We start from the raw sequence: 64766 nt of genomic DNA, 5'->3' as shown, positions 1-64766 counted from the left end.
CTATTGTTTTTCCTTTTAGTCTCTGTTTTTACCTCAATTTTCTCAAGTCTGTTACTTAACTGTTTGACAGTCATGTGACCAACATTAGCCTTTTTCCCTTTCTTAACTTGACTTGACTCTCCTGAAACAAAGTTCTTGGAAACAGACCCATACTTCTCATTCAGCTTAATTAGTTTGGCTTTGCTAATGGGCTTGCTCACAGCCGACGGATGAGGATTTTCATCATTCGACGGATAACACTTTTTGTTATCCGACGGATAGTCCTCATCATCCGTCGAGTCTACATCTGTTAGCAGTCCATCTACCAAATTAGGTTCTAGTTTCTCTTTGTTCTTTTTCCAGGCTTCATCACAAAAAGACTCAATTCCTTGAACTTTGGTGATTTGAGCATGGACATCCCTGAATGTTTTGCATGCTTTAATCACCTCTTGTTCACGCTCGAGCTGCTTCTTTAAAATCTCTTCCTTTTTCAAGGACTCAGTTAATTCCTCCTTGGCAATCTTACACTCAATTCTTAATTTCTCAAAATCAATAAACTGAGACTCAAGCACATTATTCCTCTCACTTAAAAACAAATTGTTTTCTTTGATTTTAGCATTTTCTTTAGTAAGAGACTTAAGTGTAACACGCAAATGATATAATTCTGTAGACATGTCATTTATGGAATCATTACACTCAGCTTTAGATAAATGTGCAAGGTTTGTAGTAATTACCTGATTGCTTGAGGAACTTATCTCTGTCTCATCAGACTTGGCCATTAGGGCTAGATTGACATAGCTGACATCTTCATCTTCATCCAGACCATCTGCTGCCCAGTCATTTTCTTGTGTAATAAAAGCCCTTTCCTTTTGTTTGAGTAGATCAAAGTATTTTTGCTTATAATCCACGGACTCAAACTTTTTCTTACTGGAATCTGACTTTCTATACTCATTGGTAAAATGCCCTGCCAAACCACATTTGAAACATTTGAATTTTGACTTATCCACCATGTTTCTATTTGGCTTGGCTGCTCCAAAATTCTTCTTAAACTTGAGCTTGGAAAATCTCCTGGAAAGAAATTTAAGGTGCTCATCAATGTCCTCCATGTCATCTTGGCTCAATGAATCTTCACTTTCTACTGCAAGCCCCTTGCCCTTGTTCTTACAGACCTTTGAAGTTGATTCAACAGCTTCCATCTTCACTTCCTTCTCCTTTTCCAACTCAGCAACTAGTGCAATGGATCCTCCTTTCTTATTTCCTCTCTCCATCCTTTCATCCTGCTCTATTTCAAGCTCATAGGTTTTCAGGATGTCATACAGTCTCTCCAAAGTAAACTCCTTATAATCTTGTGAGTTTTTTAATGAGACTGTCATTGGTTTCCATTCCTTTGGAAGAGATCTAAGGAATTTCATATTAGAGTCTTTAGTCTGATAGACTCTTCCATGCAACTTAAGAGCATTTAGTAGTTTTTGAAACCTACTAAAAATGTCAGTGAGAGACTCACTTTCCTCATTGTGAAAATGCTCATATTATTGAATCAAGAGTTGCATCTTATTTTCTCTAACTTGCTCAGTGCCATCACAGATTATCTGTATAGTATCCCACACTTCCTTGGCAGTTCTGCAGTTGATAATGTTGTCAAACATGTCTGCATCAACTCCATTAAACAGAATATTCATGGCCTTTTTATCCTTCCTGACTTGTTCAATGTCAGGATCAGACCATTCATGCCTTGGCTTGGGAACTGATGGCTCGTTTCCTGTTGCAGCTCTCATTGGAACATGAGGGTCTCTTTCTATGCAATCCACATAGGCCTCATCTTGAGAAAGCATATGAAGATGAATCTTTACCTTCCAATGATGGTAATTATCTTTATCTAGAAAAGGAATCTTGACTCCAACATCCTTCTTGTTCATCTTGCCGAATTGTTTTGATCTTTAAACTCTTTGTTGATTAAGAGCTTGCCTGATACCAATTGTTAGTCCCTTAACAATATAGCAAGAATTACAGAAGGGGGGTTGAATGAAATTCTTGAACCTTTTCTTAAAATAAAAATGTTCAAACTCGAATAAAAATATAAGTATTTTGATTAGCACAATGCGGAATAAAAACTTAAGTGAATCAAAACATAAGTAATTAAAAACAAGAGTCTTTAAAAACTTTCTGGTGGATTTAAACAATTCCACCAGAGATATATATTATATCGAGAGAACTCTGTGTGCAAGAATGCTCACAGCTGCTTACAAATTTGAACTACTGAGAATACAGAGAAATGATAATAATTCTGCTTACAAATGTTTCTCACTTTTTGTATCTCAGATATTAGTTTCTATTTTCTACTTCTTGGTTTATATATTACCAAGATTACAAAGTCAAAAGATAGAATCATTATAAAAACTATCAGTTTTTATGCTTTGCTACTTTGTTCTCTATTACCCAGTTAATAGGCTTCCTCATTCCATTTGCATACATCTCGACGCATGTGACCAGTTGTCACTATCAACTGATGTTTGAATTCTTTATCCGTTGGGTTTATGATCATCCGTCAGATTATTAATCATCCGTTGGGTTGTTGATCATCCGTCGGGTGCTTTGTAGGTTATCCGTCGGGTAGCAATCAGGCACTTGACTTCATTTCACTTATGCAGAATTACAAGACATCATCTATGTACAATTAATCAACCTATTCTGTATATCTAGTTAAGGTCAACATGACTTATATGCTACTACAGAATCTATACAAAGGTGTATGCAGAAATGTGCTACAGACTCATTATTACATAAGCTACTCACTCGATGGATAATAAATCATTATCCGTCGGGACTATAAAGATTTATCCGTTGGGACTATAAAGATTTATCCGTCAGGACTAAAATTCTTATCCGTCGAGTGCTATATTATTTCACTAAGTAAAATCTACTTAGGTGTTTTGTTTGTGAAATCATCAAGTACACAACATATGCACAACATCATGGTACTACCAAATCATCGCAATAACCTTTTCCTTCAAACCTTTCTCCATATTTCTCCCAATTCGAACCTCTTCGGTCTCGATGGCTAGCTCGGCGGTCGTACTTGAAAGATCCGCCCCAAACTTTTCCAATTCGATGTTCAGGGTCTCTGTACTCCCTCTGGGCTCTGCTTCGACTCTTTTTCTCTTTCCAGTTTCATTTGGCTTCTCATAGGCCTGATCTTTCTCCAAGTCCTCCAACATTATTATCCAGGCAGTTTTCTGATCGCCCCTCATCTCTCCTACCCCTTTCTCAGTTGGGAACTTAAGCTTGAGATGGGGTATAGACTCTACTACCTTGAAGGTTGACGGGAACGGTCTTCCCAAAATGGCATTATACGGACTCTCGATCCGAACCACGTAGAACTTCACTAGCTTTTCAACAGTATACGACAATTTACCCAAAAGGACGGGAAGAATTATCGTACCTTTAAACTGTATTGGATGCCCTCCAAAGGCGTAGAGAGGTGTTTCGTTGCAGGGCTCTAGCTGTTTTCCCGCCAAGTTCATCTTACAATAGGTTTTGTGGAACAGGATGTTAGCTGAGCTGCAAGTATCCACAAGCACCTTCCAAATTTTGTTATGCCCAATAAGAGGCTTGATGATAAGGGGGTCTTCATGCGGGCCAATGACTTCCTCATAATCCTCCGTACTGAAAGTCATAGGCATGTGGGGCTTCGCCTGGCCAAACTGATAGAGGTTGTACACTTGTCGTGCGTATTTTTTCTTCTCTTCCTTACTATCTCTGTCCAGCACACTGCCCCCAGATATTATCTTCACCTCACCCCTTATCATGTCCCTTCGTTCGGGCTCCTCAGCTTCTGGTTCCTCCTAATTGTCCTTTAGCCCTAGTCTGTCCCTTAGATATCGGATGAACTGATTAAGTTTGCCTTCTTTGATCATCCGTTCAATAAGCTTCTTGAGGTGGTAGCATTCATCAGTATTATGCCCCTTATCTCTGTAATAATCACAGTACTTGTCTGGGTTCTTCTTATGATTTGAGACTTTCATCTTGGCGGGCCTAACGAACCCAGGTTTGCCTTTGATCTCATGGAGAATCTTGGAGATAGGTGCATTCAGAGGGGTGAATACATCTGAATCTCTATCTCGGCGTCGTTCAGCCTCACAGTCAGTCTCTTTTCTTCCATCTTTTCTACTATCCCTTCGGTCATTCCTAGATCTTGAGCTTTCGTATCTTTCTGCTCGCTTTGATCGGTCATCCCTTCGGGAATCTTTGTAACCCCCAATACTGTCCATCTTCCGCCGAATGTTTTCACCCTTCACATATATATCCTTTAGGAATTTGGGGGGAAATCGTAAAGGGAGGAACGAAGTTTTTTACCTTTGTAGGGGTCCAGCTCCGCCGTAAGGAAGCCCATAGCTTTGACTTTGTCTAGATTTATGACCATTCCAGCTTCTTCCTTGAATCGAGCCAAATAATCCCCTAGTTCTTGTTCGCCCTTTGTCTACAATGAACCAGAGCCTCAGTGTCCTTCGCCTTGCGGCATAGATGCGAATAGTACTTTAAGAAATTTTTCTTCAGCTGCTCATACGACCCGATGGACCTGGGTTTGAGGGATTTGTACCACATCGAGGCCGATCCCTTTAGGTAGGTCTTGAACATTTTGCAGAGCATGATGTCATTATGCCGCATCTGAATCATCAGTACATCATAATTTTCACAATGGTCCTCCGGATCGCCCTTTCCGTTAAACTCACTCATCTTTGAGAATTGCCTTTCCTCACCTGGGGGAGGTCGGTACTGCTCGATTTCTTCCATCACAATCGCCTCTCGATCGACCCTTCTGTCGCCAAACATAGCCTTTTCCAGGCGAGTGAGCCTGATTCGGGACCCATCAAGTTCTTCGTCCGAATCAGATGAAAAGCGTTGCTTCGCTCGCTTTCTTCTGGGGTGCAAATCGGAGCCAGACTCGTCTTGTTCGTCATACCCCCTTGCTCCTTTCTTGATTTGGTGGTTTTCTTTGGCTCATCAGCTCGTAGTGCTTCGCGTAGTGCTTTCTCCTGTAGCTCAATTTCTTCCCTCTAGAGCTGAAGGGCTTTCAGTCATAACGCATTGGCCTCTCTCCGCTTCGCTAGGGCCTCCGCTTCTTTTTTAGCTTGGTCATCTTTTGTTTTTCCCTTCTCCGCGGCTAACTTTTCTGCACGGATCTTGAGAAACAAAGCCTCCTCTTCGGGAGTTAGCTTGATGACTCCGTCGGCATCCACCAGGGAGGACGTATGTCCCCCATCGTGAGGAGTAAAACCGGGTGGTGGTGAGTGTTCATGAAATGTGTTTGTCATTATCTCGTAATCTCGTTTGTGATTCTTGTATTCCCATAGACGGCGCCAAATGTTACGCCCAGATCTTTTTCGGACTAAATGAACGGTCTTCGGCCACTCAGGAACTACCTTCGGCTGCTACCTGCAAGGGAAGAGAATGTGAGGGATTGTCCCCCCGATTGACCTCCGGCGAGAATAAGAATTTGGATGTAGAGTGGGTTTTAGGAATACAAGAAACTAGAGAGTATTTTAGAGAATGAGTGTGTAATTGTGTATGTCTTACTTTTCTGGGGGTTTTATACTTGATCCTGTCATCAATGTTTCGTCTGTTACACCTTAATGATGAAGAGGAGTGAAAAGGGGGTGTTATGATTGTGTAATCCCAACTGTTGGAATAGAATTGGGCCTCAACCTGCTAAGCTGACTGGGCCTTCGATTCATGGACCTGTTGAGCCTTCGGCCCAATAGTATAATTATCTAATGGGTCTTTGTTCGGTGAGACTCATTGAGCCTACAGCCAACACATAGCTGAGCCTTATCACTTTGACAATTTCATATGTTTATTTTGAAGATAGTTTTTGTGATTACAATATAATTCTTTAAATTTTTCAATCAGTTTATTTCGATAACAATGAGGTAGTGGATAAAACAGTAATCTTTGGATAATCCATCACTAATATTTTTACAAAACAAACAATTGAAAAATTTGAAAGATTATGATTCTATCTATTACTTGAAACCATCAAACCGTATAACAATAATTCTCAAATATTCACTTTCTTAATTAATTAAACTAGCAGATAACCCGTGCCAAGCACGGGCCCAAATCAAAATATCAATATTAAATATTGATTATAGAAATTTATTTTAAATTTTTATTAAAATATATACTCAACGTTATTATGTATTTGTTGTTCAAAAGACATAACTAATATTTTACATCGAAACTTTAGTCAAAAATGAGAAACACGATTGACGACTAATTTAACAAAAAATTAAATCAACATTACTAAGTAATTGCATATTAAATTTTCTTATCATTAGTTGAATTTGTGTTTTTATATACTTTGTGATTGCATAATTTTTCCAAATAAAATATTCATTATATATGTATAAATTTGCATTTGGTGCTAAAATAGAATTCTGTAGGTATGAATCTGGAAATTACAATATATATATACGATTCCGTTTATATGAAATTAATATAAATATGTTGTATATAAGAATCAAAAAATGGGTAAAATATTATATATAGAATTATAAGTCATATAGGAATAAAAAAAGAATAAAAATGGTATATTTAGAGCTATAGTACGATTTAAAAAGGGATGAAACCAAAAGTTCGTAAAACCGAAAATAGGTGAAACCAAAGTATCTCTTAAAAGATGGCTTCCTTATTAATTATTAATAATAATGTATAAAGGATTACAAATTATTATTTTAATTAAAAAAAATCTACGAAAAATAAAAATATCGTAATTATAATATGATTCCAATCTATATTTTGTTAAAGAATAATATAAACTCTACATGAGAAATATATGGGTGAAATCAAAATACGGCGTAATCGTACTAAGATGAAACCAAGTACCCTATCAAGAAATAATTTAGAATTCTACGAAAATAGAATTCTAATCATATTACGGTTTGAACAATTTTATTATTTTCTAGTGCTGAAACCAAAATACAATTGAAAGGCATATGTCATAGCCTATTTATTTATTCGAGGATTTAACTCAACTCAAATAAGGATGTAACAAGTAAATAGTGGTCCTATCGTCAGAGAGATCTCTCAGAGTAACATATGTCAAAGGATTAAGTAACATTATTCTCCTACAGACTTGATGAATTAATTCACTGGAAGAAGCTCAAGAAATTGATCAAGCCTCAGTGATATAAATCAAGATTATGGATTTAATCAAGTGACAGAGATCTCGTCAGGGTATCAATTAATTACAAGGATTTAGTCTGAAGAAAATCAAGAGTATCAAGGTCAAGGCATGAAGAAATGTCACGGAAGTTAGTCACTCATGAACCAGACAGTACATCGAGTGTCAACATTGAAGTGGTGGAATTGATTCATAATTGACAGTGATTTTCAGAAGATTTTCAGAAGAATGGTTGCTGCTCAAGATTAGTATTAATTCTCTATTAATTAATTAAGTCATATAATTTAATTAAAAGAATAAATTAAATTTGCAAAGAATAATTTATTGATTAATTAAATTAATTGATTAATTAATTCAGAATTATTATTTGATTAAAATCTGTTTTAATCCAGCAAGACTATCTTTTGTATTAGCAAGACAATCGGTATGACAATCAATAGTCATACCGAAAGTCATGCTAGTGCATTTAGATTGTCTTGCCGAAAGTCATATCAGTTCAATTGATAGTCCTACCGAAAGTCTTACCAGTTCAAAGGATTGTCATGCTGAGTTAAATGGATTGTCTTGCCAATTAAAATCACAGGATTCAATATAAAATAGAGCAGCTGTTTTTCAACAAGAGGCAGAGTATTGAATATCAAATTCAGCAGAACACAGAACAAAAGAAACCTGCAGAGAACTTATTGCAAATACACAGATCATTTATTTCTAGTATTTATTGTTAAATCTAATCCACTAGAAATCCTTTTCTTGTTCTTGTGTAACTATCTAGCGGATCGAAATCCCTAGAACTTAATCTCAAATCGCTTTTAGCATTTGATCTTTTTATTGCAAAAATAGAAAAAGTTCATGTCGAATTTATTCTAGATTTGTAATAATTGATTTGAGATTAATCCCTTGTAAACGATACCGTTGTTGTAACACCTTTCAAGTTTAATAATAGTTTTATTTAACTTGAATTTTGTTTCACTTTTTTATTCCGCATTTTATTCGATTAAACGGTAATGTTTGTATTCAACCCCCATTCTACAAACATATTGAGACCTAACAATTTGTATCAGAGCCTTCTGATTAACGAACAAATCAAGATCCTAGACTTTTGTGATTCTTTCACTCCTTGAATTTTTATTTACTCAAAAATTCATAATGACTACACAAAAAGTTGGAATCGTTAAAATTCCACTATTCGATAAAGAAAATTATGTTATGTGGAAGAAGAAGATGCTATTGTTTTTACAAGTTGCAAATTCCAAATATCTGGAAGTGTTAAAGAAGGTTCCTAAAATTCCGATGGTTATTGAACCAGAGGTAATAGAAAATGATGTGGTGATTACCAAAGCAAGAACTTATGTGAAAGATCCTGAGGATTTTTCTCCTGCTGAAAAAGAAGAAGCCTCCCTGGATGCTAGCCTTCAATTAATTTTAGTAGATTCCCTTGATCCCTTGATGAATAGACATGTGATGAACTGTAAAGATTCCAAACACATCTGGGAAACTATTGAGGTTATTAATGAAGGCACAGAAGAAGTTAGGGAGAACAAGTTAGAAATCTTAACCTCTGAGTATGAATATTTTAAATCCAATCCAGGAGAAGGAATCACTGAAGTGTTTGAGAGGTACAATGCATTGATCAACAACCTGAACATTAATGGTAAATATTATTCCATCAGAGAGGTCAACAAAAAGTTCCTTTTAACACTGCCAACTCATCTCGAACATAGAATCACTGCCATAAGAGAAGCAAGGGATCTGAGTGAGATTTCTTTGGAAAGGCTCTATGGTGTGTTAAAGACTTATGAGTTGGAGCAGATTCAGCAGAAGGAAGTTTACGGGAAAGGAAGAGTGGTCAGCACGTCTACTGCTCTAGTAGCTGATGAACAACAACAACAACCACAATATCAACAACAATCTCAACAGTCAGAAAGAATGGTACAGTCTTCCAAGGTTGAAGAAAATGTGATAGTTGCAGAATTTGATCCTCCTACTACAAATCAATCAGGAAATGATTTTTATTCCTTGGAAGAACTGGAGCAATTGGAGGATGAGTCAATGGCCCTGATTGTCAAGAGATTCTCCAATGTCAGATTCAAGAGGAATCCCAAGTTCAAGTACAAGTCCAACTACAACAGGTTCCAGAAAGGTGGATCTTCATCCTCTAACACCAGCAGTGGTGGGTACAAAACAGGAATGGTTGATCGAAGCACCATTCGATGCTTCAACTGCAATGAGTTGGGACACTTTTCCACAGAATGCAGGAAGCCAAAACAAGTTAGGAAGAACTCTTACGATTCTAATCATAAGAGTAAATCTGAAAGGGATTACCTGGCAAAGGGAAGAAGCTGGGATGATACTGACAGTGAAGATGAAGAAGTTGGGAATCTTGCTCTCATGGCTAGTGATGCAAACACCTCATCGTCAAGAAAAGAGGGCATTAAATAGGTACAATCGGTAGTGTGGATTCTTGACAGCGGATCGTCAAGACATATGACCGGAGATAGAGCCCTGCTATCAAATGTGGTTGAGAAAGCTGGCCCGGTGGTTACCTTTGGAGATAACAGCAAAGGTTTAACTGAGGGATATGGTTGTTTGCTAGCTGGAAATGTTATCATTGAAAATGTGTATGTTGTGCAAGGATTTGAACACAATCTGCTTAGCATTAGTCAGTTCTGTGACAACGGCTACAATGATTTATTCGACAAGCTGAAGTGTCAGATTCTGCACAAGAAAAATGAAAAACCCTCCTTGATGGGAATCCGGAAAGGAAATCTGTTCGTAGCTGACATGAACTCTGGAAGCAATCCTGAAGTCAATTGTTTCCATGCAAAGGCATCGTCTGATGAGAGTTGGCTATGGTACAAGAGACTTTCTCATCTCAATTTCAAAACAATGAATTCTCTTGTCAAAAGAGAATTGGTCAGAGGTCTGCCTCAGCTGGAATTCTCCCCAGAAGGACTGTGTGAGGCTTTCCAGAAAGGAAAGTCAAAGAAAGCAAGTCACAGAGGCACTGACACATCCTCAATAACTGGTGTGCTGCAATTATTGCACATGGATTTATTTGGACCGGTTAATGTCCTTTCGATGTCAAAGAAGTGTTACTGTCTTGTGATAGTTGATGACTATTCCAAGTATACGTGGGTTTTATTCCTTCACTCTAAGGATGAAACACCACAAGTTGTGATTGATCATATCAAGTTGATCGAGTTAGATTCTAATGTCCCTGTTAGAGCAATAAGGTCAGATAATGGAACAGAATTCAAGAATTCACTTCTCAATAGATTCTGTACAGACAAAGGGATTACCAGACAATTTTCAGCTCCTAGAACCCCTCAGCAAAATGGAGTGGTAGAAAGGAAGAATCGTACTTTGATTGAAGCTGCAAGAACGATGTTAAGTGAATCAGGTCTTCCAATGTACTTTTGGGCTGAAGCTGTCAATACTGCATGTTATACTCAGAATCGAACTCTAATCAACAAAGACTTCATGAAAACTCCTTATGAGATTTTGAATGAACAGAAACCTTCTGTCAAATACTTTCATGTATTTGGTGCCAGATGCTTCGTGCTCAAGGATGGAGATGATCGTCGTGGTAAATTCGAGGCAAAGGCATATAAGGGTATTTTTGTTGGATATGGAAGAAGATCATACAGGGTGTATATCATTGATCAACACAAAGTAACTGAAAGAGTCAATGTTACATTTGATGACACTAAACTCCCTAGTATCCAAACTGAAGATCCTTCTGAGAAACTGAAGTTTGATGATATGTCAGATTCAGAATCAGAACATGATCAAGAACCTGAGGTTGTTGCTGGTGAAGAACCTGTTAATCATGATGATACTCAAGGTAATGGTGATGAAAACTTTGGCAACAATGGAGATACCACTGCTACTGACGGAGAATCTTCAAGTCAACATGGCAACAACTCAGGGGGAGATGCTGAAGGGTCAACTAGTAGGATACAACATCCCAATGAATTTCAAGGCGAATCATCAAGATCAAATCTTCCAAGACAGACTGTCTGGAATAAAGCTCATCCTTTTGAGTTGATTATTGGTGATCCAGATGTTGGAGTCAGAACTAGATGTGCTACTCAAAATGAGTGTATGTTCTCAGGATTTCTTTCTGAAATGGAACCTAAGAAGATTGAGGAAGCACTGACTGATCCAGATTGGGTGATTGCTATGCAAGATGAACTCAATCAGTTTGAACATCAACAAGTCTGGAAACTGATACCTAGACCTACACACAAGAAAGCTGTTGGTACTCGGTGGGTATTCAGGAATAAACTAGATGAAGATGGTGTGGTTACAAGAAATAAAGCAAGACTGGTAGCTAAAGGGTATTCTCAAGCTGAAGGCATTGATTATGATGAAACCTATGCTCCAGTGGCTAGACTAGAGGCCATCAGGATATTTCTGGCATTTGCAGCATTCTCTAACTTTAAAGTTTATCAAATGGATGTCAAGAGTGCCTTTCTGAATGGAAAGCTAGATGAAGAGGTATATGTAGAGCAACCTCCTGGTTTTGAAGATCCAGATCATTTGGATTTGTCTACTTTCTTTTCAAGGTTATCTATGGACTTAAACAGTCTCCGAGAAAATGGTATGACACTCTCTCTGAATTTCTTATTGAAAATAGCTTTATTAGAGATGTCATAGAAAAAACTCTCTTTTCTAAAAAGCATAAGAATGATACTATATTAGTCCAAGTCTATGTGGATGATATAATATTTGGGTCTACTAATGATAATCTCTGTAAGAGATTTGCTAAGTTAATGCACAGCAAATTTGAAATGAGCATGATGGGAGAGCTGAAGTTCTTTCTTGGATTACAAGTAAATCAAAGGTTAGATGGAACTTTTATTTGTCAATCCAAGTATCTCAAGGAACTCCTCAAAAAGTACAATCTAGAGGATTCTGCATCAGCAAGGACTCTGTCAACTACAGCTGTCAAGCTTGGACGATGTGAAAACTCCATTAAGGTAGAGGTCACAAGCTACAGAGGTATGATTGGCTCTTTACTCTATCTTACTGCAAGTAGACCAGATATTATGTATGCTACATGCTTATGTGCAAGGTTCCAAGCAGATCCTAGAGATATTCATCTCGTTGCTGTTAAACGAATCTTAAGATATCTTAAGGGAACACCAAATCTAGGTATTTGGTACCCTAAAGAATCTGGTTTTAACCTTGTTGGATATACAGATTCAGATTACGCAGGAAGTGTTGTTGATAGGAAAAGCACCTCAGGGAGTTGTCAATTGCTAGGTAGCAGACTAGTCTCATGGTACAACAAGAAATAGCAAACAGTTTCAAATTCAACGGTCGAGGCTGAATATATTGCTGCTGGAAGCTGCTGTGCTCAGATCTTGTGGATTAGGAATCTGCTACGGGACTATGGCTCTGTATTGAACAAAATACCTATTCTATGTGACAATACAAGTGCAATAGCCATCACCAACAACCCTGTGCAGCATACAAGGACCAAGCACATTGACATCAGGTATCATTTTATTAGAGAGCACGTCATGAATGGTACTGTTGAACTATTTTTTGTTCCAACAGAAGAACAAATAGCAGATATTTTCACTAAACCTCTTGATGAATCCACATTTACCAAATTAGTTGGTAAATTGGGTATGTTGAATAGCTTTAGTGATTAAACTTGTGAATATCTGAAATCTGTTCTTGAGTGAATTTACAAATGAATTTTTCATAAATGAAAAATTCATTTGCAAATTTATTTTATCATTTTCCATAATTTCTTGCTTATTTCTATGTAAGTTTTTATTATCTTATCTTATTTATTTATTCAACTTGTTAATTTTAATGTCTCAGAATATTTTATTTTCTCTAAAAATATTTTTCTATGAATTTTATTTGCTAAAATTCAAAAGAAATCTATTTTTGGACTGAAAATATAATTATCTCTGAAATATTTTAATTGTGTAAATATATTCTGCCATATCTATATTAGTATTTATTATAGTTTTCTGTAAAAAAAATTTATGTTCTGTTTTTGTTAAAAACTGTTAATATTTGGTTTATAAAATATATATATATTTGTTTGGGTTAATTTGATACTTGAATGACAATCGGCAAGACAATTTAAATTGTCTTGCTGAAAGTCATTTCAGTATATTTATATAAATATTTAATTTATTTTATACTAGAATGATAATCGGCAAGACAATTGAAATTGTCTTGCTGAAAGTCATTCCAGTACAAATAAGTGTTTATTTTTAATTCAGTTTAATTTTATAACTGGCAAGACAATCGGTATGACTATTGATTGTCATGCCAGTAATAAAATTAATATCAGATATTTTTTTATTTTATTTTGTACTGGTATGACAATCGGTATGACTATCAGATTGTCATACCAGTTATATTATTACTATTTTTTGTTTTGTCTTCTCAAATTGCCTGGTATGACTATCGGTACGACAATCGGTAAGACTATCCCAAATTGTCATACCGGTTGTCTACTTAAGCTGTTTTTCTTTCCTTTCTTACTTTTTATTCATTCAGTTCTTGTTTTTTCAAATTCCATCAGTTTTTTTTCTCTCATTTTTCTCCTCGTTTTTCTCTCTCTCTCTATTCGATCAAACTCAAACCGCCTCCATTGTCTTCCTTACTCGAGTTTTTACTCAGCAAACAAAAACCTCACTCCTGTTATATACATACACGTATATACTTACAGAAGTGCTGTCGATTTTTTGTTAAAAACTTTCTCAAAATCAGTTTGTGTTTGTTTGATTTTGGGTAATTCCATTTAATTTTGTTTGGTGTCTTGTGCGTTTTTCAAATCTTGTGTTGAGAGTTAAGAACGTTAACGAGATACATTACCTTCTAAATTTTTTGGATATAATTGATTTAATTCAAATTATTAAATTAATTTAATTAATTCGAATTTTCTTAATATTACTCTTAAAATTCTGAAAGTGTGTGTCTTATTATTTTTTAAAATGGCTCTCAATTTCCAAATTGTTTCGCATAATCTTGTTGGTTATTTTAATCCAGATAAATGTGATGTGGAAAAATTTAAGCCGTGGATTAGATTTTTAAAAGACCATTCGATTGTTAGCTCTGCTATTAAATCAAATGTGATTTTAAATGTTGATCTGCTCAGACTGATTTGCACAACCTCTACTGTGGCTGATGATTTTAAATCTTTTTCATTCACCGTAGCAAACACACAGTATGTGGTTGATGAAACAGTCGTCAATCGAGCGTTAAATTTTCCATTGGACAATTTCTGTAATTTGCCCTCTGAAAATGATAATTTCAAACTTTTTCCATGCTATTCACTATCAGGGGGTGATTAATTTAACCAAGTTATCTAAATCCAATTTGGTTTCTGAATGGGATATTTTCTTCGATACACTTTCTAAAGTGTTTGCCAACTGCACTAAATCCAACTTTCACAACATCACTTCCACTCTGCAGTATATTGGTCTTGCGGTTGTTTTCAAACAAAGGATCAATTTTGGCAAACTACTTTTACCCATTCTTCTGAGACGTCTCACTACTGCTTTACGTGATCATTCTACAAATCGTAGGGTCTCGTGCTACTACGCTCGTTTTCTCATGCTCATAGCAGAACATCTTCTCTCACCTGAGCATAAAGCCCTTTTTGCTAACTCTTCAGTAACCGAACCCCCTCCAGTAAGCAAAAAGATTTACACTCGCCAAGACACAACCTTCAAATTCATGCAAGTTCCAGTACTTGTATCTGTTTTCATGGCCACTTACATTCCTTTACCTATCTTCAATCTTCCCGGTCATGAACAGCAAGCTCAACCTCCAGTGGTTCAAACCACCCAGGCTCAAACATCAGATGCTCTTCCTCTACAGGTAATAATTCCTCAAACTCAACCTATTCCTACTTCTGTTGAAAGACCCCCAGTGGTTGATAGGACTGACCATGAAGTTGTAGAACCACAGCTTCAATCCCAGGTCATAGAGCCAAACACAAAGTCACAACCTATCTCAACCTCTCCCCCACTGTCTAAAATGTTGCCTAGAAGGTTAGTAGGAAGTAGTATGTTAGTGGATGTGAATGAACCCTCAGCTCTGCCTCCACCCAAGAAAAGAAGAACATTTACTGAGGCATCTGAAAGCCCATCCTTGTCCTCCTAACAGGACATGGACTTTGAAATGGCCACTGAACAGTTACTAGAAACATTCTCTCAACAGGATGAATCTATTGAAATTCGCCATAGGGCCATGGCATCCTGTACTGAGTCAAGCACAATTCCATTACTCACAATGGAAGCATACAGGCCAGTAGATGATACTCAGGACACGGAGCGAGGAGTGCACATTGAGTCAGTTACAGTGCCTGCCATAGTTACGGCAGAAGAGCAGTCACATGCTTCTGAGGGAAAATATGACTCTCAGCCACCTTTAATAGAGTCATTTTCTCCCCTCCCGGATCCAACACCTCTGGCTCCCTCACGGGATTCTCCACTCGCAGATTTATCTGGAGAAAGTGGAGGGCAACTCGGTCAATCTATCCCTGAAGTAATTCAGACATCTATTTCACATGAAAAGATAGGTTTGACTGAGGATCGGGACTCGCGAATTCCCATGGCACCACCACTGACCTCTCTTGAAGAGGCTAGGGTGATTTTAAATACAGGTACAGAAGATCAGCATCAGGAAGAATCCTCACGAGCAATTATATTGAGAGATACACAAGCACGTGAGTTGAGTGAATTAAACAGGAGAGATATTCAGGTGAGCGCATACACAGACACAAACACTGAAAATCTGTTAGCTCAAATTGCTGATCTCAAGGAACAACTTGCAAAAAGTCAGGCTGAAGCTAAATCATTCAAAGCACAAGTGGTTGAACGGTATTCTTCTTTCACCTCTGTCAATAATCAGCTGGCTCTCATCAGGACTGAAATATCAGATTTGAAGACATCTGTTGTAACAAAGCTTAACTCAATCCAGACATCTCCAACGTTATCAGCTGAAGACATTTCAAACTTCTGCTCTCTCCATACAAGAATGACTTCTCTTGAAGACTTGGTTGAAATGAATCATTCACTGGATTCCTCCAGATTTCTGAAGATAGAGACGGGTATGGAACATCTGAATGAAGGGATGAAGCACTTGTACTTCATGATCAAAAATTCTCACTGCCCCAATGAAGAACAAAGAACTTTCTTTGAAGGGCCGTCTGGTGGAGGCTCAGGCTCTGGAGGTGATGTAGGTCATGGAGGATCTAAGGGAAAATCTGTAGAGGATTCCTCAACTAAGGGGGAGAAGAAAGGGAGAAGTGAAAAGGGAAAAGAAAAAGATTCATCTGCTGGAGGCACAGGGAAGCCTGATGATATCTACTATAGTGGAGAACAGGATGACTTTGATATTTGTGACGTTCCCACTGAACCAGTCTTGGGAGATAAAGATGGTTTCTTTGAATTTGAGGAGGAAAGTGATTTTGGAGAATGGGAAGAGGAAGCTCCAGTGGATCCTCTGTTTGAGAAAGAGTTTTAGCAGCAGCAGTCAGAGTTGAAAAGAAAAGAAGCTGAACTCAAAAAGGTATCCCAGATCATTGACATGAGGAAAGACATCCAAAGAACAGAAACTCTTCAAAAATAACGTCTTCATGACATTAAGGCTCAAGAAAGGAGAAGAGATGTCAGACTGAAGATTGGTGAAAAATGGGATGAAGCTAGGAGAGCACTTGATATGCCTCAGCTGAGCACAAACAATGATAGGCAGTTTCTACATCTTCTGGACAAGCTGGAGATCTCTAATCCAAACAATGACATGTACATGAATGCTATAAAGACTGAAGTCTCAAGGATCACAGCTGCCTTTGACAGATCCCTAAATGAGATGAGCATATTTGTATATTGTCAGAGCGAAGGATCTTTCAAGGTGTCACTTCATCTGTTTGAGAATCGTTCTTTGTCAGAGATTTGGGTTCTTCTCAACAAAGTCAAAAGAAGCTCAAAATTGAATGAAGTTCTTCGAGAAAGGCTTAAAGAGTTTGCCAGCAGGGCTAGTCCTCAAGTGGTCAACAATCCTCATCAGGTAAGATTCTTTAAGTCTGACTGTCTTCAAATCTGCCAGCTCGATTCACAATCTCTTAAAGACTACTCAGCTAAGCATCTTGTCTGGATGGAACATCACTTAAGAACTGATGGATATTCATCCATGTTGAAAACTCAAGCAGCTGATCTGATTCAAGCTTATTGTGAAAAGAATATTAAAAGGTACAATCAACTCAAGAATAAGCTAAAGACAGTTGGAGTTCAACCAGTCAGGCCAGACAGCTTCACTTCAGAAAAGGATCGTGTCTTTGACAAGGAGTTGCTTCAAGATTTGGAAGAAGGTGGAGATTTGGAAGAAGGTGAATTCGGAAGGGAAGACAACTGAATTCAATTAGCTCAAAACTCAATGTAATATGATTAGAGCTTTATGAATCAAGATAGACTAATGTAGTTATATGTTCAGACTAGAGGAACATCTATCTTGTATTCACTTGTAAATTTCTTTTGGAATCTGGAAAATGTTAAATATAATCCAGAACTTTTCTGCTATTTACTTTGCATTACTGTTTATATCTTTTTCTTATTTGTTAGTTGAGTTATCCTCTAAGTATTTGTTGTTATTGTCTAACAAACAAATAGGGGGAGATTGAAAGGCATATGTCATAGCCTATTTGTTTATTCGAGGATTTAACTCAACTCAAATAAGGATGTAACAAGTAAATAGTGGTCCTATCGTCAGAGAGAGATCTCAGAGTAACATATGTCAAAGGATTAAGTAACATTATTCTCCTACAGACTTGATGACTTAATTCACTGGAAGAAACTTAAGAAATTGATCAAGCCTCAGTGATATAAATCAAGATTGTGGATTTAATCAAGTGACAGAGATCTCGTCAGGGTATCAATTAATTACAAGGATTTAGTCTGAAGAAAATCAAGAGTATCAAGGTCAAGGCATGAAGAAACGTCACGGAAGTTAGTCACTCATGAACCAAACAGTACATTGAGTGTCAACATTGAAGTGGTGGAATTGATTCATAATTGACAGTGATTTTCAGAAGATTTTCAGAAGAATGGTTGTTGCTCAAGATTAGTATTAATTCTCTATTAATTAATTAAGTCATATAATTTAATTAAGAGAATAAATTAAATCTGCAAAGATTAATTTATTGATTAATTGAATTAATTGATTAATTAATTCAGAATTATTATTTGATTAAAATCTGTTTTAATCCAGCAAGACTATCTTTTGTATTAGCAAGACAATCGGTATGACAATCAATAGTCATACCGAAAGTCATGCTAGTGCATTTAGATTGTCTTGCCGAAAGTCCTATCAGTTCAATTGATAGTCCTACCGAAAGTCTTATCAGTTCAAAGGATTGTCATGCTGAGTTAAATGGATTGTCTTGCCAATTAAAATCACAGGATTCAATATAAAACAGAGCAGCTGTTTTTCAACAAGAGGCAGAGTATTGAATATCAAATTCAGCAGAACACAGAACAAAAGAAACCTGCAGAGAACTTATTGCAAATACACAGATCATTTATTTCTAGTATTTATTGTTAAATCTAATCCACTAGAAATCTTTTTCTTGTTCTTGTGTAACTATCTAGCGGATCGAAATCCCTAGAACTTAATCTCAAATCGCTTTTAGCATTTGATCTTTTTATTGCAAAAATAGAAAAAGTTCATGTCGAATTTATTCTAGATTTGTAATAATTGATTTGAGATTAATCCATTGTAAACGATACCGTTGTTGTAACACCTTTCAAGTTTAATAATAGTTTTATTTAACTTGAATTTTGTTTCACTTTTTTATTCCGCATTTTATTCGATTAAACGTTAATGTTTGTATTCAACCCCCTTCTACAAACATATTGAGACCTAACAACAATGTTTATAATATTAATATCATTTAGGAATCAAAAAGATAAAAATAATGCACTTAGAGTTATAACATGAATTATAAAAAGTGAAATTAAAAGGGGTGGTACCAAAAAATAAGTAAAACCAAAGTACCACTTAAAAAGTTTATTAATAAACAAAAACGGGTAAAAATATTACATATAAAATTATAAGTCATAAAGGAATCAAAAAGAATAAAAATAATACATTTAGAGTTATAACATGAATCAGAAATTAAAAGATGGTGGTACCAAAAAATAAGTAAAACCAAGTATAACTTAAAAAGTTTGTTAATAAAGAAAAATGGGTAAAAATAATATATATAGAATTATAAGTCATAGATGAATCAAAAAAGATAAAAATAATACATTTAGAGTTATAACATAATCATAAAAAATGAAACCAAAAGGTGACCAAAAAATAAGTGAAATTGACGTATCCCTTAAAAAGGTTTCACTTAATAAAGGTTATTAATCCATATACGTAAACATATTTACTCAGATAGAAAGGAAACACCTCTTTTTTTTTGCTGCCTCTTTTTTTATACCAGATTATCTTTGGCATCATATGTGCTGTGGCTTACAAAATTAACTTCACACAATTGAACATTTGAATTGCTCAACATGTGTCACCATAAAATCCATAAGTAAACCTAGTGTGTAGATATATTCAACCATGTTTCAATTAAAGTAACAAACATATTTGAACACCCATACAGCATACACACCCATACTATGAATTAATCTAAAGTTACAAAGAAATATAGAAGATATAAAGATTAGAAATACAGAGCAACTCAAAGTAATATTATCCTTTCTCGCATTAAGAGAGTAAGTATCCAGATGCTTATGATGAACATCATGTATAGAGATTTTCACTCTCACCCAGGTTTACTGCCTTCCCTGCAGGAATTTGTTTCTTGCTCCATGTAGTTTTTTAATAGCAACACTAATGTCAATGCGTTCTCTTGGCGTCTTAACTGAACATGATATCCCCACTTCAAATATTGATGCAGGCATAACTCCATGCTATGCATATCATCTTCTTGATCTAGTACAATCCGTGGATCAATGTCCATCCCTCTATGCGGGAGTGCATTCTTCACATACTCATGAAGATTATTACAATTGTCCATTAATATGCTGCTACATGTAGGCCTTTTACCTGAAAAAATTTCTAGTAAAAGAATTCCATAGCTATACACATCTCCCTCAGCTGAAATCTCCCCACCCGTTCCATACTCTGCAGAACTAAATGTTAGAACTAGCAAAATATGACATTTAGCCATATATAGTTACTAAGCAGTGAAGACGAAAAAATCAATAGCAGAGCACCTAATAATAATAATTCTATAACTGCAGAGCAGTTATACGCAAGAAAAAAAGAAATATAATCAGTATCGACAGCTACCTGGAGGAACATATCCAACTGTTCCTCGGATACCAGTTGAACTTGTTTGTGTTTGATTGACGCCACTTGTAGCAGCGAAGGAAAACCTTGCCAAACCAAAATCGCCAACACGAGCAACAAATTCATCGTCTAGTAGAATATTGCTTGGCTTTATATCACAATGAATGATTTTTGTATGGCCTTGATTATATAGGTAATCAACTCCCATTGCGACATCAATGGAAATATTTAGTCTCTGGAGCAAAGTCAAGTTTCTTTCATTTCCTCGATGAGAAAGACTTGGATGCAACCAGTTGTCTAGACTTCCATTCGTCATGTACTCAAAAACTAATGCCTTGAAGTCATTGCCTTCGAAGTCTGTGCTAGAGCATGCCGTGATGATCTTGATGAGATTCCGGTGTCGAATATTCTTCAACGTTTCACACTCTGCCAAAAAACTCTTTTTCGCTCCACGTATTTCAACATGCAGCACCTTCACAGCAACAGTTTGTTCCAGTGACTCAATAATTCCTCTGTAAACTGAACCATATCTTCCTTCACCCAGCAAATTGTTTGGGGAAAATTCGTTTGTAGCTTGTAGAATTTCTTTGTATGTAAGTCTTGGGTACTGGCTGTCTTGCAGTACTGGTTCAGGGACATTCGTCTGTTTGGTTTTTCTATGTCGATAAAATATAAATGCAAGACATGCTGACATTATAAAAAGTGGGAGAAGAACTAGAAGGGGTATTGTTCTCTTGGAAAAACTCTTTTTCTTGTTATTTGAGATATCAACGGGACAAGCAGGCAATTTTAATGCTTGAATACCTCCACAAAGTTGAAAGTTTCTGATGATTGAAAAACGACTAGTATTTGAATACAGGCCGTTTTTAGGCACTTCACCTCCAAGCTTGTTGTGCGACAAATTGAGGAATTCAATAAATTGAAACCCATCAAAAAATCTGGGAATATTACCAGATATTTTATTACTCGAGAGATCCAGAATCACGAGACTTTTTAAAGCTTTAAAAGAGATTGGAATTCTACCTTCAAAAAGGTTTCCTTCCATTTGTAGCTCCTCCAACATCACACATTCACCCAAAGTAGCAGGTAAATTCCCCGTTAGTTTGTTGTTTGAAACATCTAGACGAACCAAATGTTTAAAGCTTCCTATGGTGGATGGCAGTGGCCCTGTGAATAGATTTTGGCCCAAATAAAGAAACACGCATTGGGAAGAAAGTCCCACTATTTGGTCAGGTATTACACCTCCTATGCCGCTATCGGTAAGGTAAAGTTTCTGTAAGGTTGAGATATTAAACAAGCCAGCAGGTATGTTTCCTTGAAGCCTATTATATTGTATGGCAAGAACAACTAATTGTGTGTTGTTGCTAATGGAAGTTGGAATCACCCCTGAAATGTTTTTTCCATCCCAGTATAGTAAGCCTAGCCTTGATAGCTCTCCAACTGATTCTGGAATGATCCCAGTTAAGGAGTTGTTAAACAATGACAGTACAGTCATGTTCACAAGTTTTCCTATTTCACGGGGTATGCTTCCGTGTATCTGGTTTCCAAACAAATCCAACATCTCAATAGTGGCGGAGAGATTTACAATAGAACTTGGGAGCTTCCCTCTTAGGCCATTCTTAAATAAGCTCAATTCAGTTAGACGGGAACAATTAACCAAAGAACTGAAGAAGCTCAGGTCATCAGGTTGCTGATTGTCTCCTAGTTGATTTGCACCCAGATTAAGCACTTGAAGATCAGATAAACATCCAAAATTTATTGGTACTGGACCAATAATATTGTTCTGTACTATGTCAAATAAAACAAGATTGGAAGCATTAGCTATTGACTGGGGAAGCTGCCCGGAAAAACCATTCCAACCAGCAAAGAAACTTTGCAACAGTGGAAGCGTAAAGCCAAAATTTGCTGGAAATGCTCCTTCAAACTTATTGTTATCTAGACCAATTAGATTGAGGGTCGAAATGTTGTAAAGAGGTGGAGGAATCACACCGTGCAAATTGTTAACTGACAATACAATAAACTCTAGTTTTGCAAAATGAGCAACTTCCAAAGGTATGGCCCCCTCTAAATTGTTAGAGGCGAGATGTAGAAAACGAAGTGATGACATATTCCCTATGGAAGGTGGAATTGACCCTTTAAAATGATTGTGTGCAAGATTAAAACTCACAATCTTAGACCATGAAGCAAACTGAGTTGGCAGTTCTCCTTCAAGATTGTTGCGTAACATAATGATGCTTCTTATATCTATACAATGACTCAAATTGGCAGGAAATTCACCTTGAAAAGAATTATTCCCCAAATTAAGATATTGTAGGTGAAATAGTCGACCAATTTCATTTGGAATTGAGCCATGAAAGTTGTTTTGATTGAAGTCAATTTCCCTAAGAAATGATAGGTTTCCAATATGAGAAGACAATGTACCTACCAGTTGTTGTGAGGAGAGGTTAAGTCATGTTACCCTCTGCCGTCTGTGGCTGCAAGTTATACCATTCCACTGACAGAAGTGGTTGGAATGGTTCCAGGAGGTCAGCACATCCAATGGATCAGCTGTTATTGAAGCCTTAACAAAAAGCAAAGCTTGTTGGTCAGTGACGTTGTTCAAAAGAGCATATACACAGGTACAGGTTGGCGATATGAAAATCAATAAAAAAATGAACCGAGGAAAGCTGAAAGCCATGGTCGGAAAAACAGAAGAGTAGATTAAGCAAATTTTTAACGGTTTTTCAAGTAAAAGTCTGAAGTTAAGGTAATGTCTCATCCAACAAAACACACTCTTTATTATTGGCATCACCTTTTGATCGAGGGAACTTGATCAGTGTCATCAGTAGTTTCAAGGCAAGTCCAGTTCCATTAGTGTCATTTTCTAGTTAATAAATTTTCTGCGGAAAGCGACTTAAGTTTGGACCCAGGAGACTACATAACCCGGGAGACTTTATAAGTCTGAGCAAGGTTTAGCCAAGGTCTTCAGAACTTACCGGTTTGTTTATAGATTAGGAGTTGTATTTTCAACACAGTTAAGTACTTGAGTATTACTGCTATCCAAGTCTTCCGTTTCATCTACAGAATCATGAAGTTTGTCAAATATGTGGACGTATGGACTCAACATAATAGAGGACCGTTTTGGTTACGTTTCAGCCTTCAGTTTTTGTGTATGATCCCGACTCTCACTGCTTTCCTAAAATATATTTTAAGTTAAACATATCCGGTATATATATCCCGCTTAAGGTCTACGAAGGTAACATGTACGCGACTCTCGTGTCAAAAATACAAAAAAATAAAAAGAATACTATAACATATATGCAAGAATTAATACTCACTTCAAAGAAACGAAAAATCTATGATTTAAATTGAAAAAAGTCGAAATAAACATTAATTTATAATTCACATGGACTTAATTATTTGTTACTTGTCTCGTCGCCCGCAAGTTGTAACCAATCGGCTAAAAAATTTGAAAAATCATTTTGGGTAATGATGAACAAATACATGCAAAATAACCTTAGCAACCAAAAATTGTTTTTTAAAATTTAATTGCTTTCGATTGAAAGTGTTTGTAGACAGGCCAAAACTCTGCCGTATGGTGTTTTAGGATTTTATTTAGAAAATGGGTAAACAAGGCGATGACCCAACTGCCCTGCATTAATAACCTTTATGCGAAACCAGGTATTTTTATTTCCCCACTTTTTGGTTTTATCAACTTTTGTGCTCATTCTTTTTAAATTCTGTTATAATTTCAAATATATTATTTTTATTATATTTATACATATATGATTTATAATTCTATATATATTATTTTTATCCGTTTTTTTACTCTTATTTGCCTTATATTTATATCGTATTTATAAATTATAATTCTAACATTATTACGTTAATCCCGTAATAGATTAGAATTCTATTTTTATTACTTTAATTCCGTTATAACTCTAAATATATTATTTTATTTTATTTCTTATTCTTATATGACTTATAATTCTATACATATTATTTTTATCAGTTTTTTAATTCTTATATGCCTTCTATTAAAATGGGTTGCGCTCAAAACTTTATTAATAAGTGAAACATTTTTTAACGAGTACTTTACTTTTGCAATTTTTTGGTTGCACCACTTTTTTATTTTTTTATCGTACGTAACCCGCAGCTGCTATCTTTGGGTGCGCACTGGGTAAACCTTGCGGCTCACGCAATAGCCTGCAAACAAGGTAAACCGTGGAATAATCATAAATTCCCCTTTTTTATTCATGTAATAATTTTACTTGTGTTATTTTTATCTTTTTTATTTATGTATGACTTATAATTCTATATGTATTATTTTTATCCTTTATTCTTAGAAGCCATATGTTTTTAGTGTTTATATAGGTTGGAATCTTTTTTTTTTGAAAAAGATATAGGTTGGAATCTTATTTTTAATTATGTTTTAAAATAAATAGGTTTATATTTCGAAAAATATAAATCACGACCTTGTAAATAAGTCATGTGTTTAAATTAGAATATTTTAATTTATAATTTTTTAAGTTGTTGACCCCTTTTTAACTTTGGGTTCACAACTTCTTGGTTTCACCATTTTTTGGTTTCACCCTTTTCATTAATGTTTTAACTCTAATTATATTATTTTTTATCTTTTTAATTTTTATATGACTTATAATTTTATATATATTATTTTTAAACCACGACCAAGTAAATAGGTCATGTGTTTAAATTATAATATTTTAATTTAGAAATTTTAAGTTATTTGTGGGATTCCACTTTAATAAAATTAATATGGATATTAAGACACCGTTTTCTGATTTCACCCCTAAATAATAATAAAATTGTTTAAACCGTATCATAATTATAATTTAATTTCTCACAGAATTAATAACCTTTCATTTTTCGATAGGTTACTTGGTGTCACCCCTGAATTCGCATAGTTTTCTGTATTACTTTTCAATGAAATATAAAATTGTTTTAATCATATTATAATTACGATATTTCTGTTTTTCGTAGAATTCTTTATTATTTTTTATTAAAATAGTAAAATTATTTGAATCATTATGATTACAATACTGACTCTATATCATTTATATCATTTTTAACTGTACTTGGTTTCACCATATTTCCGTCCCCTTTAGTGGTATTTTTGGTTTGACCATATTTTCGTTTCAATGTACCCCCTTAGTGGTACTTGATTTTATTGTGTTTTTTTTACCAATTTTTGGTTCACTCCTAAATTCTTATTTTACGGAAATAATAAAATTGTTAAAATTGTAGTGTATTTAAAATACTTCTACTTCCTGTATATTTTTATATTATATACTTTTTGTTGAAATAATAAATTCGTTCGAATCGTGTTATATTTACAATACTATTGTTTCCTTTAGAACACTGTATTACTTTTTTAACCATACATTACTTAATTTTACCATACTAGGTTTGTACCAGTGCAATGCACAGACTAATTTATAAAATTTATATATATAATTCTTTTTGAAATTTTAAACATTTTTTAAAAAAAGTTATAATTGTTAAGTTAGCATTATGATTTAATAATTTAATTTTAATATTAGTATTACTATAATGAAAATAATTTTTAATGATGTTATATAATTAAGTATTAGTTTTTTTAATTATTTTAACTTGTATTGTATTTATTAGACATCTCGTTCTTGTTAGTAATTTGTAATTAACAAATATTAATTTTTTATTATTTTACTCAATATAGTGGTATATTATACATGATAATTCTTTTATTTTTTCTAAATAAACTATATTTAAACTTATTTAAAACTAAACTATTTCAATTATGACTTTTACCAAAATAATGATTTAAATATATCTAAAAATATACATTTTATATGATTTTGTTAGATATTTTAATTTTTGATTAATATTTTAATATAAATATTAAGAACATATGTATTCTAAAATTTATAATGTAAAAATTTCACGTCTAACCTTCAATATAATATAATTTTCATAAAACTTAATTTTATATTTATACAATGCAAAATATATTTTAACATGTCATGTCTTATGTTTTATAAATTAATTTTTATTTATTTATAATTTCAATCACGCTTATGTATGTAAATAATATAAAATTTTGCTATAGTGTTTCCACACCTATTACAATTTTTTTAATTTGGTTTTTTGTTTTTTCTTTTTAATTTTTAATTGAATGTTCTAATGTATTAAATAATTGATGTAATTCATTTTTACATTTTTTAGGTTTTTTGTTTATGTATTTGTTTTTTATTTGTTCATTTGGTAGTATTTTCACACCTATTATGATTTTTTTAATTTGGTTTTCAGTTTTTTTTATTAAAAATTTTAATTGAATATTTGTTTGTTGTAATATCTTATGTATTAAATAATAATTTATTTTTACCTTTTTTAGGTTTTTTTGTTTATATATTTGTTCATTTGGTTCTATAGCATTTTGATATTTATGTAAGGTTTTTATCTAAAATAATTACATATTATAAATGATTAGAATGAGTTTAATTAAAAAAACTACATCTTTATTATATGAGTTCATTAGGAAAACTATTTTTAAAAAAATCCAGTAGTTCATACCATTTTAAGTGCCTTACACTAATTATATATAGGATATAATTTTGATTATACGGTAATAGTAATATATTATGCTCATTATATTATTATAAATAAATTTAATAAAATTTTCTCAGCACGGATTATCTTCTGGTACAACTTACAAGAGAACCAATCTTCTGTTCTTTTTACAGAGGTTAAAATCAATACCAACAAAAACACAGCCTGTTCAACGATGATCATAATTCTGATTCACATCATTCCCGCTTCACTATTACAATTATTGCTTGAATTTTACAGCACTTAAAATATCAAATTTGTAAAAAAGAAATAGAAAAACTAAAGTAGTAAGGTCCAAAAAACCCTAATTCTCTCTCTCGATGAGAGTCGGCCGCCCCCATCTTCCTTAAACCCTAATTATCACACCTGCTTCTTCACCCTTTCTACCCATTTTCATCTCTATCTCCATCCTCTCTATTCATCCATACAACATTTTTATCATTTGTTTTTAACTTTCTTTCAATAAATATCGGATTTTGTTCAAAAATTCGTTTCTTTTCGTTTCGTTTAATTGAGTTGTTATTTATATGTTTGATTGTCTCGCTTTGTGCGATGTGTCTCGCTTTATGCGATGTGTCTCGCTTTATGCGATGTGTTGAAAATGGATTTTACGGTATATTGGGAGATCTGGATATCTCGCATCAACAACACTTTCGGCAGGTTTATGGATGATATCCAACAGGTAGATAGCTGGGGTGCTTTTGAAACGGTAGTGAAAATCGCATGTGCTCACCTCTCACAAAATATTTTTGTTCATAATACGAGGGCCCTCTCAGTTTTTGCAACTGAGTCCTCTGAACATTGTACTATCCATGGAATTAATGTGAGGGTCAATTGTGAAACTACTGTTTTCGGTGGAGATGCAGACTGGATCGCTCGAGAAACCATTATCTTCATTTTTAATTTTCAGAATATTTTTATTTAGTCAGTTTAGCAATCCGGAAACAAAGAGGCTAATTATTTAGTTCTTCTATTTGTTTTTCAACCTGGTTGCATGATCAATTGGAGGTTTGTCCCGATTGAGTTTTTTTCATGTTATTAATGAAATCTGCTATAAATTTGACAAAAAAAAATATCAAATTTGTCTTACAAAAGAATTGTGTTGGCTCTATTTATATAATATACCTATAACATGACTTGGTGACTTAAAAAAAATCAACGAAAAACCCTATGCTCTCTCTCGATGAAAGTCGCCTCCGTCTTTTTTAACTCTAATTATCATATCTCCTTCTTCACCCTTTCTACCCATCTTCATCTCTATCTCTATCCTCTCTTTTCATTCATACAACATTTTTTTCATTTATTTTTAACTTTCTTTCAATAAATATCGGATTTTGTTCAAAAATTCGGTTCTTTTTCGTTTTGTTTAATTGAGTTTTATTTATGTGTTTGATTGTCTCGCTTTGTGCAATGTATCTCGCTTTGTGCGATATATCTCGTTTTATGCGATGTGTTGAAAATGGATTTTACGGTATATTGGGAGATCTGAATATCCCGCATCAACAACACTTTCGGCAGATTTATAACTGGTTCGGCAGATTTATAACTGGTGTCCGGCAGTTAGATAGCTGGGGTGTTTTTGGAACGGTAGTGAAAATCACATATACTCACCTCTCACAAAATATTTTTGTTCATAACACGAGGGCCCTCTCAGATTTTGCAACTGAGTCCTCTGAACATTGTACTATCCATAGAATTAATATGAGGGTCAATTGTGAAATTACTGTCTTCGGTGGAGATGCAGACTGGATTGCTCGAGAAACCATTATCTTCATTTTTAATTTTCAGAATATTTTTATTCAGTCAGTTAAGCAATCCGAAAACAAAAAGGCTAATTATTTAGTTCTTCTATTTGTTTTTTAACTTGGTTGCATGATCAATTGGGGGTTTGTCCCTATTGAGTTTTTTTCATGTTATTAATGATATCTGCTATAAATTTGACAAAAAAAAAATAACATGACTTGGTGCAGAAATACTTTAAAGTCTATCGCAATTCACTGTATACAACTGATCTCAATCAGAGTTTATAAAGGATCTTGATTCTCTCTTAAGGTATCATGCAGAATATTCCGCAAGGGATTTGGAACAATCAGCCTTCATTGCAAAGAAACAAAAAAATCAAACATGTCAGATCAAAAGCTCATTAATTAGATAGTGTAAAGGTTTGTATCTCAGTTTCAACAAGCATCACGTAATTCATATAACCAGCCAGATCTAAGTCCAAATATTGGAAGTTAATGACACCTACCCTCATCAAAGTGTCTATTGCTTTTTCTTGGCTTGTGAGGTGGTAAAGGTAGACTTCTTCTCCATTGTTGAGGCTCTAACTATGAAAAGAAGTGTTTCTACAAGCATGCCAACAACCAATCCAAGAATGCCACCAGCAGCATTCTGTAATAAAGAAAACAGAACCATTTATATGATGAGCTACGCATATTACATATATATGGTGCAGTAGAGCAACAGAAGTTTGAAATAACAATGCAACCCAACAAAACGAATAATTAGTCAAATTTGAAAAAGTAGATATAGAGTTTAGAAGATTCTTCTGAATACCATCACGGGACTATGGCCAAACAATGCTCTGAATGCAGCATATCCAACTAAGTAACCAGTAAACATTGTAAGCACGACATGCAAACCTGTAAATTTCAAACATTGCATTTACCGTAAGCATTTTAAATTTGGAAGTAAGCTTTAATATATAGGCTTTCTAACATGGCAAGCCCACAACTCGAAGCAGATTTATTAAAACTATAAAAGATAACATGCACCTGAGAAAGAAAAAATTAGCTACACTGTTGGTCAATACCAGAAGTTCCATTGAACCAAAAGTTGTACAATGTACAAATGTGTGTTAACCTTCTGTGCATTGAGTAAAATCTGGGTATAGTTATACTTTTATACTACATTGAGATATACACATGTAATGTGACTATTTATCTACATTTCTACATAAAAAAAGATACATAGTTTAGAACCATCAGATAGTATCGATGCAACATAATATCCTCGGAGTATTTACTAAACCTTACAAACAAACCATTTTAAGTCTTTTATCTTTAAATTTTGGTATCATGCTATCATCAAAGTCCTTTACTTTCTTATTGGCTAATTGTCAAACACTTTATCATATTTAAAGCTAAAAAATAAATGCAGAACAAAGTCATAAAAACAAATTTCGTTTTTTCCTATATACCAAAATTCAATTATTATCAAGCTAAGAAAAAATCAATACTTCAACGAATATACAACACCAGCTTGTGTTTATTCCAACTGATACCAAGGACAAAAAATATAAATAAAATTGAAAAAAGATTAATAGTCTATAGAACAACAAAAACAAGCACCAACGCCAAATATGAGTCTGAGTACATATACATAGGACAGTGATAATTCGAATACAAACTAACATAGCCTACAAGCTACAAATTTGCGATTTTCAATATCAAGACCCAGCACTGTATTACAACATGATCCGTACTACTGTGACAAATAATTTATGGTTAGTTCATACGCTGAATAGCTTGTAGTAGAACACAACTCTAAAATATAAGTAAAGAGCAAGACATTGTATTCGATATATATGAAATACCGGAAGCAAAACAAAGAAAACTGACCGAAACCAAGCTGATCTTTATAAGAAGAGAAAGGCTCTTCAATGCCTTTCTTCGGCGTAATGTCCTTAACCAACTCATCATAAGCCTTCCTCTCCGCAACCTCTTCCAACTTCCTTAACCTCACTTTCAATTCTTCACTCTACATTACAACAATTAAACAATTAAAATTTCAATCTTTACCCGAACCCACCCCATAAAACCCAATCTTTCAAAACCAACAACACGAAACCAATAAAAACACAATCTTTATCCAAACAAACCAACAAAAATCCCATCTTTATCCAACCCACATAATAAAAATCCAATCTTTATCCAACCCACATAATAAAAATCCAATCTTTATCCAACCCACATATCCAATCTTAAAAAACCCAAATGATCAATTACAATATATACAAATATTTTTAAAATTTCATACCTTTTCTCTGGGTTTGGGGCTAGGAAAGATGAGAGTGGATCCTGTAAGAAGGGAAAGAAGGTCGGGTCGGGTTGACCGGTCGGATGAGAACCAAATGGATCTAAGAGAAGTGTAAGGTATTGAAGATTGTAAAAAACGATTGTCATCAGTAGATAATGAAGATTGCATTAAGGAACGAATAGGGTCAGTGGTGGATATAAAAAGACCGCCGTGTTGGGTGGTTTCCGGTGATGGGTCGCCGGGTGTTTTCATTATGTGGGTTTTGGTGGGCCAGATCTTAGATGATGTTCTGTAGAATGTTGAACTCCAAGCTTCCGCATAATTTTGAGAGAAGTTTTAAAATTTTAAGTTAGGGTTAAATCGCGTTTTCGTCAGAAAAAATGACAAAAATAGTCAATATTGAAAAAATTTAACAAAAATAGTTATTCCGAAAAAGTGGTCAATTTTAGTTGATTGAATACTCCACTTTCAGTTGGATACAATTTGTATAATACTCCATGGTAGTTGGACATTTCATATATGGGATACTCCACAGACAGTTGGGTATCTCATATAAAGTGAATACTCCACTGACAGTTAAGGTATCTTATCAACTAAAGTTGGCCGACTTTTCAGAAATTGGTGATTTTTGTTAATTTTGTGTAAAAATAGGCTAAAGTTGTCATTCACCCTTTTGGTCACTCAGATGACCACTAACTTTCATTTGGGTCATTGAATTCAAAAAACTGTCAATCAACTAGTCAACTGATCACATTCAAAAAAAATCAATCAAGTCACTACCCGTTAGTGTCGTTAAGTTTTGGACAGAAAGCTGAATCAGCAAATGACATGGCGTCATGTGACCATTGTACCCGCCCAGACCATTTAAAATCTGTAAATTAAAACCCGTAATCTCTACTTCTTTTATTCTACAGTTTGTTTTCTTGCAATTAGGGTTCTTCCTTTTACCTTATTTCTACCATGTCCACTTCTAAAAGCTCCACAGCCTCAAACCCTTCTGTGAACAATTCATTTAACTCATATAGATACTATAAAAACAACTTCGGTGTCAATTATGGATATGGTAATATTAAATATAAGTGTGATATTGTATCACCTCTTAAAGAAGCTTGGAAAGAAACTACTCAAGATCCGGGTCAGAGGTTTTTTGGCTGTAAGAACTATAGGGATCCCTGCAAAAAGTGCAATTCTTTTTGTGGGCTGATCCACCCTACACTGATAGAGCTCGAGAAGTTATACATAGATTGAAGGAAAAACTGAAGATGAAAGATGTCGAATTGGCTAAAATGAAGCAAGAGTTGAGTTTCTTAGAAAGGAAAATGTTAGTAATTGATGAAGGGCGTATGACAATGCAAAAAAAAGATGGATGACGCAATGAAAATGGTAAAGGAAAAAGCTCATTTCAGAACGAAGAAGATGTTATGCTTTGTTATCTTAGTTTGCTTTGTGCTTATGTTCATCAAGTAACAATCACGTGAATGTAATGTTACTGATGTAATGTTTATGTAACAATCATTTGAATGTAATGTTATGGATGTAATGTTTATGTTTTCACTACGCCACAAGTACACATAGGCAACCCCTACTATACAGTTCCATAAGGCCTAAATGGTGTTGCATAAGGTAATAGGCAACACCATGGAGGGGTTACCAATGTGGACGTGGCTGTAGACCCCTAATGCAACACTTTGTGCAACACTTGTAAGTATTGCATTATGCTAACTTTGCAATAGTAGAGGTAAATATTGGCAACAACGGTTAGTGTTGCATAAGGCATGACGGGACATTACACAGGGTCCTACGTGGCAAGTGACACATCAGATGTCATGTCAGCAGCAGAGGGTCCACATAACCACGTCAGCATGCCACGTTTCCATGACACGTCAGCATGGGTCCCACCCTGCCACTTCAGCTGTGGGACCACAATCTATTGCAACACTGAATTTATAATATGCAACACCATTTTTCGCTATATGCAACAATAATTTCATTGATTTGCAACGCTTTTTTTAAATTACAACACCATTTTCTATGCACACTGCAACACCATATGAAGTCAAACGCAACACTTGAAAAATAAAATTTTGGACATAATTGTTTTGTTTTTACATAATACCTGCCATAAGTGGCAACCAACAAGTCCCAATAAACATCCTACAAAAACAACTGTAGCAAGCATTTAACAAGCTCTAAACATACAAAACTCTAAACATACAAAACTAGTGTAAATCGGGCACATACACCCAATTCTAACTTAAAAAAATGAAAAGTACGTAAAATCTTTTTTGAAAATAACATAATATATGTAGCATATGATGCACAACAAAGTCTCTAAGAAGTTGCGCCACCTTGAGTGATTGGAATACCATTTTCCTCTTGATCACCGGAAAACATGGGACATGCGTCTTCAATATTGTCCTACATTTTTATTAGCAACCATATAAAGTTCAGTGGATAATTGGAGTAAATTTTTTTGGGAAGAAAACAAGAAATTGTAAACTAAATCGAGGAAGTTAGCTTGTAACCTTACTACATATACATATGACTACTGTAAAATTATTTAAGGTTTTTTCTAAAGAATTATTAATGTTTATACCTACTCGCACTCTGCCTTGAAGAAGTCAAGCAAATCCATCCTTGCAACAACATCTAGGTCAAGTGTAACCTCATCTAACAAAAGAACCTGGGCAAGCATAGGTTCAGATAATAATAAATCAAACTTCTGCTGTATAACTTCAATACAGGTCTTCCCTGCAAAACATTAAATGCATCAGGTGAGTAGCTGTCAATACTTTTAAGACACGCTTAAATGAAACTTTAAGTTGTTTTTTCACCTGTTAGTAAATAGTATAAATATATCAAACGGGCTCAAATTATACCCTAAATCAGTGAGTGGAATTACAACATATTCCAAGGATGACTCTTGCAGATACTTATTACATGAAAAGTATGTAGGTCAGGCATGACAAGGTCCTTAACAGTACAGAAAAGATACTGATAATTTATGCCCTTTCTATGAGCCCCTGAAATACTTACTGTTGTGTATGTATTAAGCCTCGTAACCTCGAATCCACAGCTAGAAAGGCCTTCCTCTGAAATAAAGAAGTTATTTTTCAGATCCTTGTCGAAGTATTTCACAATGCATTAGCAACATAGAGACATGAACGGTTTTAGTGCATACACAAGTGCAAGATAGACGCACAACTCTCACTTTAAATATGTTTTTTTAACTGTAAAGAATCATCAGTCATGGACAGAGAAGCGAGGTTTACTTGGATTTATAAAACTTTAGGATTCCCTACCACATTTATTACATATTATACAGGTAATATTCTGGCTGAATATCAATTTAATGTACACTAAATATATGATTAGATAATATCACTTTCCTTTCTGTTGCATATAAGAAAAAAACTTAATACATAGCAGGGTTCTTTTCTCAGTTCCAAAACTAATACAATTTTCTCCTTTTTTGGGCTTTATAAATTAGCCAGTACATATAGAACACTGGTATCTTTAATTTAAAGACTATTGAAGGTAACTTATATACCACGGCCTTGGTATACAAGTTCTTGCTTTTGTCGTCAGATGTCTCTTATCATGTACTATTGTACTTATCTAACAAAATCTCGATTGACCTGTGAAAGAATGCAAACATCCTCCACATTCCCAGAATAAAAGTGAAAGGAACATGAAATTTCATATTGTACATAGTTAGGACACTTTCTCTATATAGTGCCTGAATAGGACACGTATTATTATCATACTCAAGCCACAAGAACATTTTTCAAGCTACCGTATCAGAGTAAGTGATCTTTAAAATTAAAACCCTCCATATTTTATTAAAAATGACTAAATGAGAAAGCACCACTAGATATAATACTAGCATCACAGCCCAGTAGTATAGCCATGTAAGACTTCAATAAATAGATGAATTAGATTTATAGTACTTTCACATCAGTTTTACACAAGAAAAACAGAAAACACAATAGTAAAGGCACATGCCAATCTCACTGCTAGCTTTTGCAGATGCAGGATACAACACGGTGCACTTTCTATTTCCAGTATGTGGGAGCTCTGAAGCTAAAACCTTACCAATTGCTAAAAGAATAATATTTTGAATTTAAATCACCTTCTAGCTTCTGGAAGCAATCAGATTCATAGAATGTATGGTTTTCCCAAGAATATACCTTTTGAAGGAGCAAATGCAATGTCAAGTATCTGTTTTGATGAGTGTGCCACGTTATCAAATATGCTTGCTGTGCCAGCTCCTACAACACATATCTTCACATTTGGGGTACCAGCAGCACTATAAATCAAAAACCAAATCACATCAGTATGGAAAAACCGTCTAGAATTTCAGCTTTTACTAACTTGACATCACTGACTAACTGAAAAATCTTACTTCCAAGCTTCAAGAAAGACTAGACTGGCTTCAGGAGAAGTTATAACAATCTAGTCAAAAGTCGTATATGTTTCCGCAAGACATGCAAAATACCACTTCTATTATGCAGTTCACTGATTACTTGTCAACTACTTACCCTAAATCAAAAGCCACTTCAATTATACATTCTTAGAATTTTCATCTAAACAAACGTAATCATATTACCATACCAACACAAACATAATTTTGAAAGCTCTTGTAATATCCGGGATATATCGTGTAATTATTTTTGTTAATAAATAATTAATATATGTGTTTAGTATCCATTATGTGAATTAATTGTTAAGGGTTAAATGTGTTTGGATGTTTAAAAATATTATTAATTGAGTATTTTAATTTTTATATGTCCAAAATAAAATATAGATAATTGTCATATTTTCCTAATTATTTTTATGTTGATTTATGGATTTATAAGGATCATATAAAATTTATAAAATCTTTTTTCGAGTATTTAAAATCTATTTTATAAAAATGGGAACCAACCGACATCATCCGTTGTTACGTTTTTGGAACCCGAAACTCTTTCGAGAACTCCTTCCTAACCTAATTATAATATTCCAAGCATATTCCATGTTTCGACTTTTTCGATCCGGCGTACGGTTTGTCCTGCGCGGGTCCCGGCGCAACATTTTTGATACAATATTCGTTTCGGTAAATCAATAAAACTTGTATTTTCGATAAACGGGAACTTTTATTAAACTATCCCAATTATCACCTCGTAGTACGTGTAACCAGGCGCTGAGACCAAGACCGCAGTACAAATTGTACTGATTTGGATAACTGTCCCGAAAACCGATACCGGTTGGATCAGTTTTTATAAATAAACGTACCGTTTTATATCCGGAATGATCCAACGGGATACTAATTTTCCGTAATTATAAATAGCATTTTCCCGTATTTTATTTCGTATCAAAATCATTTGCAGACAGATAATTATATAATTTTCAGAGAAAATCCTTATATTCATAAACCCTTCTGAAAATCAAACCCCAAATTGAAGGTGTTATTGATCTCCGTTTGGAACGCTCGAGTAACCAAAACAGAGGTTTTAAGGTGTTCTTTCAGTTTCTTCAAGTTTCAGAACTGCAAAAATCAAGGTTATTTTTCTATATTTTTATTTAATTTCAAATTATTTTTATTAAAAATATGAATTTTTGTTCGGATGATTGTTTGTATGATTTGATGATTGCATGTTGTAGAGCTTGTTTTCCTGATGATTTTCATATGTCATACGTCTGATTTGGAGTTCAATAACATGCTCAAAAGTGGGTTTAATTCTCAAATTTTAAAATTAGGGTTTATAACCCGTATGAATGTTTTCAATTGAAATTTGGGGCTTTTTGATTTAGGGGTTATTAGCTGTTGATTTATAGTGGATTATGTTCCTTATGAAATTTGCAATCGATTGGTATATAGCTCGTTAACAGAGGATGCTTGAATCGTAGGGAGTTGTCTTTTTAAATTTTCGATGTTTCGCCGGAAACCGGCGATGTTCTTGGCCAATTTCCGGCCAAGTTTGGGGTTATTGATGTGTTTTGATTGCACGAATAGATTCCTGATGTTGTTTAGTGTAAATCTGGAGCAGATGGTGAGGTGAGGGTGCCGGAATCGAATTCTCCGGCCACCCCTGTATTTTCCGGCGACGGGGGGTTGTAAATTGCAGTTTGGTACCTGGACTTTTGGGGACGATGAAGTTAGGTCCCTGAAGTTTCCAGAGTTTGCAAATTTAGGATTCATGTTTTAAAAATATTCAAAAATCATATTTCCTATTTATTTTTATTATAAAAATTCGATTTTAATTTCTGAAAATTCTAAAATTATTATTTTAATTCCAAAAATTATTTTTAATTCAAAAATAAATCTGAATTAATTAGTTAATTAATTTCAGTTAATTTTAAATTGATTAATTAGTCAATTAATTCAAAAATTAATTGATTAATTGATTTAATTAATTATTAATTGACTTTAATTAATCATTTAATTAGATTTAATTACTTAAAAATGATTTAAAAATTCTGAAAAATAGTTTTGAGCTTTAAAATACTATTTTGAATTATTTTCAAAGCTCGATAGTTATTATAAAATTATTTCAAAGCCAGAATTGGCCAGCCGAACCCTGTTTATTATTCCAATATTGATCCAACGATCCGTTTTAATTCCGAAAAATGTTTTAAAAATCCTTTTAAGTACCCGAAAGCCTGTTTATGACCCGAGACTTGTATATAAATAATATACTATTGATTATGTGACATGCTATGTGTTATATGTGACTTGTTGGTGGACTGTCGGTCTGTGTATTCGATATTTACTTGTTTATTGCGTAAGTTTCAATCCGTTAATCGGATTTGGGTGAAACGAAGGGTAGATAGAAGCATGTATCGAATAGAATCGTATGAGTTAAATATTGATAGATGCTTATGATATGTGAGCAGAAGAGGCAAGGCGTAGGAAAGGGAAACAGATAGTCAAGGAGTAAAACAGTGGTGATTGAGAGCAAGTGCAGTGTAGTAAGCTAGTAACAGGCAAGTGTTCTGAACTTTCTCGAGATATTGTCGTGATTGATATTCCTGTTTTATATTGCAAGTGCTTTGAAGCACTGAACCCTAAACCTTGATTCCAAGTTATTGATCTTGAGCCGTAAACCTGATTTTTTTAGACCATCAATTGTTGTATACCCAAATATGAACCTCAAATATACGATACTACTCCACAAATAGATACAAACTACATATCAAACACTGAACCAGATTGTTTACACATTCAAACCATTGTATTTTATGCTCTGAAAGACCAAATCCTTGAAACCCTGAAACATTGATTCATTGTTATCCAATTCTTTCATTACCTAGCATCCAAACTTTGAAAATGCTCTTTTGATCCTTATGCAGATTAAAACCATTTCATTATTGAACGTCAAATGTTGTTAATGATTCTGGTTATTGTTTATTATTTCTTATTCTGTTATTATGTTAGAATTGGATTGTTTTTATAAAATTGTGGACCAGATTCGTGGTCAGACCATATAATTGTCAAGTTAGGCCAATGTGTGCCTTGGATCCAGTAGTTAGAGCAGTGTTGTGTGCTTTGCTCGGGGTTAGTGCGTGACTGATCAGCAGCCTAACCTTGGTTTTTAACATAAAAATATAATATCCAATTCTAAATCATAATCCATTGTTCACTTGATATCATAATCATATTTACCTGATGATCATTATTCTCAGTTTTGTCATTGTGACTTGCTGAGCTAGTTAGCTCATTTGTGCGATATTGTTTATGTTCTTTTCCAGTTAAGAAGGAACTGGTTGGTACCGAGGATCCCCAGTCCAGCGCGAGAGCTAGGGGTTCAGGTTGATCGAGCTAAGCTACTAGGCTTCTTTTGGGATAATTTGAGTTTGTAAAAGTTTGTAATAATGTTTAATACTCAGTTATGAGTTTGGAATAGTTGGGATTTGAACGTTTATAATATAAGTAGGTGTGTTTGGCTTGTGTGCATACTTTAACCTGTTGCGGTCGGTGGTAGTTGGTAAGTAGGGTCACTGTATATTATTATTATCTTTATTATTGTTATAAGCAGGTTATAAATAAGGTGTGTGTGTGTGCACCCCAAACTTCTGACCCGGGTTTGGAGGGCGCCACAGGTTTGGTATCAGAGCTACAGGTTATAAGTCACTGACACAAGCCTAGGTTGACGGGAATGGGTAGAGGGTTAGGATTAGAAGTAAGGAATAGAAAGATAGAACGTCGAGAGGTTGAGTGCTTCGGTATAACAGCTATTAGTGTAATTCACGTTATGGTTCAAGATTTTTATATTGCGATATGATTTCAGATAGCAGCGATGGCCGACTCTTTTATTCCCGTATCAGCTGATCACTCAGAGCCTTTAATTGGAGTACCGTCATCAGATCCATGTCATGTTGTTCCACCAGTGTTGGCTATACTACCTCCACCTGTGTTGCAGCCCGTACCACTGCAGGCTATTCCACCCCTAGGCATGAGGCCACCTGTCAGAGGACCTCCACCAGCTGATTCAGGTTGTACTGGGCATTCAGTTGCGAGTGCCCCATTCCAGTCTACCTTACCCCCAGTTCCTTACTGCCGGTATGAGGCTCTTCTATTGGAGCGTGATTCCTTGTTGGCCCAGATCAGAGAGTTACAGCATATCATTAGGACTACTGATGTTGATCGTGGTGTGAGAGAGCTTCGAGAGGAGATTCATGTGATACGGAGGGTTCTTGAGGCTAGGCTACATGGAGCTACACTATCTGGCAGAGGCCCTGATGCACTGATGGGCTGGGCTACTGAGGTGATGGAGGACTTTGAGAGGCTGGCAGGACCAGAGTTTCCTTGGAGTTGAGTTAGAGATCTAGAGGTGTTGAGCAGTATTGTGATGGTTGTATAATATGTACAGTAGTGTGTAGTGTGTATCAGTAGACTTTTGAGTTGTATTTATAGACTAGCTATGCTGACTAGTGAGTAGGTTGTTGTACCCTTTTACTTTTACTTCTGAAGCGTCTTTACGCTTGTACTACCTAAAACTTTTGGATCTATATATATCAGCACCTTTCCTTTTCAGTATTGTCATTCATTTTATTGCACCTATTTTACTTTACCTTATTTATTGCACCAGTTATACCCCTGTGATACCATGTACCCTGTTTTTCATAACTGTTTATATTCTGTAAAGAAGCATGCAATTTACTTAGTTATAACTGTTTTCAAAAAGGAGATATTTCTGTTTTATAAAACTTTTCTTTTCTACAAAGAATTTGGTTTAAAAGCTAAATAAGTTGTTTGATTCTTTACAGAAAAATGCCTCCTGGAAGAAATACCCGCACCAACACCCAGAATGAAGAAACCAACAACAATAACAACCCATGGACCCAGCAATAGCCCAGATTCTCCAAATTTTGGCCCAACAAATAGTTCACCTGGCACAACAACAACAAAGACAGATCAATCCCCAGGTAACTTTCAAAACTTTTCAAGCAATAAACCCACTGGAATTCAAGGGATCCCTAGAGCCGATTGAAGCAAATGTTTGGTTAAAGGAAATAGAGAAGGCATTTGCCTTAGTGAAAGTAAAGGAAGAACAGAAGGTTGAGTTTACAAGTTACTATCTGAAGAATGAGGCCACCTATTGGTGGGAGATGGTGAAGACATTGGAAGGTACAGATGTTATTACTTGGGAGAGGTTTAAGAAATTGTTTTTAGAAAAGTATTTTCCTCAGTTTGTCCAAGATCAGATGGAGCTGAAGTTTTTAGAATTAAAGCAAGGGAATATGTCGGTGGCAGATTATGAGAGTAAGTTTGAGGAATTATCAAGGTATGTGCCGTCGTATGTGGATACTGATAGGAAGAAAGCTAAAAGATTCCAGCAGGGTTTGAAACCATGGATCAGAGGGAAGGTAGCCATTTTTGAATTGGATACCTATGCAGGAGTGGTACAGAAGGCTATGATCGCAGAGATAAAGAGTGAGATGTCCCAGAATGAAAAGGAAAGCAAGAAAAGGAAATTTGAAGGGAATGAAGGTCAGTCACAACCAGGGAAGTTTCCAAATTTTAAGAAGGGCAAGTTTCAGCCAGGGAGGAATTTTAATTTCAGGAGACAAAATGCAAGCGACGGAAGCCAGGGCAACCGTCCAGTTAATGCGAATTAGCCAAATCAGTTGAGAGTAACTTTTCCAGATTGTCAAGTATGTGAAAAGAAGCATGGGGGAGTTTGTAATAAGTTGAATGTAGTTTGTTTCAAGTGCAATCAGAAAGGGCACTATTCAAGGGAGTGCCGAAATCAGCCAGCAAGAGAGCCATCAAATAAGGATCAGCCTATCCAGAATCCAGCAGTGAAGGTTCCAGCCATTGGATTTACATGCTTTAAATGTGGAAAATCAGGACACATAGCCAGGGATCGCAAGACACCTGCCCCAGTCAGTAATGTATTGAGGATTATGGGATCTACCCCAGCAGTGAATGAGACTCCATGGGCTAGAGTTTTTGACATGTCTGTGAAGGATGCTATCTAGGATACGGATGTCATGGCAGGTACGCTTAATGTGAATTCTTTATGTGCCAAAGTGTTAATAGACTCGGGAGCAACTCAATCGTTTGTTTCCTAAGATTTTGTTAGTAAGTTAAATTGTCCAGTTGAGTATTTAAATGAAATAATGTATGTGGAATTGACAAATCAAGAACGAATATCTGTTAATCAAGTTTATGGGAATTGTGAAATTGAGATTTCAGGTAGTAAGTTTTGTGTAGATTTGATACCATTTACGTTAGGGGAATTTGACGTTATATTAGGGATGGATTGGTTATCTAAGCACGATGCTCAGATAGATTGTCGAAATAAGAAGGTAATGGTGAAAACGCCAGACGAAAGAATAGTAACGTTCAAGGGTCAGAAACAAGTAAAGAAGTTCTTAACGATGATTCAAGCCAAGAAGTTATTACGACAAGGATGCGAGCATTTCGTAGCATATGTGATTGACAAAAGTCAGGAGCCATAAAAACTTGAAGATATTCCAGTAGTGAATGAATTTCCAGACGTGTTTCCCGACGAGTTACCAGGACTTCCTCCAGATAGAGAAATTGAGTTTGCAATCGACTTAGCACCTGGAACAGAACCAGTATCCAAGGCCCCGTATAGGATGGCGCCTGTTGAGATGAAAGAGCTAGCGAAGCAATTGCAAGAATTGTTAGAGAAAGGAGTAATCAGATCCAGTGTATCCCCGTGGGGAGCCCCGGTATTATTTGTCAAGAAGAAAGATGGAAGCATGAGACTGTGTATCGACTATAGGGAGCTCAACAAGCTTACAATCAAGAACAAGTATCCGTTACCCAGAATTGACGATTTGTTTGATCAATTGAAGGGAGCCAAGTTTTTCTCCAAAATTGATTTAAGATCGGGATATTATCAACTGAAGATCAAGCCAGAAGATATACCAAAGACAGCTTTCAGAACAAGGTATAGATATTATGAATTTTTAGTGATGTCTTTTGGATTGACCAATGCCCCGGCAGCATTTATGGACCTGATGAACAGAATTTTCAAGGAGTATTTGGACAAGTTCGTTATTGTGTTTATAGACGATATTTTAATTTATTCAAAAACGGAAGAGGATCATGCAGAACATTTGAGAACAGCTTTGGAAATTTTAAGGAAAAAGAAGTTATATGCTAAATTCTCGAAGTGTGAGTTTTGGCTAAAGGAAGTTCAGTTCTTAGGACACATAGTCAGTAATGAAGGGATCAAAGTGGACCCAGCAAAGATCGAGGCAATTACAAATTGGGAAAGACCAAGAACACCCACTGAGGTAAGAAGTTTCTTGGGATTAGCCGGATATTATCGTCGATTCGTTCAAAAAATTTCAAGGATTGCAACATCATTGACAAAGCTTACACGGAAGAATGAAAAGTTTATATGGAACGACAAATGCGAAGAAAGTTTTCAGAAATTGAAGCAACGATTAATCACAGCACCTGTTTTGTCACTTCCAGACGATCAAGGGAATTTCGTAATTTATAGCGATGCTTCTCACAAAGGACTAGGATGTGTTTTAATGCAGCACGATAAGGTGATTGCGTATGCGTCAAGGAAATTGAAACCATATGAACAGAAATATCCTACTCATGATTTAGAGCTAGCAGCCATAGTTTTTTCTTTGAAAATTTGGAGACATTATCTGTATGGAGAAAAACGCGAGATTTTCACGGATCATAAAAGCTTAAAGTACATATTCACACAGAAGGAACTAAATATGAGGCAAAGGATATGGTTAGAATTATCAAGGATTACGACTGCTCGATTAATTATCATCCCGGTAAAGCGAACATTGTAGCAGACGCGTTAAGTCGGAAGGAAAAGTTAAATATGTCATCAGTACCTGAAGAGATATATAAGGAATTTCAGAAACTGGAATTGGAGATTAACGTTTGCAGGCCTAATGAAGCAAAAGTGTACAGTGTGACTTTTCAGCCGGAGTTGCTAGAGAAAATAAAGAAGTGTCAGGAAGATGTAATGGATCAAGATATGAATCATTTGGTAGGTGAGGAATTGTACACGCAGAAGGATGATCAAGGTATTCTTAGGTTTTCTTCAAGAATTTGGATTCCACCGGTGACGGAGCTGAAGAATGAAATTTTAAAGGAAGCTTATAATTCAAGGTATTCAATCCATCCAGGGAGTACCAAAATGTACAGAGATTTAAAGGAAAATTATTGGTGGCCAGATATGAAGAGAGAAATTGTGGAATGGGTTAACAGATGTCATACATGTCAGAGAGTTAAAGCCGAACATCAAAGACCAAGTGGATTGCTATAGCCATTGGAGATTCCAGAGTGGAAGTGGGTGTTGGATTTTAAACGCAGCGGGGGCATGGTAAAATACTTTTACACATATAAAATCCAAATAAAAGCATATAAATCGTGGTAAAAATGAGGGGATCGATTACTAACCTTTAATATGCGATCCAAAAGCAACGATCGGAGATCCTTAGCAGTTGCTCCTCAAACGTGAAGCACTCCACCGGTATCCACCAAGAAAACGATGATAAGGAGGAGGAGGAGGTGGAGAGAATTTGGTTTTCTAAAACTTTTGGGTTTTTGGGTTCGAATAAAAATAGGGTCTATAATAGTATATTTATAGGCAAAATTTTCAGCTGAAATTTTCCCATAAATATTATTATTATTATCCCATTTATTATTCTTATTAATAATTAAAACAGCTTTTAATTATTAATCCTTTTTCTAAACACTTTAGAAATAATTCTCTCTCTTGATTTAATTTCCAAAAATTAAATCCTTAATTAATAATATTAAGAACTTTTCTTAATTAATTTATAATCAATTAAATCTCATTTAATCAATTATTAAATTTGCCAATTAATTATTTATTTCACAAATAAATAATTATTAGCCATTATTAATTAATTCCTCCACCATTAAATCATTCTCTTTTTATGGTGTGACCATGTAGGTTCAATATTAAGCCGGTAGTAGAAATAAATAATAATAAAATTATTTTATCATTATTTATATAAATTCTCTAATTTATTAAATATGATTAATTAATTAATCACATTTATTCTACATCGTGAGGGATACTTCTCAACATATCGCGACTATCCGGATAATATGAATTCACTGCTTAGAATACCAAGAACCTATTCAGTGAATAGTTACCGTACAATAAACTCCTTCTACCCTATAATGTCCCGATTAAATACAAGGCATGGATCTCGTGTCAAGCCTATCTAATTCAATCACTTGCTTACCATTTACTATGCTTAGTTCTATGCAAATTAGAAACTCCTTTCTAATTTCATTCACTCTGGCCAGAGATTCCTGAACTAGCATAAGTGAATCAGCCTTGAACATTCGCTTCCTTCACTGGAAGGGGTAGATCCTTTATTGATCATACACTATCTTCGTGTACAAATTCCTATACCCAGTAGAGCCCTAATAATTGTCCCCAGAGACTAAGAACTAAACCAAAGCATAGTTCAGTGTACACAAGATGACTATGATGACCTCAAGTCTAAGGATACTTGTACAACTATCACTATGTGAACAACTGCTGACACGTGAGTGAACTCCATCAGTTGTTCAGCTGGGCGAGTCATGTTCAGTGAACTTATTCTATAATAAGCACCTACATACTAGCTATAGTGTCACCACATAAATGTCTATGAGAACAGACATCCTTCATAATGAAGCAAGCATAGTATGTACCGATCTTTGTGGATTATTAATTACCAGTTAGTAATCCTACGACCAGGAACTATTTAAGTTTAGAGTTATCATCTTTTAGGTCTCACTATTATGATCTCATCATAATCCATAAAAAGTTTTACTCTAAACTATGGTATATCTTATTTAAACACTTAAATAGATTAAAGCTCGTAATAAAAACAAAATAAGTCTTTTATTAATATCAATGAAATCAAAACAGATTGCATAAAAGTTATTCCTAAATCCTCATACATGATTGGACTTAGGACTCATTCCTTTCAATCTCCCACTTGTACTAAAGCCAATCACTCTGGTATCTAATACCCATCTAGTCTTTATGACGATCAAAGTGACTTTCAGAAAGTAGCTTTGTGAGTGGGTCTGCTATGTTGTTATGTGTGTCAACTCTATTTCAATACAATACAAGAAATGTTACCGCGCTCCCACTAACCCTTTTGTAGACGCATGGTTCATCTGCGTTTTTTATAAAATCAAACTCTTTGATTGTCTCATCAAAACGGATATTCCATCTACGAGAAGCTTGCTTTAAACCACATATGGTTCGCAGTAGCTTACACACTAGGTTTTCATTTCCCTTGGAAAGAAAACCATCTGGCTATATGCCAGATCTCATAGTCGTAGTAAGCAGCAATCGCAAGCAAAATCCGAACTGATTTTAACAGGGCTACAGGTAAAAGGTTTCATCAAAGTCAATCCATTGCCTTTGTTTGAATCCTTTTACCAAAAGCCTGGCCTCATAGGTCTCCACCTGGCCATCTGCTCCAATCATTCTTTCGTATACCGTATACATAGATTCCATTCCGGATTTCATGGCACTTTGCCATTTCTCTGAGTCAACACTACTCATAGCCTCATTATAGGTCATAGGGTCGTCATCATCAATGATCGACAACTCATTGTCATTCCCAATGACAAGGTCATATTACCTCTCAGGTTGGCGAGACACTCTCCCTGATCTATGAATGGGCTGTTTCACAAAAGGTTGTTCAGTCAGAACAGGTGTTTCCACTTGATCCGTAGTAGTTTGTGCTTCTTGAACTTTATCAAGTTCAATTTTGCTCCCACTGTTTCCTTCAAGGATAAACTCCTTTTCCAAGAAGGTAGCATGTCTGGAGACAAACACCCGATGATCGGTGTAAAAGTAATACCCTAAAGTCTCTTTAGGATATCCCACAAAACTACATTTTACGGATCGATATTCCAGCTTATCTGGGTCAACTTACTTGACATAAGCTGGACATCCCCAAATCTTAACGTATTTAAGACTCAGTTTCCTTTCTTTCCATATCTCATACGGAGTTTGAGGAACAGATTTAGAAGGCACCTTATTCAGTAAATATGCTGAGGTTTCCAATGCGTAACCCCATAGGAATACTGGAAGAATTGCATAGCTCATCATGGACCGAACTATGTCTAACAAAGTTCGATTTCTCCTTTCAGATACCAATCTGGAGGAGTCCACTGGGAGACTATACCATTTACTTTGAGATAATCTAGAAACACTCCATTAAAGTATTCACCACCTCGATCTAATCGAAGAATTATAATACTATGTTTGGTTTGTTTCTCCACTTCATACTTATACTCTTTGAACTTTTCAAAGGCTTCAGACTTGTGTTTCATCAAACATATATCTGAATGTAGATCTATCATCTATGAAAGTAATGAAGTATGAAAATCCATCCATGGCTTGCTTAGACATTGGTCCACATACATCTGTGTGTACCATTCCTAACAAATTTGCAGTCCTCTCTCCATGTCTACTAAATGGAGACTGCATTGCCACTTTGAAGTGAGATTTTCATCATCCCTTTTCTTTTAATAGTTGTTTCAATCTGAAGTAAATTATGTCACATTTATACAGACCATTATTTAAAGTACCACGTCCATAAAGAATATTATCTCTAAGAATAGAACATTCATTATTCTCAATAATAAATGAAAATCCAGCCAAGTCTAACATGGGAATAATATTCCTCACAATCGAGGGAACAAAATAACAATTATTTAAAACAATAGTCTTGCCCGTAGGCATATGTAAATGAAATGATTCTACATCTTCAGCAGCAACTCTTGCTCCATTTCCCATCAGTAGAATCACCTTCTCTTCCTCAAGAGTCCTACTTCTCCTTGGTCCCTGCAACAAATTGCAGATTTGAGAACCACAGGCAGTATCTAATACCCAAGTAGAAATTTGATTTAATGACATATTCACTTCTATCATGAACATACCTGAATCAGAAGCGGTAGTCTCACTACCCTTCTTCTTCTTCAATTCTGCAAGGTAAACCTTGCAGTTCCTCTTCCAGTGCCCCACCTTGTTACAGTGAAAGCAAACAACTTTGCTCTTGGGGTCTTTAGCTTTTGGTGGAACCGGCTTTTCTTCACCTACTTTCTTCTTCTTGGAAGAGTTCCTCTTCCTTTTCTTAGGATTGGAACCTTCACCAATTAGAAGAACATAACTCTTCTTAGGGGAAAAATTCGATTCCACAGTCTTCAACATGTTGTGGAGTTCAGGCAGGCTGACATCTAACTTATTCATGTGAAAGTTCACAACAAACTACGAGAACGAACTCGGAAGCAATTGCAAGACCAAGTCTTGGCTCAGCTCCCCATCCATGGCAAAACCAAGTTGTCCAAGACGTTCAATCAAATTGATCATCTTAAGTACATGGTCATTCACAGATGATCCCTCGGACATCCTACAACCGAACAGCTCCTTCGATATCTCATATCGAGCTGTCCTCCCCGCCACATCATACAACTCTTATAGATGCATTAGGATAGTGTGAGCATCCATATGCTCATGTTGCTTCTGTAGCTCAATGTTCATGGAAGCTAGCATGATGCATTGAGCAACATTTGCATCATCTATCCATTTACGATACACGACATGTTCATCATTATGTGCATCACTAGCAGGTTCAGTAGGATTAGGTGAGTCAATCACGTATTCCAGCTTCTCAATCCTGAGAACAATTCTCAAGTTTCGAAGCCAGTCAGCATAATTAGGACCAGTCAATTTGTGAGCATCCAGTATGCTCCTGAGTGATAGTGCAGAAGACATAACGTACAAAGTAAATCTGTAAATGATAAACACATAACAACACTTAGCAAATATTCAATTTCATTTTAAAACACTATATGAATCGGGTCTTTATTCATAAGTGGCTCCAACTAGTTTACCTAATTTATTCAACCCCCTACGTGAAAAATTAAGCATTCATAATGCTAGTGAGAATAGGGATCCTACATTCCATTACACAACCCCGGCTGTAGCACGAACCGCCATGTAATGTTCAATAGGCAGACAACTCTTGTCAATTACATCTTATGTTATTCCCTAATCAAACTTTAGCCTCTTGAATAATTGAGTCTCGGCTGTGACACGACAAACTCAATATTCTAAGTCAAGTCTAACCCAACATTCCGTACAGTTGAATCAGTCCCCAAAGGCCCACGGCTGTAGCACGTACCGACCTTTAGATTCTTATTCAATGTACACATCTCTATGTAATAGACAAGTATTTCTTATTTCGAAATCAAAGCCCTCGGCTGTAGCATGAACCGACAATGATTCAAAAATAAGAACTACTTTCTATCATGTTGGAAGGCTATGACCGACACAAGCCCGTTGTATCATTGGCCAATTACTACTTGATATTATTTAATTTTAGAGGGATTATATTACGTTACAATCATAATCATATTATAAAGAGATTCTTCCTTTTAAATTAAATATTTCAAATCAATAATCAATAATCAGATGATTCCCAGATCGGGTGGAGCATTGTCAAGAGGCGTCACTTAATAACCCTTTCTTACAGATATAAATCTGTTGTTGACAAAATCATCCTTTCTCTCATATCGAAAATTCATATTCAATTACGTGTTTCACAAACACAAGAATCTCATGATTGTATTCATAATATTGTTATTAAGGTTATGAAACAATTTAACTATACTAGGTTGTCTAACAAACGCCTTATGTTCATTTAAGTTCACCTAAATCTATCATCGCATGATAAACTAAGCATATATCACATATATAAACATGAATAAACATCAAGGTAGGCATGTTACATCATCTAGCATATTAGTCTAAGTATTATACATCTTTATGTATCACATGAAACATTTAAAAGCAGTTAAAACAGTTAAAAAACAGCTTTAAAACACTTTCGGAAATATAAACAGTTCAAAAATTAATATAAACTAAAATTGATCACTCCATTAGATCCGTCTCGGAAAAAAGAATCCAACGGTATATTGCACGCCCAAAACGGAGTTACGAAACTCCCAGAAAATCAATTTTAATGTAAACAGTCGGGCTGTAACGCATTACAGGAACGCGTTACAAGCCCTGTAACGCATTCCGGTGATGCGTTACAACCCTTTTAACCAATTAAAAGGTGTAACGCATTCCGTGAATGCGCCACAGGGTGTAACGCATTCCCGGAATGCGCGACACCCTTATTTTTTTTTCTTTTTCAGCAGCCGCCGTTGCTTTCCTCGGTTGTCGTGCAGCCGTACCTTCTCTGTCTTCTTCCGTGCCATCAACAAAAGTACAGCAGACACAACAGACAACAGCAGATGCATAATATATATATACTAACAATTTATTTATATATATATATATTTGACTTTATTTAATTACGAATTTAATTGCAACAACTTCAAAAATTCATAATAAATAATCTATACATCATAAAATTTTGAAAAAAATACCCAGACGATCTGCAACACTTGTAGAACCCGGATCAACATTCAAAATTATTCTGAGAAACGATTTTTCATCAGACAAAATTAATCCATGATATAACTTGTAAAAATCATAATTAATTCATATAAGCACATAAAATTCTGAAATTTTTACCACAGATCTATATGCATACAACCTATGCTCTGATACCATTGTTGGATTTTAAACGCAACGAGGGCATGGTAAAACACTTTTACACATATAAAATCCAAATAAAAACATATAAATCGTGGTAAAAACGAGGGGATCGATTACTAACCTTTAATATGTGATCCAAAAGCAATGATCGGAGATCCTTAGCAGTTGCTCCTCAAACGTGAAGCACTCCACCGGTATCCACCAAGAAAACGACGATAAGGAGGAGGAGGAGGTGGAGAGAATTTGGTTTTCTAAAACTTTTGGGTTTTTGGGTTCGAATAAAAATAGGGTCTATAATAGTATATTTATAGGCAAAATTTTCAGCTGAAATTTTCCCATAAATATTATTATTATTATCCCATTTATTATTCTCATTAATAATTAAAACAGCTTTTAATTATTAATCCTTTTTCTAAACACTTTAGAAATAATTCTCTCTCTTGATTTAATTTCCAAAAATTAAATCCTTAATTAATAATATTAAGAACTTTTCTTAATTAATTTATAATCAATTAAATCTCATTTAATCAATTATTAAATTTGCCAATTAATTATTTATTTCACAAATAAATAATTATTAGCCATTATTAATTAATTCCTCCACCATTAAATCATTCTCTTTTTATGGTGTGACCCTGTAGGTTCAATATTAAGCCGGTAGTAGAAATAAATAATAATAAAACTATTTTATCATTATTTATATAAATTCTCTAATTTATTAAATATGATTAATTAATTAATCACATTTATTCTACATCGTGAGGGATACTTCTCAGCATATCGCGACTATCCGGATAATATGAATTCACTGCTTAGAGTACCAAGAACCTATTCAGTGAATAGTTACCGTACAATAAACTCCTTCTACCCTATAATGTCCCGATTAAATACAAGGCATGGATCTCGTGTCAAGCCTATCTAATTCAATCACTTGCTTACCATTTACTATGCTTAGTTCTATGCAAATTAGAAACTCCTTTCTAATTTCATTCACTCTGGCCAGAGATTCCTGAACTAGCATAAGTGGATCAGCCTTGAACATTCGCTTCCTTCACTGGAAGGGGTAGATCCTTTATTGATCATACACTATCTTCGTGTACAAATTCCTATACCCAGTAGAGCCCTAATAATTGTCCCTGGAGACTAAGAACTAAACCAAAGCATAGTTCAGTGTACACAAGATGACTATGATGATCTCAAGTCTAAGGATACTTGTACAACTATCACTATGTGAACAACTGCTAACACGTGAGTGAACTCCATCAGTTGTTCAGCTGGGCGAGTCATGTTCAGTGAACTTATTCTATAATAAGCACCTACATACTAGCTATAGTGTCACCACACAAATGTCTATGAGAACATACATTCTTCATAATGAAGCAAGCATAGTATGTACTGATCTTTGCGGATTATTAATTACCAGTTAGTAATCCTACGACCAGGAACTATTTAAGTTTTGTGTTATCATCTTTTAGGTCTCACTATTATGATCTCATCATAATCCATAAAAAGCTTTACTCTAAACTATGGTATATCTTATTTAAACATTTAAATAGATTAAAGCCCGTAATAAAAACAAAACAAGTCTTTTATTAATATCAATGAAATCAAAACAGATTATATAAAAGTTATTCCTAAATCCTCATAAATGATTGGACTTAGGACTCATTCCTTTCAGTGGGAACATATTGCCATGGATTTCATAGTTGGATTACCAAGGACAAGGGCTAATCATGATGCCATTTGGGTTATAGTGGATAGACTTACCAAGTCAGCTCATTTTCTGCCTATAAATGAAAGATTTTCGCTCGACAAGTTGGTCCATATGTACCTGAAGGAAATTGCAGTTCGTCATGGAGTTCCTGTGTCTATCGTATCTGATCGAGACCCAAGGTTTAATTCAAGATTTTGGAAAAGTTTTCAAGAACGTTGGGGAACGAAATTGAATATAAGTACGGCTTATCACCCCCAAACGGACGGCCAAAGTGAAAGAACGATCCAGACAATCGAGGACATGTTGCGTGTTTGTGCTATTGATTTTAAAGGAAGTTGGGACGAGCATTCACCTCTGGTAGAGTTTGCTTATAACAACAGTTATCATGCCAGTATTGGGATGCCATCCTATGAAGCCCTTTATGGACACAAATGCAGATCTCCAGTGTATTGGGATGAAGTAGGAGAACGCAAAATACTTGGACCTGAATTGGTGCAACAGACAAAGGAAGTTGTTGAAGTAATCCAGAATAGATTGATAACAGCACAAGACCGTCAAAGGAAATATGCAGACCAGTCAAGGAAAGCCATGGAATTTGAAGAAGGAAACTTGGTATTACTGAAAGTATCACCGTGGAAAGGACTAACGATGTTTGGAAAGAAAGGAAAACTGAGTCCAAGATATGTCGGACCTTTTGAGATTCTAAAGCGCGTTGGCAAAGTAGCTTACGAGTTGGCGTTACCTCCGCACATGGAGCACATTCACAATGATTTTCACGTATCAATGCTTAAGAAATATAATCCAGACTCCAGGCATGTAATAGAATATGAGCCAATAGAGCTTCAGGCAGATTTGTCATATGTAGAGAGTCCGATAGAGATCTTAGAGAAAAGAGAGAAGGTATTGAGAAATAAAGTGGTAAAACTAGTAAGAGTATTACGGAGAAACCCAAAGGTTGAAGAGTCAACCTGGGAGTTAGAAAGTGATATGAGAGAAAAGTACCCTCATTTATTTTCTTAAGAGATTCTGAGGACAGAATCCTTTTAAGGGGGGAAGGATGTAATATCCGGGATATATCGTGTAATTATTTTTGTTAATAAATAATTAATATATGTGTTTAGTATCCATTCTGTGAATTAATTGTTAAGTGTTAAATGTGTTTGGATGTTTAAAAATATTATTAATTGAGTATTTTAATTTTTATATATCCAAAATAAAATATAGATAATTGTCATATCTTCCTAATTATTTTTATGTTGATTTATGGATTTATAAGGATCATATGAAATTTATAAAATCTTTTTTCGAGTATTTAAAATCTATTTTATAAAAACGGGAACCAACTGACGTCATCCATTGTTACGTTTTTGGAACCCGAAACTCTTTCGAGAACTCCTTCCTAACCTAATTGTAATATTCTAAGCATATTCCATGTTTCGACTTTTTCGATCCGGCGTACGGTTTGTCCTGCGCGGGTCCCGGCGCAACATTTTTGATACAATATTCGTTTCGGTAAATCAATAAAATGCGTATTTTCAATAAACGGGAGCTATTTATTAAACTATCCCAATTATCACCTCGTAGTACGTGTAACCAGGCGCTGAGACCAAGACCGCAGTACAAATTGTACTGATTTGGATAACTGTCCCGAAAACCGATTTGGTTGGATCAGTTTTTATAAATAAACGTACCGTTTTATATCCAGAATGATCTAACGGGATACTAATTTTCCGTAATTATAAATAGCCTTTTCCCGTATTTTATTTCGTATCAAAATCATTTGCAGACAGATAATTATATAATTTTCAGAGAAAATCCTTATATTCATAAACCCTTCTGAAAATCAAACCCCAAATTGAAGGTGTTATTGATCTCCGTTTGGAACGCTCGAGTAACCAAAACAGAGGTTTTAAGGTGTTCTTTCAGTTTCTTCAAGTTTCAGAACTGCAAAAATCAAGGTTATTTTTCTATATTTTTATTTAATTTCAAATTATTTTTATTAAAAATATGAATTTTTATTCGGATGATTGTTTGTATGATTTGATGATTGCATGTTGTAGAGCTTGTTTTCCTGATGATTTTCATATGTCATACGTCTGATTTGGAGTTCAATAACATGCTCAAAAGTGGGTTTAATTCTCGAATTTTTAAAATTAGGGTTTATAACCCGTATGAATGTTTTCAATTGAAATTTGGGGCTTTTTGATTTGGGGGTTATTAGCTGTTGATTTATAGTGGATTATGTTCCTTATGAAATTTACAATCGATTGGTATATAGCTCGTTAACAGAGGATGCTTGAATCGTAGGGAGTTGTCTTTTTAAATTTTCGATGTTTCGCCGGAAACCGGCGATGTTCTTGGCCAATTTCCGGTCAAGTTTGGGGTTATTGATGTGTTTTGATTGCACGAATAGATTCCTGATGTTGTTTAGTGTAAATCTGGAGCAGATGGTGAGGTGAGGGTGCCAGAATCGAATTCTCCGGCCACCCCTGTATTTTCCGGCGACGGGGGGTTGTAAAATGCAGTTTGGTACCTGGGCTTTGGGGACGATGAAGTTTGGTCTCTGAAGTTTCCAGAGTTTGCAAATTTAGGATTCATGTTTTAAAAATATTCAAAAATCATATTTCCTATTTATTTTTATTATAAAAATTCGATTTTAATTTCTGAAAATTCTAAAATTATTATTTTAATTCCAAAAATTATTTTTAATTCAAAAATAAATCTGAATTAATTAGTTAATTAATTTCAGTTAATTTTTAGTTGATTAATTATTCAATTAATTCGAAAATTAATTGATTAATTGATTTAATTAATTATTAATTGACTTTAATTAATCATTTAATTAGATTTAATTACTTAAAAATGATTTAAAATTTTTGAAAAATAGTTTCGAGCTTTAAAATACTATTTTGAATTATTTTCAAAGCTCGATAATTATTATAAAATTATTTCGAAGCCAGAATTGGCCAGCCGAACCATGTTTATTATTCCAATATTGATCCAACGATCCGTTTTAATTCCGAAAAATATTTTAAAAATCATTTTAAGTACTCGAAAGCCTGTTTATGACCCGAGACTTCTTTATAAATAATATACTATTGATTATGTGACGTGCTATGTGTTATATGTGACTTGTTGGTGGACTGTCGGTCTGTGTATTCGATATTTACTTGTTTATTGCGTAACTTTCAATCCGTTAATCGGATTTGGTTGAAACGAAGGGTAGATAGAAACATGTATGTGAGCAGAAGAGGTAAGGCGTAGGAAAGGGAAACAGATAGTCAAGGAGTAAAACAGTGGTGATTGAGAGCAAGTGCAGTGTAGTAAGCTAGTACCAGGCAAGTGTTCTGAACTTTCTCGAGATATTGTCGTGATTGATATTCCTGTTTTATATTGCAAGTGCTTTGAAGCACTGAACCCTAAACCTTGATTCCAAGTTATTGATCTTGAGCCGTAAACCTGATTTTTTTAGACCATCAATTGTTGTATACCCAAATATGAACCTCAAATATATGATACTACTTCACAAATAGATACAAACTACATATCAAACACTAAACCAGATTGCTTACACATTCAAACCATTGTATTTTATACTCTGAAAGACCAAATCCTTGAAAACCTGAAACATTGATTCATTGTTATCCAATTCTTTCATTACCTAGCATCCAAACTTTGAAAATGCTCTTTTGATCCTAATGCAGATTAAAACCATTTTATTATTGAACATCAAATATTGTAAATGATTCTGGTTATTGTTTATTATTGCTTATTCTGTTATTATGTTAGAATTGGATTGTTTTTATAAAATTGTGGACCAGATTCATGGTCAGACCATATAATGGTCAAGTTAGGCCAATGTGTGCCTTGGATCCAGTAGTTAGAGTAGTGCTGTGTGCTTTGCTCGGGGTTAGTGCGTGATTGATCAACAGCCTAACCTTGGTTTTTAACATGAAAATATAATATCCAATTCTAAATCATAATCCATTGTCCACTTGATATCATAATCATATTTACCTGATGATCATTATTCTCAGTTTTGTCATTATGACTTGCTGAGCTAGTTAGCTCATTTGTGCGATATTGTTTATGTTCTTTTCCAGTTAAGAAGGAACCGGTTGGTACCGAGGATCCCCAGTCCAGCGCGAGAGCTAGGGGTTCAGGTTGATCGAGCTAAGCTAGTAGGCTTCTTGTGGGATAATTTGAGTTTGTAAAAGTTTGTAATAATGTTTAATACTCAGTTATGAGTTTGGAATAGTTGGGATTTGAACGTTTGTAATATAAGTAGGTGTGTTTGGCTTGTGTGCATACTTTAACCTGTTGCGGTCCGTGGTAGTTGGTAAGTAGGGTCACTGCATATTATTATTATCTTTATTATTGTTATAAGCAGGTTATAAATAAGGTGTGTGTGTGGATCCCAAACTTCTGACCCGGGTTTGGAGGGCGCCACAGCTCTCTTCGCGGAATCATTGTTTGACATTTTCCAAGTACCATTTGTAAGTATCAACAAGGCTATCATGAAGTGAAACCTTGGACGTCCAACCCAATTGAGCAAGCTTCGACCTATCCATAAGCTATGATAGTCAGTGAACTCAACAAAGACGAGTGGTTCTCCAAAATTTACCAAGTAATTTTAAAAAGTAGAAAACAATGATGATGACCAACAAATACCACATAAATACAAAGTAAAAAACATTACACTAAAACTGTGATTCTTAGTTTCATCATATAAAAAGTATTCAACAATACTACCTGAACATATCATTAAGGGTAAACAACTTGAAGCGTATAATAATTCAATCAATCTTTACCAAGATAAAAACCACATATCATTTAATTGAACATATATAAATTCCATGAGCAAGGCTAAAATTTGCATTTTCTATTCATAAGATAGAGGTCACGAGAAACATACCTCTTCCTGATGAGTTTCCAGTTGTATACATACAAAAAGTAACTCGCAAAGATAATCCAAAACCCACATAACTAAAGAGATGAAACATACTAACCCAAAAGCCTAAAATCAAATAAACCTAAATTAGTAAACTCTAATTTACATAAATCAAAAGTACAAAGTTAAATCAAAACCCCGTGTAATTAGAGATTTTTACCCATACTAAAGAATTAACCAGAGCTTTATTTTTTATGAAAGAAGAAGAAAGAAATAAGAATATAAGAGAAGAGAGAGATAAAAGTAGGAGAAAAATGACGTGAATTAGAGAAAGGGAGAGAGATGAGAAAAGATAAGAAGCAGCGGCGGAAGGGGGTAGATGGGAGGAGGGGTTAACGATACAACCTAAACCTAATTGTTTAAAATGCAGTCCAGAACTCAAGGCCCAACCCAAAAATGCAGTACATCATGTGTTTGAGTAAGGTATGGGCTAGAAGCCTATATCTATACAAAGTCCACCTTGAACCATGTTTAAGGCCCAACCCAACTATAATTACAATATATATTTAATACATATATTTTAAAAATAATATTAAAATATTACCGATTTAATTCTGATTTAACCTTCCGAAAAATCCCCATTTCGATAAATCGTAAATCGGTAGGTCAACCGATTTAGTCCGATTTCCGATTTCGGTAACCATGATAAAAATTAATAATGTATTTATTAATTTTTTAAAAATATATTAATTAATTTTATAACAGCTTGTTTGCTTTTTTGTGAAGATATTTAGTTTAATATATTATATTGTTAGATATATTTGTGATGTCACGTGTAATATGATTTATGTTTAGTTTTCAGATCTTACTTAACAGTACAAATCAGTACTTAATTGGAAATCAGCACTTATACTGAAGACAGAACTTAAGTTATCAGAAGATATTTATCAGGAGATAATATTAGGACTTAAGGTGACTTTCAGATAAGGCAGGCGGCTGATTGAAAGGAAAGAAGATCGAGACTAAGACAGTAAGAAATATGCATGAAGAGAAATTCTATGAAGAATAGAATACTTGGAAGAAAAGATAACTAGTTGATATATTATATGATACAGAATCATATTCGATATCAATTAGAAGATTATCTTGTAACTGTGTAGTATATAAACACAGACATAGGGTTTACACTATAAGTGTTATCTTATTTGAGAATATTATTCATTGTAACCCTACCAGCTCTCGTGATAATTTGTTCATCACTGAGAGAGGACAGTTCCATATTGTAACAGAGTTTATTGTGTTGAATAAAATCTGTTTTCTGTTACTTGAGTTCTTATATTCGATTTGATTGTAGTAAACACTGTATTCAACCCCCTTCTACAGTGTGTGTGACCTAACAAGTGGTATCAGAGCAGATCTGTTAACACACATACAGTTTAAGATCCAAAAACAATCATGTCTGAAACAAAAACTCCAACCAAGCCCACCAAAACTGAAGAACCTCCAAAAACCATAACCCATAGTCGATATGAGACTATAAGAGTTCTCATGTTGAAACCTTCTGAGTATTCCATATGGAAAGTGAAGATGGCTATGTTTCTAGGAGCTACAGATCCAGAATATCTCGATAGGATTAATGAAGGACCACATATGTCAACCAAACTCTCTGTGGAAGTTGCAGTTCATCCAGCAAAGTCTGTACCAAAGGAGAAAAGTGATTATACTGCTGAAGATATCTTATCGATTGCAAAGGATGCAAAGGTAAGACACTTGCTGCATAGTGTCATTGATAATGTCATGTCAAACATGGTAATTCAATACAAGACTGCAAAAGAGATATGGGATGCTTTGGAAACAAGGTGTCAGGGAACTGATTCAATCAAGAAGAACAGGAAGACTATACTCACTCAAGAGTATGAGCACTTTAACTTAAAGCCTGATGAGTCATTAACTGATTTATATGACAGATTTGTCAAACTCTTGAATAATTTGTCACTAGTTGACAAAGAGTATGATGTTGAAGATTCAAATCTTAAATTTCTGTTAGCTCTTCCTGAAAGATGGGATTTGAAGGCCACAATAATAAAAGACAACTATAATCTTGATGAAACAACTCTTAATGAAATTTATGGGATGTTCAAGACTCATGAACTTGAGATGGAACAAAGAAGCAAGAGGAATGGAAGAAAGTCAAGGACATTTGCCTTTGTGGCTGAGGAGGAAAATCCCAAGGTTGCTGCCTCAAAGAAAGGCAAGGGAAAGGCTCTCATCACAAAGTCTGATACCGAGTCATCAAAGTCTGATAGTGATGATGACTCAGAAACTGAAAGTATACCTGAAATGGACCCTGATGAAGAGATGATGAAGCTGTGTGCTCTTATGGTGAAAGGAATCACAAAGATTGCATACAGGAAATTCAGGAGAGGAAAGAAGTTTTCCAGGAAAGGTGCAAGTTCTGATAAGAAAGGTTTCAGAAAATCTGAAGGAAAATGTGGAAAGTCTGACAGAGGAGATTACTCAAATGTTAAATGCTACAACTGTGGTGAGAAAGGCCACATATCTCCTGATTGCAGAAAAGGGAAAAGTGACAAAGGCAAGGCTCTTGTCACAAAGAAGAAAAGTTGGTCAGATGCTTCAGATTCTGAGGATGAGGAAAACTATGCCTTGATGGCAAATGCTGATAGCAGTTCTGATAATGCTGACTTAAAGGTACCTCAAACTACTTATGCCTTTCATACTGATGATATTACTGAGTTGAGAAGATATCTTAAAACCATGTTCATTAGTTATAAAGATCAAACTTTAACATGTGAAAAATTAACTTCTAAAAATCTTGCTTATAAAAAGAGGAATGATTATTTAGAAAAAGAGTTAGTCATGTTCCATCAAACTCGGAAAGATAAAGATGATGCCTTTTATGTTAGGGATGAAGTGCTAAAAATGAATAAATCTCTAAAAACTGAGTTAGAAAAGGAAAGAGAGATTATCAGGACTTGGACTAACTCTGGTAAAGCAGCTCGGGATATTCTTAGTAGTGGAAACTGGAAAGAGGGCTTAGGTTATGGAGATGATAAGAACAGTAAGGGAACTGTAGAAAATGAGCCTATAGTTGTTAAACAAAAACCAAAGGTAAATCCTGTTAAGTTTGTAACTGCAAAGACTGATATTGAGAAATCAGAAGTTAAGGAGAAATTAACTTCTGACAAACCTAAACAGGATAAACCAACTGAAGTTAACATAGGCTTAATGACTAAGAAACAACTTAAGCATAAGCTGAAAGAGGTTAAAAATGTAAACAAGGTAAATCCACCCAGGAAAAATAGGAATGGAAAAGAAGGTGTGAACAAAAGTAACAATTATAAGCCCGTTCCTAATGCTCCTAGAAAAACATGTCATAACTGTGGAAATTCTAACCATCTGGCTTCTTTTTGCAGGAAGAATAAGAACATAAACTCCTTACCCTCAAAGTCAGGAGTTAAGAGTCAGTCTGTTAGGTATAAGTCACAAAATCCTTATTTTCATTGTGGTAGTTCATGGCATTCCATTTATACTTGTAAGGAATATCATAGTTTGTACTATGATTATTATCAAATAAAACCTTCTTTAAAGAAAGTTAGCATTATTCCTTTTAGTGTAAGTTCTGATGCAAAGTCTGATATTGTAAATTCTGATAAGAAAACTGTTAACATAAACTCTGATGCTAAATCCGCTGCAAATGTTAACAAACTTAATAAGGCCAAAGGATCCAAGCAAGTCTGGGTCCTTAAAACTAATCATTAGTGGTCTTTGTGATTACAGGGCAACAGGAAAAACATCCTAATTGTGGACAGTGGATGTTCAGGACATATGACTGGAAATAAAGCCCTGCTATCAGACTTTGTGGAGAAAGCTGGCCCAGGTGTTTCTTATGGAGATGGCAATATGGGAAAAACTCTGGGATATGGCAATATCAATCTTGGGAATGTCATCATTGAAAAAGTAGCTCTGGTCTCAGGACTTAAATACAATCTGCTGAGTGTGAGTCAAATCTGTGACAGAGGTTATCATGTGGATTTCTTTGAAGAACACTGTGAAGTTGTAAGCAAATCTACAGGCAAAGTTGTTCTGAAAGGATACAGGCATGGTAACATTTATGAAGCCAAGCTTTCAACAAGTACTAATGGTTCTGCAATCTGTCTGTTAAGCAGAGCATCAATTGAAAAAAGCTGGAATTGGCACAAGAAACTCTCTCATTTAAATTTCAACAATATAAATGAACTAGTCAAGAAAGATCTTGTGAGAGGACTTCCAAAATCAGCATTTGCTCCTAATGGCCTTTGTGATTCTTGTCAGAAGGCAAAACAAAGAAAATCTTCATTCAAGAGCAAGATTGAATCTTCAATTCTTGAGCCTTATCACCTACTACATGTTGATCTATTTGGTCCAGTGAATGTCATGTCTATTGCAAAGAAGAAATATGCTATGGTCATAGTGGATGAGTTCACCAGATACACATGGGTGTATTTCTTGCACACAAAAAGTGAAACTGCATCTATCTTGATTGATCATGTCAAGCAACTGGATAAATTTGTTAAAGACTCTGTGAAAATTATAAGAAGTGATAATGGCACTGAGTTCAAGAATTTGATCATGAAAGAGTTCTGCAAAGACCATGTAATAAAGCAGGAATTCTCTACTCCTGGAACTCCACAGCAAAATGGAGTTGTTGAAAGAAAGAATAGAACTCTTATTGAAGCTGCACGAACTATGTTTGATGAAGCAAAGTTACCAACCTACTTTTGGGCTGAAGCTGTGCAGACTGCTTGTTTTACTCAGAATGCTACACTCATTAACAAGCATGGAAAAACACCATATGACATGGTGAAGAAAAAGAATCCAAATCTGAAGTATTTTCATGTATTTGGATGCAAGTGTTTTGTTCTTAAGACTCATCCTGAACAACTATCCAAATTTGATCTAAAAGCTGATGAAGGAATTTTTATTGGATATCCACTTTCCACAAAAGCCTTCAGAGTCTACAATTTAAGAACAAGGGTTGTCATGGAATCTATCAATGTCTCTTTTGATGATAAGAAGATTACTGGACTTAAAGATTTCAATGATCATGATCAGCTGAGATTTGAAAATGAATTTTTAAATTCTGATTCTGTAAATCCTGATACTGCAAACTCTGATGGATTAAACTCTGATATTATTGAAACTGTGGTGACTACGCCTAAGGAAAATGCACCTGTGCAGGGGGGCATATTGAAGATCCAATCATATCTCAAGAAGCATCAGAACCTACAACAGGCTCTTCAAGTTCTGATGGGCCAAGTTCTGATAATTCTGGAAACTCATGTTTTGATATTTCTGGAAACTCAAATTCTGAAAGATCCAACTCAGAGAGCATAATTTCAGGGGGAGCATCAAAAAATGTTGATGGAGACAGCATGGATCATGGGGGAGCATCCAGTTCTAGAGATAACCTCCCATCTGCAAGGAAGTGGACTAAAGCACATACACCTGACTTAATTATTGGAAATCCTGATGCAGGTGTCAGAACTAGAACAGCAACATCAAATGAATGTCTCTATCATTCTTCTCTTTCTCAGACTGAACCAAAGAAAGTGGAAGAAGCTCTTCAAGATGCTGATTGGGTGCAAGCAATGCAGGAAGAGTTAAATGAATTTGAAAGAAATAAAGTCTGGACCCTAGTGCCAAGACCAAAGAACAGGTCTGTTATTGGTACAAAGTGGGTGTTCAGAAACAAAACTGACAGTTATGACATAATTACAAGGAATAAAGCAAGGCTGGTTGCAAAAGGATACTCTCAACAGGAGGGAATTGATTATGATGAAACATTTGCACCAGTTGCTAGATTGGAAGCCATAAGGATATTTTTTGCTTATGCTGCTCACAAGAAGTTTAAAGTCTTTCAAATGGATGTGAAAAGTGCTTTTCTTAATGAAGAATTGGAAGATGAAATATATGTTGAACAACCTCCAGGCTTTGTAGATCCCAAATTTCCCAATCATGTCTACAGGCTTGATAAAGCACTTTATGGCCTTAAGCAAGCTCCAAGAGCATGGTATGAGACATTAGCTCAGTTTCTTCTGAAAAGTGGATTTAACAGAGGGACTATTGACAAAACACTGTTCTACCTCAACCATGGAAATGACTTACTTTTGGTGCAGATATATGTTGATGATATCATTTTTGGTTCTACAAATGACAGACTTTGTAAGAAGTTTGCCAAGCTGATGCAGTCAAAATATCAAATGAGTATGATGGGAGAACTTAACTATTTTCTGGGCCTTCAAGTCAAGCAGAATGAAGAAGTAACTTTTATTTGTCAATCTAAGTACACCGGAAATTTGTTGAAGAAGTTTGGAATGCAAGATTGTTCAAGTGCATCCACTCCTATGGCCACTGCAACAAAGTTGGATAAGGATACTGGTAAATCAGTAGATATTACTGATTACAGAGGTATGATTGGCTGTCTACTCTATCTAACTGCAAGTAGACCTGATATCATGTATGCTACCTGTCTTTGTGCAAGATTTCAAGCAGATCCAAGAGAACCTCACTTGACAGCCGTGAAAAGAATTTTCAAGTACCTTAAGGGTTGGTTTCTTGTTTTAGCAAGAAACATAAGTCAATTTCCACATCAACTGCAGAAGCAGAGTACATTGCTGCAGGAAGCTGTTGTGCACAAATTCTTTGGATGAAGAATCAGTTACTGGATTATGGGTTAACATTTTCTAAAATCCCTATTTACTGTGATAATCAAAGCGCTATTGCTATGACAGGTAATCCAGTTCAACACTCAATAACAAAACACCTCAGCATTAAGTACCACTTCATAAGGAAACATGTGGATGAAGGTACAATGGAATTGCATTTTGTTTCAAAAGGTCAACAACTAGCAGATATCTTCACAAAACCACTGTGTGAAGCTACTTTTACAAGATTAGTAAATGAACTTGGAATGGTTTCAGGTTCTTTCTCTAAATCTGCTTAGTTTATATTCTGATACATCAGACTTTATGATCAGTATTTACAGATTTTACTATCTTTGTGTATTCTGTGCTTAAATTGAAATTTTATAAGTGATGATTGTTGTCTGATGTGTATTTCTAAACTCTGATAGTGATATGAATGTTTCTGTGACTATTCAATCCAATGAGGATAACTGTGCTAGATGCTGACCTAGTAGTCTTTAATATACTAAAGATCCCATGTTTGAAGTAATTGTTTATGTGGAAATCTTTTAACACAAGCAAATTCTGATATTAAGCTTAGTTGAAGTTTACTTTGTGTATCTTATTACTAAGTCAAAAACTAGACTAGTGCTTTTTATCTGTTAAGATCTGTTGTTTGTAAATCTTATGGATGTACTAAGTGCTGATAAGCCTCACTTATCAAAAGAAAAAGAAAAAAAATAAATATCAGGTACTCCTTTGAGTTCTAGAAAAAAATACATGTGGAAGGGAAGACCCAAGTTCATTGTTGTTATTAAGTAATATGCATTAGAAAAACAAAATAAAATTTTCTTGGTGACTTTTCACACTCTATGATTATTGGAGAAATACTCTGATAACAACATAAATTCTGATAAGCAGTCGTGACTATAACACCCTCCAAATCCGGGGTATAAATTTGGGGCATTACTAATATTACTTACTCACTAATCTTGCACAAGCGGAATATAAATAAAATAATTACCCCGAACTACTACTGCTCGGGATCTTTTAAGGTTAAGGTTTGAAAACAAGAACGACACACTAACTTTATTACAAACCAGTTTAAAAAAACAATATGTCTTACGAACTCTCTTTGTTACAAAACTTTATTCTATTTACATCTCACACTAAACATCTTTTATTCAAACCATCACTACTACTTATCCTGATACACCTGATCTAGTAGATCAAAACTCTCTTCTGGAATAAAGATGAACACTCTTGGTATAAGAGG

The 64766-nt window shown here is 34.9% G+C and overlaps 2 protein-coding genes across 3 annotated transcripts; both read right to left on the bottom strand.

The window, feature by feature from the left end:
• Positions 1 to 19958: 19958 nt before the first annotated feature.
• On the bottom strand, positions 19959 to 22715 carry LOC141673438 (uncharacterized). Its single transcript, XM_074480183.1, has 2 exons — positions 20489 to 22715; positions 19959 to 20341 (listed from the first exon to the last, which is right to left on the bottom strand). Exons 1-2 carry the CDS (start codon positions 22713 to 22715, stop codon positions 19959 to 19961), a joined length of 2610 nt encoding a protein of 869 aa, XP_074336284.1.
• Positions 22716 to 29038: 6323 nt separating this feature from the next.
• On the bottom strand, positions 29039 to 31449 carry LOC141670550 (uncharacterized). 2 transcript variants are annotated; one of them, XM_074476451.1, is made up of 5 exons: positions 31112 to 31449; positions 30694 to 30832; positions 29630 to 29715; positions 29322 to 29464; positions 29039 to 29167 (listed from the first exon to the last, which is right to left on the bottom strand). In XM_074476451.1, the coding sequence occupies exons 1-4, from the start codon at positions 31361 to 31363 to the stop codon at positions 29336 to 29338; spliced, it is 606 nt and encodes a 201-aa protein (XP_074332552.1). In that variant the 5' UTR covers positions 31364 to 31449; the 3' UTR covers positions 29039 to 29167; positions 29322 to 29335. The 2 variants fall into 2 exon arrangements, with proteins under 2 accessions (XP_074332552.1, XP_074332551.1); XM_074476450.1 differs by lacking the exon at positions 29039 to 29167 and having other exon boundaries at positions 29199 to 29464.
• Between the last annotated feature and the right edge of the window lie 33317 nt (positions 31450 to 64766).

This window comes from Apium graveolens, chromosome 7, assembly GCF_009905375.1.
Source record: "Apium graveolens cultivar Ventura chromosome 7, ASM990537v1, whole genome shotgun sequence".
NCBI lineage: Eukaryota > Viridiplantae > Streptophyta > Magnoliopsida > Apiales > Apiaceae > Apium > Apium graveolens.
The sequence above is the reverse complement of the archived record's forward strand: the minus strand, read 5'-3'. Positions and strand labels throughout refer to the sequence as shown.

Coding starts and splice junctions, on each gene's coding strand:
- LOC141673438 (XM_074480183.1), bottom strand. CDS start 22,715: ATGTTACGCAACAATCTTGAAGGAGAACTGCCAACTCAGTTTGCTTCA. Junction 20,342..20,488: donor AGTTGGATATGTTCCTCCAG/GTAGCTGTCGAT, acceptor ATATTTTGCTAG/TTCTAACATTTAGTTCTGCA.
- LOC141670550 (XM_074476451.1), bottom strand. CDS start 31,363: ATGAAAACACCCGGCGACCCATCACCGGAAACCACCCAACACGGCGGT. Junction 30,833..31,111: donor GCCCCAAACCCAGAGAAAAG/GTATGAAATTTT, acceptor GTTGTAATGTAG/AGTGAAGAATTGAAAGTGAG. Junction 29,465..29,629: donor TTGGCCATAGTCCCGTGATG/GTATTCAGAAGA, acceptor TCTTTATTACAG/AATGCTGCTGGTGGCATTCT.